The following is a 72089-nucleotide window of genomic DNA, read 5'->3' on the forward strand; positions in this document are numbered from 1 at the left end:
TTACTATAGTACAGAAAGTAACTGAACGAAATACACAATGAGACGAACAGAAATGACACTTTTATTCAAAGACAATAATCAGACTGCAGTCACCATGATTCATGATCCTCCCTTGGACATTACAATGCCGAGCGTCCCTTCATACAGGAACGCAAAATGCACCAGGGAAAATTGTCGAACATCATCGTTTTGTGGTCAAGGAGTGGGGAAGCATAATGTTGCGAGGGCGTACTGATGTCCAAATCTTTGAACACGGTATACTCCTTCCCCCATGTGCGTCTTTTCAGGTGTACAGTCGGCCATGACTTCGTGTTTATGGATGTAAAGCGCGACCGCATCGAACTGTGCAGGTGGAGGACAAGGAATTCGACTTACATCCCATCGAGCACTTGTGAGATGCATTAGGGAGACGTATTGCTGCACACCCACATGCACAAACTACCATGCAGTCGTTGTCGACAGTGCAAGTGGAGGATGGAAGGCACTGCCACAACATCTATATCCCAACGTTGTGGTAAGCATGGCAGTACGTTGCGTAGCTCGCACTGCCGTCCGCTGTGATGATCACACACCCTATTAAGAACCATGTCTCGCATTTTGTCATGTCCAGGAGACCTTCAAAATGGTTCAGATGGCTCTAAGCACTATGGGACCTAACATCTGAGGTCATCAGTCCCCTAGATGTAGAACTACTTAAACCTAACTAACCTAAGGACATCACATACAGCCATGCCCGAGGCAGGATTCGAACCTGCGACAGTAGCAGCAGTGCGGTTCCGGACTGAAGCGCCTAGAACCGCTCGATCACAGCGGCCGGCGGGAGACCTGCATGAAACGCGGGGATGTTGGTGTAAATATTCGCTTTGAATGCAGGTACTATTTCTGTTCGTCTCATTGGGTCTTTCTTTCATTTAATTTCTTTACTATACTTTTTTTCCTTTATTGACTTTCAATTCCCCCTGAAGGGGGCGGGCTGGCAGCAGCTTAGTACGCTGCTCTACAGCCTACAGCCTTTTTTAAAAACGGAGGAAGAAAGAAACAAGAAAAACAGGCGATAAAACGGTGACTTAAAGTGTAAAATGGCGGAAAAATGCGGAAAGTTAAAACAGAAAGCAAAAGGGGTTGGCAATGTTAATAAAATACTCAGGAATCAGACAAGTAACATAGAAGACACACAATTTAAAAAAAACATGGCGACAGTCTGGTTTCTGTTCGCAAGAGATAAAAAATCACACCCAGCGACAGTATGATGGCCGTTCGCAACACTTCGCAAAAGACACAACACGGAAAACTCACTGTAAAAACACTCACTGTAAAACACTGCATGAAAATGGCGGCACAAAGATGACACTCCCGAGCCAAAGGCAGATGGGGGAGAGGACCTGGAGGAGGGGGAAAAACAAGGAGGGAAGAGAGGAAAAAACGAAAAGGGGGGAGAACCAAGGAGAGAGAGGACGCACAAGGGGGGAGAGGGGCAGGGCAGACGCAAGAGGGAATGAGAAGAGGCAGAGGAGGGAAATGCAAAAGGACTCGGGGGAGAGAAGGGGGCAAAGAGAGGGGAGGTGGGAAAAAAAGAGGATGGAAGGGGGGAGAGGGAGCCCGGGAAAAGGGCAGAGGAAAGGAGGGGGAGTGAGGATCAGAGTTGATAGGAGGGATAAATGGAGGGAGAGAGGGCATCATCCGGGAAGGGGAGTTGATGGAAGCCACCTTGGGAAAGGAGATGAAGGGTGTAGAGGGTAGGGGGGACACAACAGTGAAAATGGTTCAAATGGCTCTGAGCACTAAGGGACTCAACTGCTGTGGTCATAAGTCCCCTAGAACTTAGAACTACTTAAACCTAACTAACCTAAGGACATCACACACAGCCATGCCCGAGGCAGGATTCGAACCTGCGACCATAGCGGTCGTGCGGTTCCAGACTGTAGCGCCTTTAACCACAAGGCCACTCCGGCCGGCCACAACAGTGAAGACGTGGCAGGGGGCAGGGATGGGAGAGGAGAGGAGCAACCAGGGGGTGAGGGGGATCAAGGTGGCGGGAGGTGTAGAGGATGCAGATATGTTCGAGGAATAGGAGCAGATGGGGGAAAGGAATGAGGTCATAGAGGACCTGCGTGGGGGACGGGAGGCGTAAACGGAAGGCGAGGCGTAGTGCATGACGCTCAAGGATCTGGAGGGCAGATATCCAGGCGGGACTGGCATAACAGAGGATGGGACGGATTAAGAATTTGTAGGTGTGGAGGATGGTAGAGGGGTGCAACCCCCATGTTCGGCCAGAGAGGAGTTTGAGGAGTCGGAGGCGGTTGTGGGCTTGGGACTGGATGGAGCGGAGATGAGGGATGCAGGGTAGGTGACGGTCAATGGTGGGGCCAAGGTAGGTGAGGGTGGGGGTGAGGCGGACAGGACAGGTGCAGACAATAAGGGAGAAATCCAGAAGCCGGAAGGAGCGAGTGGTACGAACTACGATGATTGCCTGGGTCTTGGAAGGATTGATTTTGAGGAGGCACTGGTTACACCATGCAGCAAAAAGGTCAAGGTGATTCTGGAGAAGGCGTTGGGGCCGTTGGGGCCGTTGGAGGGTAGGAGCGAGGGCGAGGAATGCGGTGTCATCAGCATATTGCAAGAGGTGTACTGGAGGGGGGAGGGGGGGGTTGGAGCATATCTGCCGTGTACAGGAGGTAGAGGAGAGTTACTATACTTAGCAGTTCTTTCTATATGTATGGTCAAAGTTTCATCGAGCTATGTTACTTGGCAATGACACATCACACGAAAGTTACTTTCGTTCTTAAATTTCGCACACCAGTGTAGTTCCAGTTGGAAAAGGACTATGCAGGTGTCTTCATTTGGCAGCAATACATGTTAACAGTTATTTCCGTACGCCAGAAAGTTTCAGCCATATTGGTCTATTTCTATGGGTTTGGCGTTAGTGTGAATCAAGGAAATCGAGTGATTATCAAAAAATGGACGAAAAAGAATTGAGTGTGGTGATGAAACATTATTTTATGGAAGGCGAAACGCGTCAGGAGACTAAAGAGAAGCTTTATAAACATTCCGGTGACTCTGCACCTTCGATTAGAACAGTTTATAAGTGGTTTCAAAATTTTCGGAGTGGCCATATGGGCACAAGTTCTGGACGCCCAGTGGAGGTTACAACTCCAGAAATCGTTGATAAAATCCACGGTATGGTGATGGATGACAGAAGAGTTAAGGTGCATGAGATTGCTAGTGCTGTGAGCATCTCGAATGATCAGGTACATAATATTTTGCATAAACATTTGGACACAAGAAAGCTATCCGCAAGATGGGTTCCGCGATTGCTCACGCTTACCAAAAAAGGCATGGCGTGAAGTGTTGCAAGGATGGTTAGCAGCTGTTCAGGAAGAATCCGCAGGACTTTAAGCGTCGTTTCGTCACTGTGGATGAAACATGGATACATTACTATACTCCTGAGACCAAAGAACAATCTAAACAATGGTTTACCAAGGGAGAATCTGCACCAAAAAAAGGCGAAGACCATTCTTTCGGCCGGAAAGGTCATGGCGACTGTCTTTTGGAATTCGCAAGGGATAACCCTCATCGACTATCTGGAAAAGAGTAAAACTATTACATGTGCACATTATTCATCGTTATTGGACCGTTTTAAAACCTAGCTGCATGAAAAACGCCGGCGATTGGACCGCAAAAAAGACCTTTTCAATCTCGACAATGCACCAGCACACACCTCAACAGTTGCGGTCGCAAAATTAATGGAAATAGGATACCAACTCGTTCACATCCCCCCTGTTCTCCAGACTTGGCTCCCTCGGACTACTATTTGTTCCCCAATTTGAAGAAATGGCTGGTGAGACAAAGATTTTATTCAAACGAGGAGGTTATTGCAGCAACTAATAGCTATTTTGCAGACTTGGACAATTCCTATTATTCGGAAGGGATCAACAAATTAGAACAGCGTTGGACGAAGAGTATAAGTCTAAAAGGAGTCTATGTCGAAAAATAAAAAAGGTTACCCCAAACACGTAAGTAGTTTTTATTTTTGCACGGACTTTTCAAACGATTCTAGTATGTACTCGATGTGGAGATACTGTTTTTTGTCCCGTCTTAGATGCCTCGTATGGCATAATAACGCTGACCTTCTCAAGTGCCAATAAAAAATTTAAAAAAGTAAAATTAGCATACAACCACTGACCGTAGGTTGCTTTTAACAGTAATGCTACATCACGAAGAAACGTAGAAATAGCACTAGACGCCTGCACCTCTCCTACATTAAACACGATCTGACGAAAATGAAAACATACGCTTAGTTTAGACGTTCCTAACATGGTTCTGAAACTATTTCCTTTTATTTATTGACAAAATAAACCGTCGTTGTCATGGCGCCCGTGTTAAACACGAACGTTTTGTAGTAACTATTGTGCAGGTTCTTTGATTGCGGAGTCGGCTGATGCGCACATCTGAGATTCCCCTTTGACAGACCAAAAATAATGGATGATTTTGCGGAGGAAGAGGTAAGTCAAAGAGTACCACTTCAGCCAGACGAAATTCATCGACAGTGCATGTCAGAATTTTTCGTCGCATTCAGTTCTTGGCTCTAGACTTTTAACACATCTGCTACTTGTATTTAGATAATCACGATGTTCTGATATTTACTGTCGCTGACACAGTAGTAAACACAGTTAAACAGCCATATCCTCGACAGCATTATGAAGTCGAGAATGAGACAATTATCATACGTGAACCCATACTACCAACTCTACTTAGCGAAATTGTCTGTGAAAGTAAAGTCATTTATCACTAACAGAAAGAAATAAACGTATACGGCACGAGTTACGTGACCTATAGTGTTACTTCATATCAGTTAATTATGCCAGTATAGAATGCATACAATTTCCATTATTTCTTTTTAAGTTTTATTTGCAAACAAAGTTGGCAGGCCTGCTTATTGTAAGATTTTTTTAAAAATTTTCTTTCTATACAACCCACATCGGCGAAACTCATTTGAGAAAGTCATTTCCGAAAGGTGTTATATCCATAAAATCTAACTGAACAGGTGAGACAGAAACGTTTTACAACCACAGTGGCATCAGAATATGATTTGTAGCTTTATTATTATATGCAGGCACAAATGGCTCTGAGTACTATGGGACGTAACTGCTGAGGTCATCAGTCCCCTAGAACTCAGAACTACTTAAACCTAACCAACCTAAGGACATCACACACATCCATGCCCGAGGCAGGATTCGAATCTGCGACCGTAGCGGTCGCGCGATTCCAGACTGAAGCGCCTAGAAACGCTGGGCCACTCCGGCCGGCCTGCAGGCGCGTGTTGAAACACTTTACGCCAAGTATCTCCGTTATATGTTTATGTATTTAATTGTTATTGCATCAGTAAAAATGAATTTGGTACCTTGTAGCAGAAAACTGTGTTAAGACCGGTAACTATTGTCCTGGTATCACATTATTTTACTACAAGCAGTTGATTGTTTGATTTGTAGTGTTTCGTACCGCAATTTATTCTTATTAACTTAACGGTTTAGAAATATTGTAAAGAAAATTAGTGTGCATATTTTTATTTCACAAAATATTTTACTCGGTATTTTCACTTTCACACAAAGTGAACAATGAACTAAATGGCATTCCCTGTCACTCCCTGCAGGACTTTCATCACCATGCAGAACAGTATTAGACACTTACACTACAACAGAGCCTACAGATGACAAGGAGGTAATCTACGAACATCTACATCCATAAGGAGACTGACATCATCACATCCTTTACCAGTATATTCGTTACTATGTAAATTTTTTAAAAAAATATTGGTATTATGAACATAAAAATAAGAGAGCTTCAAAACAAAGAATAGCATTAATTTGCTACCGGTTGTCTTCATTAATCACTTCATTATCACTAACATCACAGCAAGATTCTGTACTGCTATCTTATTTCAATGCTCTAGTACATGATTCCATGTCCCCAAGAGGTTCAATTACATCACTTTTTTTCGTAGATTGTGCTTGGCTTTTAGCATTAAGTTTCCTAACCTTTGCCATAATGTGCTCATATTTTACTATTTTTTTTTCTTTTAGAATTTTGTGGTCACGATGAGATGTTGCCACATAGAATGGTGTAGACCAACCAGACCTGTTTGTGCCTGCAAAGTAATCCTCTTCGCTTAATTTATCTTTATGCGTTTTGGAGATGGCATACAGACTTCGAATTGATCTTTCCAGTTGACCCAATTAAAATCGACACCTAGCACATGCAATTTCCCAGTATCTTTAAAAAAATATCTCCTATTCTGGCAAAAGGATACCACGTTTTTCTTATCTTTTTTTCGACCAGCCCAAAAGCCCGATTTGCATGCATGAAAGAATGACCTCTAATGAGAAACGACCACATTACTTGCAGATTGAACTGATATACAAGTACTGACAACATGAAAAGATTACAACAGTTTTTTTCTGTGCTGAACAGCAGTCACAAAACACTCTTACCCCCTCTATATGCTACACCTTGCAAAATGGGAAGAGTATTTTCAAGAAAAAGTTCCACAAATAACAACTTATTTTCTTAGGTCTTCGACCCATCCCATTTTCTAGCTGTTTATAAAGTCTGTTGTATTCTCATTCATGGTGTTATCTTTTTCCACAATCATAATACTAAAAATGTAATACTACAGCTGCCTTGAGTAATAGGGCTGCCCAATGGTAGTCTTCGGCAGAGACTTATTTTGCATCAAATCAACATATACAGTCAGTGAATTTTCAGGCAACTGATTGAGTTTCTGAAAAACTGCCTTTGCCCTGTCTTTACAAACCATTGTTGAATAACTATCTCCCTCTTCTCTTCTGAGGATGCAGTGATGCTGCTGCTTTAAATTGTAGACTGTAGTTCAGGCATTCGCTGCAAGTGTCCTGTTTCATGCTTCTAGACATAGGTTGAATTTGGTAACAAATATCAGTAAAAAATAACTTGTTGTAGCGATTAAATCTTTTCATTTGAAGTAAATTATTTAAAATTGGAAACAATCATAGGAACTCCTAGTACAGAAAAAGAAGTGTATGCTAATGAATATAAGAATATACCTTAATGTAAAATCCATTACAAAATTGTTTTTCAGCTTTCAACCAAAATATGTTATAGGAACAATAACCAAAATGATTTTGTGTTTTCTTAAACTTTAAATTTACAGTGTATCTAGTATAAGGGATATTAAATGACACATTACAGCAAATTACCTCGTAATACAAAGTGTAGGTGCAGTAAGGAGATAACACAGAAGTTCCATGTTATCCACAAACTAACATCCACATATCTGAAATATTCATGTCTACAACAAGATATTTTCTCCCTGGTCCTCCTCCTTGGCCTTAATGCTTTTCTCTGCATTTGAATGATTGAATTTGGGAAAAAAATCTGACCTTAAAGTCTAATAATTTCAACAATCTAGACCCACCTCCCTTCTCTGGATCGATAACTCCACCAATGTTCAATACACTTAGAAATGTATCTCGACGTACGTTTATCACACCAGTCAGAGATTTTACTTTATATTTTACAGACAAAGTCGTCTTGACACCTTTGCCACTTCCCTTGATTGGACCTGGGCCTCTCCAGTGAAATTACATCAATGTATGCCAGAATGAACTTCTTTTGTGAAACAGAATCTTTATTCTGATAGAAAGTGAGATGAAACTTTTGAATTTTAGTTGGTGATAAACGTGCAGTACACTGAGGCACTGTCACTAATTTGAGGTGTAACACTAGCTTTTTTGCATGCTTATTTTATTTTGCGACATTTTTCTTCCACTTTTCCGATCTGCATTCCCTTTTCCTTGAATTTTCAGTTACTGTTGATTCATGACGTTTAGCTGATATGTCAGACTCCATAATCTAATTAACAAGTCACAAAAAACCAAAGAGAAACGCCATACATATGTTTACAACATACTATGTCATGTAAACAAATCTCGGCCATGTTGTGTGTGATGTCACTACCATGAGGAGTAATGACTGGCTGCTGGGATTTGGTACTTTTTGGAAACGAAATAAGAATGAATTTGGTACTCTTCGTCATGAACCACAATACTTCAGGGAAAATATACAATGGATGCAGTACGTTTTGGCATATATAAAAGTTCTTATTAAATAATGCTGCCACCCGTTATCCCATTTTTCAATTTTTTGGATTTGATACCTTTTGGAACTGACCTTCTCATATAAAGACTTCCAGTAACACAAACTTGGTTCGCTGCCAGGCCACTTGGAGCGCTGCAAGTTTAGCAATTCATCGTCTCGCTTTCTTATTAGCTGATTTTTAGTCTTTGATGTTTGTTTTCGTTTCCTAGTTAGCAGAAGAGGGTTTCACCACACTGTATTATTAATGGCAATTTCTCGTTTGTATTGCACGCTTTGAATTGTAAGTAAAGTATGCTGCTCATATTCTAATTGACTTCTGCTCCCATCACTAATACCGGGTGGGATAAATGATTTAATATTCGCCTCTGTTTCATGTACAACTGAAGCTGGTTCCGTCACATGGTGTTCTGTGGACTGTTATGTATTTGTTACTGATTTCGAATTTCTGTGTGAACTGCGCGATTTAAATGCATTGTACGAGTATTGCTTTTATTCGGCTTTATTTTTGTTTGCATTCGTTTTCTGTACTTCCTCGCATTTAATAGAGAACCCTATGTTACCTGGTTTTAATAGTATTGTTAATCAACTTTCTACGTGTTGCCACGGATTGAGTGTGTAATTCTGCTTTGATTGGTGTTGCTCCTTGCCATTGAGTGATATGCATTTCCCAGTGGCGTGCAGAATATGGATGTAACTGTAGATGAGTTAGGTTTGTAGTCTTGGTGACTAGAGCAGTCTTCCTTGCAAATGCTAAAAATGCGACAGTAAACACACAAATGTTTTCAGGCAATATTAACGGGCACTATAAACAGTATGTTTAAACATACGTCACTGAAAATTTCAGTGGCCTCCATTAAAAGCGAAAAAATAACGCAGAATACGAGCGACGTACTTACAGTGCATTTAAATCAAGCAGTTCACACACGAATTCGTAAGCAGTAACAAACAGTCATGAGTCCACAGAATATCATGTACGAAACCAGCTTCTGTTTAATGTGAAACATAAACAAATATGGAATCATTTACCCCGCCCAATATTATGGATGAGAGAAAAATTAAGCTGAATACAAGCAACATGTTTACAGTGCAATTCAAAGAGTACAATACACGCAAGCAGTTCGTTATCAGGAACACAATTTCCTCTTTATAACAGCCACAAAGTAGAAATTGCAGTATTTGGTTTTACAAATAATTGCACTTTACCACCACGCTACCAGACTTAACCATAAAGTGTAAATGAAATGCACCGTTTAGTACTCGTATTTATCAGTGCAAGCATACTGATATTTTCCAGTATTGGAAGTTCACTGCCAGGCCACTAGGAGCGCTGCTGTCGGTCCCTCTTTTCGCATCGTAACGGCATTTGTACTTCTGATATTTTGGTGTTCTTTTTTACGACTAATCCGTAAGGAGGCGCGGTGAGAATAAGAAAAATCTATACTGCATCTGCCTCACTAACAGGAAATTTATTATTTTTACAGCTGGAGAATGCTGCAACAAAAAATTTAAAAAAGTGGTTCTTGCTGTGTTGTACGTGATCAAGAAAAATATGGTCAGCGATTTCATCGAGATGTAGAGTGTTTTTTCCTTTTTTACTCATATTTAAAAACAAAAACTTAGATTAATTCTGTTGTAGTTAGCTGCGTGGTTGCGTGCCTCACCAAGCTATCGTACTACCTGTGTATAAATGAGCGACTCAGAGAAAAATTAGTAATTACCAATGCAGTAACTACACATTTTATTTTGCCGGCAGTTTTACAACTTTTAAACAGAACCATGACAGATTTTCATCACAGTGAAATACACCGTAGACACGTTATAAAAAAGTCATGACGCTGTGTCTAAATAATGTGCCGTTGAAATTCTGCTCCGCAAATTAAACACGAAAAATGATTACAGAGTAATATTACGTTTATTATTTTTGTTACATACATATTACTTTTATTTAATGTATTAACAAAACCCTTACAACAAAGCCTTCATAGAAAATACGATTACGAAGGTAATCCCAAAAGTAAGGTCTCCTACTTTTTTGTAAGTACGAAACTCTGTTTGTGTGGCAGTTGGTCACACTGTTATAAAGAGTTCTTCACGCGCTGTGTGTAAACATGCGCATGCCGAGCTGAGACGCAAAGTCTTGGCTTGGCAGCCGTTGAGAATGGAGCTCCCGTTGGATGTTACCACCAAGTGCGAATTGTGCGCAGTTATTCGGTTTTTGAACGCAAAGGGCACTGCGCCGATTGAAATCCATCGCCAATTGACGTAAGTGTGTGGTGAGTCATACAGGGATGTCAAAAATGTTCCTAAGTGGTGTAGAGAGTTTGCAGCTGGTCGGACCGAAATTCACGACGAACAAAGAAGCGGGAGACCGTAAATTTCTGAGGAGGCAGTGTTGAAGGTTGAGCAAAGCATGCGTGAAGATCGACGGATCACCCTAGATGATCTCTGCACGTTGGTTCCTGATGGTTCCCGGAGCACCGCTCACAGAATTTTAACGGAAACATTGAACTACCGGAATGTGTGCGCAAGGTGGGTGCCACGCATGCTGACTGAGGACCACATGCGGCAACGAGTTGATGCTTCCCGCGCATTTCTTCGCCGTCTTGTACCGGAACAGGACAACTTTCTGGACTCAATTGTCACGGGTGACAAACCTGGACATACCACTTTACACCTGAGACCAAGCAACAATCACGCCAGTGGCGGCATCCTTCTTCGCCAAAGCCGCGGAAATTCAAACAAACGCAGTCTGCCGGTAAAGTCATAACAAACGTTTTTTTGGGATCGTAAAGGGGTATTGTTGGTCTACTTTATGCCCACTGGGACCACAAATTAACGCTGACAGGTACTGTGAGACTCTGAAAAAACTCAAACGGGCAATTCAGAACCGGAGAAGAGGAATGTTCAGCAAGGGCGTACACATTCTCCATGACAACGTTCGCCCACACATCGCTCGGCAAACCGTTGCTCTCCTGCAACAGTTTCACTGGAACACAATCACCCACCCACCATAGCGATAATTACAACCCCGTAACACTAGCAGGGCATATATGGCTCGAAAACGAGTCCCGCGCAGAATTATTCCAACACAGATTTTAGTGTGAACCATTCACGTATTCCCAGTCGTTTTATGTCCACACAAATTTCTGTATTATAATTTTCTACAGAGGGTCCCCTGCACTCTTACGTGAAAATTTGCACTTAATACCAGTCACAGCATTACTAAAATCTGAAACCAAAATAATAGCATTATAAAATCCGAAACTAAAATCTAATTCATTCATTAAAAACTTAAAATCACATTAATTTCGAACATAAAGATACGAAACAAACATTTACGTAACTTGCGAACATCGACGAATTGCTTAAGGCAACGATTCATTTCCTTATCTAGTGCAACCTAGGCTTGTGCAGTTCGCAAGTGATATGTTTAACCCTAATGTTCCCTTTCCTTTCTTGCGGCCTCTCACGGTACCATTACCACACATATCTTCTCATCTCTTTCGTGATCATGATCATTGTCATAAAATAATCGTCACAATTATCACAATAGCTTCGACGCCGTTATTTTCATTTGTTTTTAACTGGCACATAAATCATCTGACTACACAGTTTTAATTGAATCTCAACATATCTTGTTTTGTTTTGAAACATGTAATTGATATCTATGAACACTTTTACACCACCTCGATTACATGCTTTATGCGAACATGTAACCTCTAAACACTGTTGACTGAAGAGCAGTCCTTCACCTCATGGGGAAACAATAATAAAGAGAAAAAGTTATAGATCGTAGACTTCTTACTGTAGTTAATAATTCCATTTAGCACTCTCTAATGCCTATCTGTAAATCAACTTCCTTAATTTTGGTTTCACAGCTGATCTGAAGGCTTTTGTGAAAAATTAATATTCATTTCGACATTACAACTGGTAACCTAAGAATCAGCCTTATACATCATCTGTGTTGACTGCTTTCTGGAATCACTTGACAATAATCTCTAAGGTCAAAACTGGCAACATGTGATGTGCTTACAAATTTTCGTTTCTGACGACGTTTAGAACTACGGTTTCAACCTTTAATAAAGTCAGTCATGAAGTTTAATTTCTCTTCCAATCTTTGTATACAGCAGACAAAGTTTTCCGATGAGCTGTGTATCTTATAATCACACCGGGAACAGCAGCTCTAGATAACCCCCAAATTTTTCGATTCATGTCGCAAGTGTACCGGCAAAGCGAACACGGAGAATTTTCCGTCGCTGAAAGTCTGTTAAGTCCGACACGAGAGTAGATCAACACAATACTGCAATTATTTCAAGCGTACAATCGTATCATAGTACTTCCTGGGAAGCAATACTATGATTCGCAAACGAAAGAAAACATCGTTGTGTTACAACAAATTTGGAACAGAGGTCTTTATTCATATCATTTTTGCAAGTACCAAATATGCCGAGGTTGAATTGTTTTTAATGATATTATTTGTATCAGTTCTCCTCAATTGCTCCATCAGTCTTTTCCACCTGAATCTTTATTTTTATTATCTTACCAAGCGTCTCTCGCGTAATCGTATTAGGCATCTTCGGTGGTCTATAAGGAAATAAGAGATAATTGTTGTTGTTCTTGTTGTTGTTGTAGTCTCCAGTCCGAAGACTCGTTTGATGCAGCTCTCCACGCTACTCCATCCTACGCATCTCTCTTTACCTTCATGTAGCTGCTGTAACCTACAACCTTCTGAATCTGCTTACTGTACTTATCTCTTGGTCTCCCTCAACGACTTTTGCTCCCCCACACTTCCTTCCAGTACTAAACTGGTGGTCCCCTTATGTCTCGGAATGTGTCCTACCAACCGATTCCTTTTTCTAGTCAGGTTGTGCCACAAATTTCTTTTCTCACCCATTCTGTTCAGTGTCTCCTCATTAGTTATGTGACTTAGCCATCTAATCTTCAGCATTGTTCTGTAGCACCACATTAAAAGTTCTTCTATTTTCGTCTTGTCTGAACTGTTTATTGTTAATGTTTCACTTCATAAATGGCTACTCTCCATACAAATACTTTCATAAAAGACTTCCTAACACTTGAATCTACATTCGGCGTTAGCAAATTTCTCTCCTCCAGAAACGCAACATTTTATATCCTCTCTCCTCCGGCCATGAACAGTTATTTTGCTGGCCAAATAACAAAATTCATCTGCTACTTTAAGTGTCTCGCTTCCTGATCCAGTTCCTTGAGCGTCGCCTGATTTAATTCGACTACATTTATTGATGTTCACTTCATATCCTCCTTTCAAGACACTGTCCATTCCGCTCAACTGTTCTTCCTAGTTCTTTGCTGTCTCTGACAGAATTGCAATGTCATCCGCAAACCTCAATTTTTTTATTTCTTTTCCCTGGACATTAACTCATACCCCATAGTTTACTTTGGTTTCCTTTACTGCTTGTTCAATATACAGATTGAAAAACATCGGGGATAGCCTACAACTCCGTTTTCAACCAATGCCTCCATTTCATGCCCCTCGACTCTTATAACTGCCATCTAGCTTCTGTACAAGTTGTAAGTAGCCTTTCGTTCCTTGTATTTTACCCCTGCTACCTTTACAATTTCAAAAAGAGTTCTCCAGTAAACATTGTCAAAAGCTTTTTCTAAATCTACAAATGCTATAGGTTTGCCTTTCCTTAACCTATCTTCTAAGATAAGTCGTAGTTGCATAAATTTTTACCTTTTACCTTTTAACATCACTGATTCACAACCTGTCATTTGTTGTGTTTGGCTTTTTTCTGCTGTCGAATGAAGATATTGGCAATTTGGTGTTTTAAATGTTGAAGCTTTAAATTTAACTGGTTTACAACCCGTAATTGGTTATGTTTGGACTTTCTGCTATTAGATGCAGATTTTGTCAATTGTATGTAGTTCGACGTTTGTATTATGCCATTATTTATGTCATATTTCCTTGTCATGTGTGTGTAGCTTTGTTGCACTTATTTTGTTATTAGCCATGCTGCTTTTTCTTAGTTGTTTGTTAATGCTAATATCTTTTATAATGGCTCGTCATTACCTATATTGATTTTGTATTTTTTCGGCATTCGAATGTGCTTGTACATCAGTTCCTCTCCATGCCATGTTACACACCCCATTCATGGTGTTTCCCACGAATACGGTCCACGAAGCTACTGCTCACTCCGCTTGCTGTAGCCGCTCGGGTCACACAGGCACGCTCGCTGTATCAGAGTTTGGTAAGTGTTGGCCTCGAATTTGGGCGTTTACGCGTGGTTTATTATGTCACGTTACAAGCTGATTTGCGCTCTCTGCAGCACAGCGTCGGGCGTGATTTTCACCTAATGTTCTATGGTGGCTTTATCGTTACAGATCGTATGCTTTCCCGGTGTCAATTTTGGGACGAGATGAATTTTCCCAGCCCATGATTTAAAGCAGGAGTTCTTCGCAGCTACAGTTTGGGAAGTTATCTGACGGTCCACATATGGTAGACGCTTGCCTGTTAGTTGTTAGGGCATGGACATGACGTCCTACTATGGCTAGGAAGGCTGTTGTTCAATCATTTTATTCGTTTTTTTTCATTTTCTAAACGTCAATTTTTAATTTTTTAAATTTTCTTAATTGCTTAGTGAAGTAGGTTGCAACTGTTTTTTACTTCAGATTGAAGATACATTTGATGATGGAGCTAAGATCCCGAAACAGTATTAGTGTAAAGCGACTTCTGTCGTGCAAGTCATCGGTAAATAAAGTATTTTACAACTTGTCCGTTTTTATTTGCCATGAACATACACTACTGGCCATTAAAACTGCTACACCAAGAAGAAATGCAGATGATACACGGGTATTCATTGGACAATTATATTATACTACAACTGACATGTGATTACATTTTCACGCAATTTGGGTACATAGATCCTGAGAAATCAGTACCCAAAACAACCACCTCTGGCCGTAATAACGGCCTTGATACGCCTGGACATTGAGTCAAACAGAGCCTGGATAGCGTGTACAGGTACAGCTGCCCATGCAGCTTCAACACGATACCACAGTTCATCAAGAGTAGTGACTGGCGTATTGTGAGAAGCCAGTTGCTCGGCCACCATTGACCAGACGTTTTCAATTGGTGAGAGATCTGGAGAATGTGCTGGCCAGGGCAGCAGTCGAACATTTCCTGTAGCCAGAAAGGCCCGTACAGGACCTGCAACATGCGGTGGTGCATTATCCTGCTGAAATGTAGGGTTTCTCAGGGATCGAATGAAGAGTAGCGCCACGGGTCGTTACACATCTGAAATGAAACGTCCACTGTTCAAAGTGCCGTCAATGCGAACAAGAGGTGACAGAGACGTGTAACCAATGGCACCCCATACCATCACGCCGGGTGATACGCCAGTATGGCGATGACGAATATACGCTTCCAATGTGCGTTCACCGCGATGTCGCCAAACACGGATGCGACCATGATGATGCTGTAAACAGAACCTGTATTCATCCGAAAAAAAAATGACGTTTTGCCATTCGTGCTCCCAGGTTCGTCGCTGAGTACACCATCACAGGCTGTCCTGTCTGTGATGCAGCGTCGAGAGTAACGGCAGCCATGGTCTCCGAGCTGATATTCCATGCTGCTGCAAAAGTCGTCGAACAGTTCGTGCAGATGGTTGTTGTCTTGCAAACATCCCCATCTGTTGACTCAGGGATCGAGACGTGGCTGCACGATCCGTTACAGCCATGCGGATAAGATGCCTGTCATCTCGACTGCTAGTGATACGAGGCCGTTGGAATCCAGCGCGGCGTTCCGTATTACCCTCCTGAACCCACCGATTCCATATTCTGCTAACAGTCATTGGATCTCGACCAACGCGAGCAGCAATGTCGCGATAGGATGAACCGCAATCGCGATAGGCTACAATCCGACCTTTATCAAAGTCGGAAACGTGATGGTACGCATGTCTCCTCCTTACACGAGGTATCACAACAACGTTTCACCAGGCAACCCCGGTCAACTGCTGTTTGTGTATGAGAAATCGGTTGGAAACTTTCCTCATGTCAGCACGTAGTAGGTGTCGCGTACTTTTATGTCTCCTACTGTCTTTGTATGTCCTTTTCTCTTGTGGTAGCATTGAATACAATATAACTGCAGTTACAGTCTTGCATTTCACGACACTTGGTCTTGCTTGGCGTGCGCTGTTCTTGACCTTGCTGCTGGGTTAATTAAGGGATGATTGGAACCTGTGAAAACAAAGTTTTGGGAAAGCTGCTTCGACACGTTAGGTACGCAGGTGCAGACGTGTCCTAAGGGAGAAAATTACTAATTTCTTAACGAAATGGATTAATGACCTACAAAAAATACGGAAAAATGTCTACTTACCTACATATCATCACTAGCTATTTTAGTATTTCTCTTGCACCCACGGATCTCACATAAGATCAATAATAAAAATTATACAGTCATTAATAAATTCAACCGTCTATTATTTCTGGCCTCAAGGGCTTCCTGTGCTTGTATGACCTCAATCACGCTTCATTCGTTACATTGCAGTACCCCTAGACAGTCTAGCATCACAAACTATAGACGGTGGGGTATAAGGGTGGGTGGGTGGTTTCCCGGTAAACTAGCAACGTCTAAACCCGTAGGACTGATTATAAAGATGACGAAAGTGTTCAGCAATAACAGCTGAAATTACGGAAGGCCATTCGCTTACATGTTGTCACCCGCCATTTCAGCACGATTATCTTCGTCCAGGAATTTTCTGCAACTTCAACTGCACGCCTCTACTATTGCAGACAGAGTTCGTGGTGGAGGAGGTGACGACGCTGGTGAAGGAGTGCGTCGAGAAGATAGTTGGCCGCGAGACGTTCCAGCGGCAGAAGTGCGAGCTGTATGTGCACCGCATCGCTGAGGCGTGCATCTCTGCACTCGCCCGCCTCAACAAGCCCTTCAAATACATAGGTACGTCATTCCGCATCACTCGTGAACAGCTGTCGCGGAATCACAACGGCTATGATGGACAGGGCTGGTATAGTGGCCACTTCCTTTTATTGTTTTGGAAGCTGCTGTAACGTAGTAGCCGCGCGGAGTGGCCATGTCACAGATTGCGCGGCCGCTCTCGCCGGAGGTTCGAGTCCTCCCTCGGGCAAGGGTGTGTGTGTTGTTCGCAGCTTAAGTTAGTTTAAAAAGGTTCAAATGGCTCTGTGCACTATGGGACTAAACATCTGAGGTCATCAGTCCCATAGAACTTCGAACTAGCCGGCCGAAGTGGCCGTGCGGTTAAAGGCGCTGCAGTCTGGAACCGCAAGACCGCTACGGTCGCAGGTTCGAATTCTGCCTCGGGCATGGATGTTTGTGATGTCCTTAGGTTAGTTAGGTTTAACTAGTTCTAAGTTCTAGGGGACTAATGACCTCAGCAGTTGAGTCCCATAGTGCTCAGAGCCATTTGAACCATTTGAACTTCGAACTACTTAAACCTAACCAATCTAAGGATATCACACTCATCCATGCCCGAGGCAGGATTCGAACCTGCGACCGTAGCGGTCGCGAGGTTCCAGACTGAAGCGCCTAGAACCGCTCGGCCACATCGGCCGGGTATTTTAAGTAGTGTGTAAGTCTAGGGAACGATGACCTCAGCAGTTTGGTCCCTTAGAAATTCACATGCATTTGAACATTTGTAACCCTAGTAACAACACTTAAAACACGATATACAGCCGCGGCACTCCCTGCTCTGAAAATTATTGCCACGTGACAGATGGAACGATACTAGCCACTCTAGAGCCGAGAAAGCCAGCTGTAAGGTTAATGTTTTTCTTATATAATTTTCTACTTCATTAACGAAATAGCTATTGCATTTTGCGTTTCAGTCATAAGTACATGATCAAGATAAATGACTGATAGTCAAATAAATGTAAAAGCAGCCAGCTCTGATTCAGTAACACAAGCTACAACTTATTCGTGAAGAAATACTTTCTGGAATGCGTGTAATAGCATCTTACTTCGCAGAAAGCAAGAGAATATAAGTACATATTTCACGCATGAGAAGCGTACACTGATGGGATAAAACTCATACCATGTATCCCAATACCGTATCGGACCTCCTTTTGCCGGCGTACTGCAGCAACTTGTTGGAAGTAACCTGCGGAAATATTGAGCCATACAACCTCTACAGCCGATCATAATTGCGAATGTGTTGCCGGCGCAGGATTTTGCGCGAACTGACCTCCAAATATGTCCCATAAATGTTCGATGGGGCCGCGCGGAGTGCTCGCGTGGTTAGAGGCGCCATGTCACGAATTGCGCGGCCCCTCCCGCCGGAGGTTCGAGACCTCTCTCGGGCATAGGTGTGTGTGTGTGTTGCCTTTAGCGTAGGTTACTTTAAGTAGTGTGTAAGTCTAGTGGTCGATGACGTCCTTAGCAGTTTGGTCCCTTAGGAATTCACACACATTTGAACATTTCTTGTTCAATGGGATTCGTGTCGGGCGATCTGGGTGCCCAAATCATTCACTCAAATTGTTCCGAATATTCTTCAAACCAATCGCGAATAATTGTGTCACGGTGAAATGGCGTACTGTCATCCACAAAAATTCCATCGTTGCTTGGGAATATGAAGTACATGAATGGCTGCAGATGACCTCCACATAATCGAACACAACCATTCCCAGTCAATGATCGGTTCAGCCAGACCAGAGAACCTAGTCCATTCCATGTAAACACAACCCACACCATTATGGAGCGTGCCTACTTGACAACTTAGGTCCATGGCTACGTGAGGTCTGCACCACACTCGGACACTACCATCAGCCCTTACCGCCGATATCGGGACTTGTCTGACCAGGCGACCGTTTTACAGTTGTCTATGGCCCAACAGATATGGTCACGAGCCAAGGCCAGGCGCTGCAGGCGATGTCGTGCTGTTAGAAAGGCACTAACGCTGGTCGTCAGTGCCCTTGATATGGTATTCTCAGCACAATCTTGACACTGTGGATCTCAGAATATTGAATTTCCTAAAGATTTCAGGACTGGAGTGTTCCGTGCGTGTAGCTCCAACTACCAGTTCGCGTTCCAAGTCCGTCAATTTCCGTCGTGAGTCCATAATCTCGCTGGTAACCTTTCCACTTGAATCACCTGACTACAAATGGCAGCTCCGCCAATGCACTGCCCTTTTATACCTTGTGTACGCTATACTGCCATCATCTGTATATGTGTATACCGCTACCCCGTGACTTTTGTCACTTCAGTGAATGAACTGTACAAGGCAGTGCACTATTTCATGTTACATCCTCATCAATCAGCGTTAAAGCCGTGAACGGATGCATACCATACAGAGCCTACTGCACAGTGGATCGCTGATTTCAGTGCTTCCAGCTGTGCAGACGGTTCTATTCGGTGTGTATCCGTTCTCAGCGTTAACGCCCATTGCTAATGTAACAAGAAAAATGACACTTTGTAGCGCAGTTTAATATATTGATAATGTAGTTTATATTACGATGTGACAACAGCGACTAATTCATGGTTTTATTACCTGATGTCAGTGATTTTATATTCGCCTGATATGATACTGTAAATGCTTTTAAGACCTGATGATATTCAATCGGCCGGAAGTGAATGTTTAAATAAAGATCTTATTAGCAGCTCAAGACGGTAAAATGATATTTTTTTTCAAATACCTGCACGCTGTGGGGTACCAACTCTTGAAAATATACTGATTTCGATGAGCTTATTGACTTTATATAAGAGCAAAACTTCTTAGGGTTTCGAGTCATATGTGCTAGCCTCTCAATGTCTTGTATTTAGAGAAAAATATAAAGGTATAATCTTAAGTCAGAGTCAGAAATCACGAAACGGTAGAGCCTTGCTACTGGCCTCTGACCACTTACTCCACTATCAGTCGAAATTATTCTTTCATTTAATGACCCTATTATCAGACATAGAAGAACAAGTAAGCAAGGATGCCGAACGTGCAATACCCAAAACAAGATTTAAATTCATGAGGGTGATAGGTGCATCTTAACCATCAAAAACATGGCAAATAAATGTGAGAGAAACGATATCTTATGAGAGTAATGATAGGTATCCTTCTTGCATGCTTCTGTATTTCAAGATGAAAGAACTCTGCTATTACCAACGGAAGGGAGCGACCCTACTTCGCAGACAGAACTTTGCAATCACCAACGGAAGAGAGCAATCCCACTTGGTGGAAAGGAGATGAATGGAGCAGCTCAGAATACTGTCTGTGGTCCAGTCCTTCCGTAAACCCATTGATAAAATATGAGTCACACGTCAGAGCGAGCGAGAGGCACTGCAGCCAGACTCCAGCTGTCCAGCTCACAAAGCCCGATCAGCAAGAGATGTCGAATCAAAGAGCGCTCACTTGGTTACATTGAAACCGCAGGTGTCCTATGACAAACAGCTACTAGCCCTCTTGGCCGCTTAGTAACACAAATTTTTGCCGTAGGCTCCTTTTACACTCAATACAGCCGCGCGGGATTAGCCGAGCGGTCCAGGCGCTGCAATCATAGACTGCACGGCTGGTCCCGGCTGAGGTTCAAGTCCTCCCTCGGGCATGGGTGTATGTGTTTGTCCTTAGTTTAATTTAGGTTAAGTAGTGTGTAAGCTTAGGGACTGATGACCTTAGCAGTTAAGTCCCGTAAGATTTCACACCCATTTTTGAACACTCAATACATCAACTATTCTGCATGACACGAGACCTTGGTAGGTTTCAGGAGGCATATGGCGTTAAATGAGCACGGAAAAGACGTGTAATGACAATCTGTAACGTCCAAAACAACAGCTTCTACGTCTACTGCCGTGTAAATATAATGCAGTCCTTTATGGAGGGACTTAGCACAGTCCTGTGATCCAAGACAGTAATTTCTACATTTACTGTCACATAAATATAATGCAACGGGCTTCTAGCGAGATGCTAAGATGGAAGGCAAATGTCAAAATAATTCAAAGGCGTGCAGACGTTCTTGTTTCCAAGTTATTACTGAGAAAGTTTGCAGAATTAACATTTGCAACAGACTGCAGAACAATATACTGCCACGAATGCACGTCTCGCATAAAGACTCTGAAAACAAGAGATGGTAAAGAAAGCTCGTACAGAAGCAGATTTCTGTTCTCTAGTCACTCCATTTGTGAGTAGAACAGGACCGAAATCAGCGAATGTTTTACTGAAATTAAGGAATTTTGCGTCAAGCCTGTTAGTGAACATGTACATCAAAGAACCAAGTGTAAGCATTCACTCAATTTTAAACTCAGGAAACGACACATGACACCAATCATAGAACATCTATATCTAAGGGTTCCTGCTTCACTATTTTATATTTAACGTTTAAGATATGACATCAGATGTTTCCACAGGATTTCTAAATGATGTCCAACGAATGTCCAGGTGTGGTTCCTTCAACAAGGCCGCTTGTGAGGGAAGACTTTCACAGGCCAAGGTTGTGAGTGCCAGATGTGCGGCGTAATGACCATGCTTGGGGCTTGAGGGAAGCAGACCATGGTGGCCGAGCGGTTCTAGGCGCTTCAGTCCGGAACCGCGCTGCTCCTACGTTCGCAGGTTCGAATCCTGCCTCGGGCATAGGTGTGTGTGATGTCCTTAGGTTAGTTAGGTTTAAGTAGTTCTAAGTTCTAGGGGACTGATGACCTCAGATGTTAAGTCCCATATTACTTAGAGCCATTCGAATTTGAGGGAAATTCTACAAATCGGATAGATTGAGAATATTGAAATATGTGCGACTGGAAATCTACAAGTCTGCTAGCTTGAGAATATTGTAATATGTGCGACTATAATTAGACTTTCAAATACTTTTCACAGTTGTCGAACTTAGAGTTTTTCATTGTCATGGGGATTGCGAGGTCAGAACACCACAGTATCTAGAAAGTTGTGTGATGTCAAAAGGCAAAGTCTCGCCCCATGTAGGTGATGCAGGCGATAATGCTTTATGGGAATACCATCTTATGTAACATGGAGGATCTTCATACAGTTTCTGACCTAACAGAGGCATTTTGTTAAATTTCACTTCAAGAGGGGGACATTTGTTACAATTTCACCGTGACATGGGGTATTTTGTCACAATTTTTGCTGTAGTACGGACACTTAGCAACAATTTCACTGTAACATGTGGCAATAGGTGGCATTTCTCTGTAACCTGGGATATTTTCTTATAACTTCATTGTAAAAGTGGGCAATTTGATACAATTTATCTCTAAATGGGGTACTTTCTTACACTTTTTCCTGAAACATGAAGTAATGTTCCAATTTTTGCTGTAACATGGACAGTTTGTTACAATTTCACTGTAACATGGGCAATTTGGTAGAATTTCTCTGCAATATGGGGCATTTTGTTACAATGTTACCTTAATATAGGGCATATACTTACAAATTCACCGTAGATGTATGGTGTGAAATGTTATGTAGTCTCTCCTGTTCAACATAAATTGTTCAGTTTCCTGCCACATCTCGCTCCATATAAAATAAATAGTGTCCGCACTTCATCCAAAATATTTTAGAGAAGCGTTCATGGAATCACACTCCTCACAACCTTAAATAAATATAAGTTCAACTACTGTCGAAAATATTTCGCTACAGTTGACCACAAACTAGCAAATGTAGTTAATTAATTGCTCATCTCCTAACACTTTCAATACGCACTGGCGGGAGAATTCCTACACAAACGCCCTTGTTGAAGGAACCATAACAGCACCTGTCGGAAATTGTTTAGAAATTGTACACAAATCTATAAGCTATCAAACAGAAGGCCCACTACCCCGCAATCGATTAAGGTAATGAAAATCTTTTGCATTCATATTCATACTGATAACAGTTGGCATTGAATATTCTCTGTGTAAAACTACACAATGCCATACCAATCACACAAGAAAACACCATAAAATTCTATGTATGTATGTACAATTCCCAGTGACATTAATGTGACCACCACCTATGTCAATGTCCAATAACCATTCACAGAACAGTGTAGCAGGTGGCAGCACTGACAGTGGAGGGTATACAGGGTGCTTCAGAAGTGGTGGTCAATAAATCACACATGGAAAGTATAGGCAAAAAGTACCTAAAAAGTTTCAATAAACATGGTGCATGGGGGCTTAATTAAATAAATTGCAAACAATTTTAGTTTTTGGTAGCTGTAAGTCCGATTACGCTGTTTCGTAAACAGCTGGCCCTGACTAGTATTATTACGCAATCTGACTGCATAGAACAACAACAAAGAATGAAATGAAAATTTTCATTAACACAATTAATTAATTAAGTCCCCAGCAACTATAAAATCTACAAAGCCAACAAAGCACAAGTGTAGCTGTTCTGTATGTGGTAGTATGACTCAACGCACATCTGGCACGGTTCTACTTCAACAAGACAATAATTTTAAATACCAATTATACTGACGTGATAAAAGAAAATTAGAAAAACTATACTTACGCAAGAAAACCAGAATTACACTCTAATACAAGAACACAAGCCAGATGCTTTGTTGACTGAACCTGTAATGATGCATTATTTGAGACACACAAATAATAAAAGAACATAGTGGTTTTTACCTTCATATATATTGACGAAATGCACTCTGATCATTACAATATCTTCATTAGAATAACATCTGCTATCTCTCCCATCAAATAACTGCATAAAACATGGAACAAACACTCCCTACTACCACATATCCACTCCGACTTCACGACAAGCAGTGCCCACCACAACTTCTCGGCAAGAACTGCCTGCCGCTGCCTCTCAATAATCACTCTCTGCTACAACATCTCAACACAGACTACTCCGAGTCCTCGACAGGCACTGACTTCCACGAGTTCTTAACAGGCACTGACTGCTACGAGTTCTTAACAGGCACTGTGGAGGCGGCAGAATAATACTCTTTGGCGCAATCTCTGGCGCAGTGGCTCAGTGTAGCCACCTTTCATATGCCCCTCCTCCACAGGCCAGAATTTGATGGTATTTTTGCCAGCATTGGTGGTGAAAATACCACCAAATTCGTCCACAAAAATACAGACAAAACAAAAGATAATATTAATACCTAAATATCACATAATTAGTTAAAATTTTGGCTTTGCACTGACCTTTCAATAACCTAATATATATAATACAATAAGCAATACAAATTCTTTCATACATGTGGCTTTACATAATAGTTTGCACAATACACAAAAAATCAGTTTATACAAATGTTCACATAAAATGCTTCAATGATTAGTTTATACAAAAAAAAGACACCAACAGGTGACATCTTTTCAGTAGAAGCAGTCCATCAGTGGCACCCAGTAAAGTTTAGCAGGTACACCCAGCAACAAGTCACATTAGTTCAGTAGAAGCAATCCATCAGAGGCACCCAGCAATGTTGAGTAGGTGCAGACAGCAACAAGTGACTTCATTTCAGTAGAAACAGTTCATCAGTTGCACCCAGCAATGTTGAGCAGGTGCAGACACCATCAAGTGACGTCATTTCAGTAGAAGCAGTCCATCAGTTGCACCCAGCAATGTTGAGCAGGTGCAGACACCAACAAGTGACATCATTTCAGCAGAAACAGTCCATCAGTTGCACCCAGCAATGTTGAGAGCAGGTGCAGACACCAACAAGTGACATCATTTCAGTAGAAGCAGTCCATCAGTTGCACCCAGCAATGTTGAGCAGGTGCAGACACCAACAAGTGACATCATTTCAGTAGAAGCAGTCCATCAGTTACACCCAGCAATGTTGAGCAGGTGCAGACACCAACAAGTGACATCATTTCAGTAGAAGCAGTTCATCAGTGGCACCTAGCAATGTTGAAGAGGTACACACAGCAACAAGTCACATTTCTCAGCAGAAGCAGTCCATCAGTGGCACCCAGCAATGTTGAGTAGGTGCAGACAGCAAGAAGTGACTTCATTTCCATACAAGTAGTCCATCAGTTGCACCTAGCAATGATGAGCAGGTCCAGAGAGCAGTCCATGATATTCACTATCACCGATCACACTGTTCATCAGCAGAGATTAAACATGTCCTAGTGGCACCAATCATGTAGAAAAGTACAAGTAACAGTCCATAATATTCACTATCACTGATCACACAGTTCATCAGCAGAAATTAATCATTCCTAAGTGTCACACATTACGTTGAAAAAGTGCAGGTAACAGTTCATAATATTCACCATCACTTATCAGACAGTTCAGGCATGAACAATAGTTTGAATACACATACAAATGCTTTTACAATGCTCTTACACTAAACATACAAATTCTAATAAACACACAAATAATATCAGATAATTGTCGTAGTAACTATTACAAATACACAAATATCAGTAAACCTATAATATTTATGGGTGTCAGTGCAAGCCACTACACACAAATAAAATAATATTTACGAGATAGGTGGGTAGGATTAGGAAAGGAAAACACACAAAACACACTCATTCATCTTTCGTCCACATTAAGTACTACTGTGTAATTGAATAGTGTTAACTGTGTAAATGTAATTCTGTCAAAATCTGATGTTCATCATGTGTATCAAGTAGTAGTGGCAGCAATGTATAACAGTCAATAATAGTTAAGTCAACGTCATAGTCATCATGTCAAGACCAATGTTTGCCAAGCCAGATCAAAATGTACGGTTGCTGAACAACTGTCAGTGAGCCAAGATATGCAAATACTTCCTCTCTTCAAAAAAAAGTATATACTGCTTAGTGATTTAACAAACTGTGTGTAGACAATCTTCCTTCCACTTTAGTATTCTAGTCTGCTATCTTCATCTTCCTTGTTCCATATAGACCAACAAACAAACAAAAAATTATGCACCTCACTTACTTCACCTCTTATACACCAAAACTCCAATAATCATCAACTTCACACAATCTCAATAATACCTCAATAATACCTCTTCAATACGTCGATACATATAAACCTTATTGCCAATATATGCTCCTCACTTACTTTACCTCTTATCCACCAAATCTCCAATAATCATCAACTTCACACAATCTCAATAATACCTCTTCAATGCGTCGATACATATGAACCTTATTGCCAATATCATCTCACTTCCAACACAACTCTTTCCTCTAGCCAGTCTCCTCGAACAAGTACAGATAAAATACTAGTGCAAACTTCAGTTCATCATCCCATACAATCCGAAGACACACTGTCAACACACAACCTCTGTGTAATCCATCTGACCCAAATCTTCTACTCATTATGAATTATAAACAAAAGAAATGCATACATGACCTCTAACAGACTTAGTTCGAATAAATCTCAGTAATTAAGTACAATTACGGAGTGTGAATGATCATAATATTTCACAGTGTGTACACCACTTCAAGAATTATGGCAAACAGAAGCAAAACATGTGGAGTGTTTCTTGTGACAAGTGTCACTTCCTATTTCAATTGCTCACAAAAAATGCAGTGTAATAACTGTCAATGGTCTAAACCTAGTTTTGGTATGTCATGTCGTTAGCTTCCTTCCTATTAGCATAAGCTTATACAGCTTCCATAAAACCTTCAGCTCATGTGACCTCAACGAAGTTCTTTGTACCAATGTCGTTCGTCGAATTATAGCAGTTCATTTTCTTATCTTAAAAATACAAGGCACTGAGCGTAAGCAAAACAAGCAATAGCGAGTAAATATACCAGTAGTGAACAGAATGTCAACCAGTGGATGCAGCACAATTCCTACAACGAGGCTCTGCCAAGCGAACAATCTATAATTAATATAGTAGTGTGACCTAAACTCTATGTTTGTACACAGTATATCAGCATTTCTATATACCAAATTAAAGAGTAGTTATAACAACAAAACAGAAATGTGTAAATATGCAATCCACAAGCAAGGCAGCAAATATGTTATCTAACATAATAAACAGGTCATTAGCATCATATCAGCATAAGCAAATAAATGTTCATATGTCATCTTAATAAGTAAACATGAAGGCGCAAGCAGATAAATCACAAAGTATAACTTACATACATATCAGCACAACTAATCAGGTAACAATTATAATTTAAATAAATAAGCACAGCAGGCACATAGTTAAAACGTATGACATCAGTGAAAAAGCAGTGCAGCCAAGCGATGCATAATATATACAAATAACAATCCTGTTCATTAATAAAACATTGACAAAAATCAGCAAATGTACGCAAGCACGTCGCTTCACACATATATTCATAGAACATGAAATTTAGCACAAAGTATGAATCACGTAACTGCGAGCAGCAAATTACGTCTAAAGTACGTACCTAAGTGGAAATATGTTACCTGAAAAATGAACTCAATTAATAGTTACCGTTTTTTAGTTTATTAGTTTCTTCTTGGAAATTACATTCTTTCTGAAAATTTCTCGATAGCAAGTCCTCTTAACGTCGGAGACACACAGAATTTACCTGAAGTTCTTAAATATCTTACACAACCGTATCCTGAAAAATACTGAACGTTAATAACATAATTCATCAAGTCACTATATCTTTATACTGAATTTAATCGGAGGAATTAGACTGTGAATTTGTTTACGGCTGTCAGTGCATTCGCACTGAGCGTTCGATCAGCTGTAGGCGCGTGACGTAGGAAGCAATTGTTCGCGGTCAACGACTGCCTTGGGCGGCGCGCAGACTTGACTGTTGCTTTGAGTATGTGCCGCCGCCAAAACACAGCGCGGTATCCTTGTACTCTCTGCGTGTTTACATGTAGCTGTTAGTTTCTCACACGTATGTCATTCCACAAAAATTTTGACGTTTGATATATGATGTATTCCCTTAGAGCGTCGTGATTTAAGAGTTTCTACTTCAACAGTGTTATCATGTATAATTTTGCGAATTCTATATGGACCGTTATAAAGCAGAAAAAATTTGCGACACAAGCCTTTTCCTTTGTGAGACAAACGATGAGACTTAATTAACACTTTTTGACCAACTGACAAGATTTTTGAACGACCAGGACGCTTAGCTGATTTCTCTCTTCTAGCAGCCGCAGATGCAATATTTTGCAGAGCCAGGTTGACAACTTCAGAATGCCGCAGATTCCGTGAAGTCGGAAAAGGAACGATTTCAGAAATGCGATTTGTCGGTGCTTTGTTTTTTAATATCAGAAAAAGGCGGTAAAGAAGTTGAATCATTAGGGAGTTCATTCAGAATGTTTTGAAAAATATGAAGATACTGATCCCACGTTCTGTGATTCTGATGACAATAAAGACGACACAAATTATTGATTTCCTTCATCCATCTCTCTGAAGCGTTAGATTGAGGGTGAAAAAGTGAAATGAAAATTGGTTTAATTTTACGACGCTGTAGAGTACGAAGCCAAATTTTAGAACGAAACTGTGATCCATTATCTGATATAACCTTATCAACATGACCAACTTCTTTAAGAAAATGGTTGATGAAAGCATTAGATACAGAACGAGCTGTTGCTTTGCGTAATGGTGTAAAACACACATATTTTGACGTCAACTCCACTGCTACGAAAATGTACGCAAAACCATTAGTAGATCGAACCACTGGACCGAACAAATCGACTGCAGCCATCTCCTTTAATTTCGCTGGAATGATAGGAAACAACGGTGCTCTGTGAGAAACTGTTGGCGGCTTAGCCTTTTGACATAATTTGCATTTGGCCAGAACAGATCGAATACGTTTTTCCATATTACTGAAGTAGCAATTTTCTCGTAATTTATGAAAGCATTTTCTGGGACCAAAGTGTGCATAACTGAAATACGTATACCAAATCAGCTTATTAACCCACTCATCAGGAATACAAACTAACCAAACAGAGTTGTCGACCGATTTTCGTTTAAAAAGAATGTCATTGCGAACTAAATAATGCTGTCTAATCGCTACGCTTTCCTTTGTCCTCCACTTCTCCTTAATATCCTTCCAGATTGGATCCTTATTTTGCTCCTTAGCGATGTCCTGGAGCGACGACGAAATAAAGTTCTCAAACGCAACACCTTGTATATACATCAAACAATAATTGTTTTCTATGCAATCCTCTTCAGCACTTTGTTTCAAACCCATAGGTGCACGTGATAAAGCATCAGCAACAATATTTGAAGAACCCTGTATGTAAACAATACTGAAGTCAAATTCCTGTAGGTACAACGCCCATCGTGACAATCTGCCGTGAGTTAATTTTGTTGACATAAGAAATTCCAGAGCTCGATGATCGGTGTAAACCTTAGTATGTCTGCCAAACAAAAATGTGCGAAATTTTGTGAAAGCCCAAACAACAGCCAAAGCTTCAAGTTCCGTAATCGAATAATTCTTTTCGGATTTAGAGAGAACACGACTTCCAAATGCAATAGTCTTTTGTACTACAACGCCGTCTTCTTCTATCTCTTGAAATAAATGTGCCCCTAGGCCCTTGTATGATGAGTCCGTCGCCAAACAAAATTCTTTAGATAAATCCGGATGTGAAAGAAGTGGAGCAGCAACTAAAGCATCACAAAGTTGTTCAAATTCTGACTGAGCTTCCTCATCCCAACACCAATTAGATTTCTTTCCAGATAGTTCACATAAACGAGGTGTGGCCAAATCGTCCAATCTAACAAAGCGTCGAAGAAAATTACAGACACCAACGAAACTACGAACATCACGTTTTGTGGTAGGAACAGCATAGTTACGAATAGCGTCTAATTTCTCTGGATCAGGAAGAATACCTTCTGTAGAAATAATGTGACCGAGAAATTTCACCTGAGAACGATCAAATTCAGATTTTTCTAAGTTCACTGTAATGCCAACTCTTGCAAAGATACGTAACAATGAATCCAAAATTTTGTTGTGCTCACTCCAAGAATGTTTAGCAATAAGAATGTCGTCAACATATGAAGTAATATTGTCACGAAGATAAACAGGTAAAATTTCGTTTAAGCTACGAATGAATGCTGCTGAAGATACAGTAAGTCCAAATGGTAATTTACGAAATCACTTTTAGGTACAATTAGTCATATCAGGTTATTATTTACTTACTCACTAGATAGATTGATAGTCGAAGAGTTGGTTTGACAGATGCAAAGAATAGTAAAAGAGTAGGCAGCGGTGCAGAAAACTAAAAGAGAAATAGCACCACTACAGCTCGGGGCCCTATGCTCGCTATGGCACATATTCACTTAGAGTAGTGAATCCCCTGAGGACATTAATAGCCGCACATAATTTCCAGTTTGTGACTTAATGGTCAATTTGGTGGGAGTGCGTACGTAAATTGATCTAACCATGCACATGGATGTATGTCATTCTTAGAATTGCGGAAGATCTTAAATTTCCGAACAGTCAAAAAGTGTTTATAGTCAAAGTTTTCGCCTCGTGGCGACAAAGACCTACCGCGTCTGTCCCAGTCCGAATGTCGATTATTGTCAAGTTCGCGCGCCTGGCGCTCTCTTGTCGCATTCCGTAAATGAAACAAATTATTTTCTTCAAAGCCCTCTGCTAGATTTCTTCTGCTGTCTTTTCCTACAATTTCGCCTTCAATTTGTTTGACTTGCTTTTTTAATGCCTCAAATTCCCTTTTCACGCGTTCATTAAATTTTCCTTGATTTTCAACATGTTTATTTATGTTCTGGTATTCTTCGGTTTCTGCAAATGGTAATGGAGCTGTATCATCCGAATCTCTGTCCCCATGTAAACTGAGATTTGTCAATTTATCTGAAATCTCCTCAACTCTTTCCCATAAGTCACCTATTTTTTCCTTCTGTTTATTTACGTCTTCCGTAAGTGTCGCGACCCGGGTTTCAGTATTGACACATTTGGTAGTTCACTGTTCATATTGTTGTGTTAGATTATTTATTCTGTCATTTGGTACGGATTCTTCGATTCTCTCAAATATTTCTTCCTTATCTTTTGCACGTTGTAAATTTAACTCTGAAAATTTCTGTACTATCACGCAATCTCTTTCTTCCTGTTCCCTGCCCTGTTCCTCTTGTCTGATTTCTGTTGATATTAAACTATTATTGTCAGCATTCAAAATCGGCTGTACTTCTTCTCTAATTTCTTTCTTTGATTCATCATTCGTATTTTTGAAACATGTCCCTATTCGTGAGCATAACCGTGTTGTCATTGCTTCCATCTCAGTTCTAATTTCAGATCGTAACTGTGATCCCAAATTTAATATAGCACTCATTAACTGCTCCATTTCTTCTGTCGTTAACCACGCAATCTGAGAATTTTTCGATTGTGAAAAATTTTGAACTGTTTCCGGACTATTTTCCCTGCTTATTAAATTGTTTTCAACACCATTATTCATCATACGGTTGTCCTGTGTTGGCGAGTTCGCCATGTCAACAATTTCGTTATTCTGACTATTCATCATTTTTGCCTGTCTCATAGACCGCGTAATCATTTACAAAACATAAAAAATTCGTCACTGTTCGAAAATTACACACAATGCCTCCTTATCTCCAACAATACCATTTACATGCAATGTCTCCCTCAAACACGATCAATCGAACAATTGAAATAATTGCACTAAATTGTCAAACCCGTAGACAAGACAACAACAAAAAATAAATTTTGAAAAATACCATTAGAAGAATGACAATTACCAAATCTACACATGCAAAATAGACTACAATTACTAAATTACAAATTACTACAATACTACTGTCTACTATTTTTACAATCAGAAGATTCCAAGGGACGATCCGAAGCAGCGGTCGCCACGTGCATGGGGGCTTAATTAAATATGATTGAAAATATTTTTAGTTTTTTAGTAGCTGTAAGTCCGATTACGCTGTTTCGTAAACGGCTGGCCCTGACTAGTATTATTACGCAATCTGACTGCATAGAACAACAACAAAGAATGAAATGAAAATTTTCATTAACACAATTAATTAATTAAGTCCCCAGCAACTATAAAATCTACAAAGCCAACAAAGCACAAGTGTAGCTGTTCTGTATGTGGTAGTATGACTCAACGCACATCTGGCACGGTTCTACTTCAACAAGACAATAATTTTAAATACCAATTATACTGACGTGATAAAAGAAAATTAGAAAAACTATACTTACGCAAGAAAACCAGAATTACACTCTAATACAAGAACACAAGCCAGATGCTTTGTTGACTGAACCTGTAATGATGCATTATTTGAGACACACAAATAATAAAAGAACATAGTGGTTTTTACCTTCATATATATTGACGAAATGCACTCTGATCATTACAATATCTTCATTAGAATAACATCTGCTATCTCTCCCATCAAATAACTGCATAAAACATGGAACAAACACTCCCTACTACCACATATCCACTCCGACTTCACGACAAGCAGTGCCCACCACAACTTCTCGGCAAGAACTGCCTGCCGCTGCCTCTCAATAATCACTCTCTGCTACAACATCTCAACACAGACTACTCCGAGTCCTCGACAGGCACTGACTTCCACGAGTTCTTAACAGGCACTGACTGCTACGAGTTCTTAACAGGCACTGTGGAGGCGGCAGAATAATACTCTTTGGCGCAATCTCTGGCGCAGTGGCTCAGTGTAGCCACCTTTCAATGGGTCCACAAATCAAACTTTCTCGAGATATGACACATTTTCTGTTGCGTTCATCAGTGTCTAGGAACACTTGGAATCTCTAAACAATAAAGAATGTGTTCGATACGTAATCCATGCGTCTGAATGCAGCATTGAATTCGTCTCTAAAATGAGTTGCGGATCCTCTCAGGCAGTCCTGGGGAATTCTATAAATGCTGGAAGGCTGCTTCAGTCCGCAAGCGTAATTCAAGAGAGTTGACCTCGGTAGCGTAGACTAGGCTTTTGACGTGGCCCCACACACAGATATCCATGGGATTTAAAGCCAGAGACCTTGGAGACCATGGCACAGGTCCTCATCTACCTATCCATGTTTGACCGTATGTCTAAGTTAGAAGTCGGTGAACTCATAAATGAAAATGTGTTGGAGCCCCGTCATGCATGAACCACATATTCAAGTGTTGGTTCAGTGGGGGCTCAGTGGGACATCATGATGTACACCTGGAAGTACAGTCCGCAGAAACCGTATGTACTGCTGTACAGTCATTCTCTGTGGCAGGAAGTGTGGTCTAGTTACGCTGTCTCCAAACAGTGCTGCCCATACATTCAACGAATAAAGCTGCTGACGCCGTGACACGTGTGTTGTATTAGGACTGACATCGGCCAAAATTTACCAGGAAGTCCTCTTCAATTGACACTACATCCCAGGACAGGATTTCGTCTGCTCGATAATTTTCCGCCATTTCTCTCTGGACTTCGCTGTAGACCTCCAGTAATGGCAACCAACTCTGGCAGCGTCTTCTCCAACCTCATCACTCCATCTCAGCCTCGGTCGTCCTCTTGCTCTTCTCCCTCCAGGTTCACTGCAGCAGGCTTTCCTTGCAGGATCTGTGTCATCGAGTCATATTACATGTCCAACCCATCTCAATCTACACAGCTTTATGAACTTGGCCATATCATCCCTCACATAGCAGTCATAATCCTCGTCATTCCTTCGCCTTCTCCAACTCCCATTTTCATACACAAGTTCAAATGTTCTCCTCAATATACTTCTTTCATGTGATATCAGTTATGGCAGCGACAATTATGGTAGTTACAAATACTGTCACTGATATATCCAGCCTCATCCGTGAAAAGAATACTGCTTCCAAACAAGGGACTCAGGGTACTCTGTTGTTGGACCTATTAACAGAAATTCTCTCCAGGAGGTAAGTGTGTATTGTTGATGGCTTGCAGTTCTGGAAATAATATAGATAGAATTCTTGCCGATGTAAAATCCGCCACATATTGTTATGATTCAGGACAAGTGGCAATCCTCCTTGTTGAAGTACTCGGATGTTCGTGTACAATCCGTAACACCCTCTCCTCAACATCGGGTGTTATGGATCCGGGTGTGCGAAACTACAGGTTTCTCTAAGGCTCTGATGTAACCGTCTAAATGTACGCCTGTCGGACTACCTCAACGACGCTGCCATTCCCTTTGCTATACATGAAGTATATGTCAGCGTACTCTTCATTTGTGTAACCTCTGTCCTTGGTGCCTTCATGTTTGTAACTGATTATGAGGCTGGCACGACACAGTGAACGGAGGGGGAAAGGGAAGTAGTTGCGCATGGATAAACAAATGTTTCAAATGGTTCTCAGCACTATGGGACTTAACATCTGAGACCATCAGTCCCCTACACTTAGAACTACTTAAACCTAACTAACCTTAAGACAGCACACACATTCATTCCCTAGGCAGGATTCGAATCTGCGACCGTAGCAGCAGCGCGGTTCCGGACTGAAGCGCCCAGAACCGCTCGGCCACAACGGCCGGCGATGCATAAACAAATAGATAGTCGATCCCAAACCTTGAGATACCGACGTAAATACCGCGGCGTCCAGGGGCATTTACAGTTGGTTCCCAACTCGAATTAATGCGATGCCTCGGCAACGGTTGATTTGCAAACCCATGTTTATTGGAGCTTTTTATTTGCTTTTGGTCTGTGTTTTTCCATGCATGAATTATTGACCATCACCTCTGATATACCCTTTGTAAAACATGTCGAGGGGATGCAGAAAACCAGTGCAGTCATTGTAGTACTGCGACAACGGAGCAATTTATCCGACGCCTAAAAGGCCACGATCATTGGCTTTCGAGCCAGCAGACGTAGCATTCCTGAAACGAGACATTTACAAATTTAGCAAGCCTTTTAGTACGATCGATTGAACTGCCAATGCTAGAGAAATAAAAAAGCTCTTTAACACTATCAAATGGTTCAAATGGCTCTGAGCACTATGCGACTTAACTTCTGAGGTCATCAGTCGCCTAGAACTTAGAACTAATTAAACTTAACTAACCTAAGGACATCACACACATCCATGCCCGAGGCAGGATTCGAACCTGCGACCGTAGCGGTCGCTCGGTTCCAGACTGTAGCGCCTAGAACCGCAGGGCCACTCCGGCCGGCTTTAACACTATCAAAACACTAAATTAAAAGGTAGGTTAGTAGACTCAAAGCATCAAAGAATAATTGAGAGATAGTGAATTGGGTATGTGAGAGTGAATGTCCAGCCATTCCGTTGATTTTTCTTCGTTGTAAGCAGTAGAAAGTGAAAATCGTGTGGAGATTTTGTACGATTCCCTTAAAATTCCCCTTCTACAAAAGCCCATAAGAACTGTACAACACAGAGGCTATATCATCCGTTCTCTGCTATAGATGCCACAACATCTTTTCTTTGCTATCTGGGGATAACAGGCATTCCAAGATGCAAGCTGAAGACTAGCTATTATCAGTCCGAAAAACATCAGCTGGTATCAGCAATTCTGAAAAGGGCGATTGGCGTAATTTAAATCCGTGTCGAAAACGTTCGAAACGCTTTCCGATAATTTAAACTGAGTAATAAATTATTGAACAATGTATTTTACCATGAGGGAGGGTCGAATGAAAACATTAAGTATTTTTTACTGAACAAAAGTGGAACACAAGTGTATCATTTGACAAAGTCTCCCTATCGTTCAGCACATTTCCTCCAGCACGTTGAAAGTGCACGGATTCCTCTAAGAAAAATTATTTTGGCCGTTTGCACAGCCACTCGTGCACCGCTTGCTGTACCTCTTGATTCTTCCTCCCATCGTCTCACTGAGTGGTCCAAACATGTGATAATCACTCGGTGTGAGGTCTGGTGAAATGGTAGATGTGGCAGAATATCAAGGTGCAAGTCATCGATGGTTGCAAGGTTGCACGGGCAGTATGAGGTCGTGCACTGTCATATTGCAAAATGACACCTGTAGTCAGAAGTCCACGTCGCTTTGATCTTACTGCAAGCCGAAGAATATCGGAATATGACACACTGGTGATGATGTTTCTCCTAGTCATGTATTGTTCCAAGACAATGCCTCGTTCATCCCAAAAGAGAGGCAGCATGACACACTGGTGATGATGTTTCTCCTAGTCATGTATTGTTCCAAGACAACGCCTCGTTCATCCCAAAAGAGAGGCAGCAAAAACCTTTCCTGCAGATGGCTGTGTCTGGAACTTCTTGAGGTTTGGTGACGAGGAGTGGCACCATTCCTTACTTGCTCCCTTTGTTTCAAGTTGGTGGTACTGTACCCAGGTTTCGTCTCCTGTGACGATTCTAGTGAGAAAGCCATCACCTTTTGGCTCAAAGGCCGCAAAAGTTCTTCATAGATATCAACGCATCGCTCTTCCAGTTCTGGAGAGCGCTGCCAAGGCACATTGCAGGTACTTCAGAAAACTTAAGCACTTCATGAATGATGTGATGTGCTGAGTCATGACTAATGTTCACATCTGCGGCTATTTCATCCAATGTCACACAGCGATTTTCCATCATAATGGCTTTAACTGCTGCAGTAGACGCTGGTGTTACAATGCGATGTGTCTCATCTGGATGCTGAGCGCCTGTCACAGAAGTCAAGCGATTTCCGAACTTCCTACTCCACTCCTTCATTTGCTTCAGTGATAGACATGCATCTTCATATTGGAGAATCATTTGCCGGCGAATTTCAACAGGTTTCGTACTTTCACTGCTCCGAAAACATATGAGGGAATGCTGTTCTTCCTTGGTGCATGGAGCAAGTGGGGCAGCCATTTTGAGCTAGTGTTGTTAGCGCGTTTCACTTGTCTGTATTATGCTACCATCTGCGGGGCATTCCTTACATCATTGGTAACAGTACTGCCGACTTACAGAACAATGGAGCAAAATGCCAACTTTTAATTACGCTTTTAAGGGTTTCATTTGGGTCCCTCATATTGAGTTGGTACAGAAGTTCTAGCGTTTTTCCGTAAGTTAAATAAACACGATAGATACACATAACACAGACTTTAGGCATCAATAATATACTCTCCTTCACTATCGAAAACAGTGTGCCAACGCTGAGGTCACTTTTAGATCCCACGACTGTCGAAATCACGTTGTTTTGATGCGGAGGACTCTTCGAGTCATGTCGCGTTTTCATCTAGAAAGTAAGTTCCTTGAGGGTTGTTCGATAGAAAGCGGAAAAGGTGAAAATCTGAAGTGGATGTCATCGTGGAGTAGCACCACGCAGTCTTCCTGGTCGTTTGTTCTTGGATTGTGTCTGCAAGACATCACAGTTGTTGACAATAAATGTCGGCAATGATGGTTGTACCTCGGGGAAGCAGTACGTAGTACACCACACCGTCGTTGTTCCACCAGATGCATAAAATTATCTTTTGTGGATGCGCGCAGGCCTTTGTATGGCGAGCTGCTGCTTTGTTTGAGCTCAGCCATTCCTTTCTTTTCCTTATGTTGGCATAAAGACACCATTTCTCGTCGCCAGTAACGATACAGTATAGGAATGGCCGGTGTTGCTTACAAGCTAATTTGTGACGAGCAAGCAGAGACGCACATACGGCCACCCGCTGATTTTTGTGATTTTGGATCAGAGCATGCGGTACCCATATACCCGATTTTTGAACCTTCCCCATTGCATGCACAAGTCGCACGATGGTGGAATGATCACAGTTCATCACATTTGCCAGTTCTCGAGTACACTGAGTTGAATCATTGTGGATTAATGCCTTTAAACGATCTTCATAGAACCTCGAAGGTCTTTCTAAATACGGACAGTCATTAATGTGAAAAAGATCCCCCTTAAAACGAGAAAACCATTTTTTGGCGTACTCTGCCCACTGGCATTATCCCCATATGCGGCGAAAATGCTTCTGGCTGCCTCTACTGCTGTCACCCCTCTATTGAACTCAAGTCCGCCTCCGTAGCGTAGCGGTAGCATTACCGGCTCCCACGCAGGGGGCCCGGGTGTGATTCCCGGCATGGGACTGTGTGTTGTGTGTCCTTCATCATCATTTTCCCCATCATCACTGACTCGCAAGTCGCCGATGTGGCATCACCTAAGGCCATACGATCATTTCCATTTCCACTGACCTCAAACAGAAGAATATCTCGGAAATGTTCCGATTTCCCCACTTGGCACTACATTATATATATATATGTATATATATATATATATATATATATATATATATATATATATATAAGGTTCATTGACCATCTTCTTCTGTGCGGATGCACAAACAGTGCCCGAACACTTACGGAAATCGGCAAAAAGCAGCGGGTAATGAATATAATGGGCAGGGGCACTATGAATATAGTGCGGGACAGTAAGCTGGGAATGTGGGTCACACGGGAGGCGTGCCAGAGAGAAGTCCCTGCAGTCGCACTATCCTCTGTGTCCTCGGTGGCTCAGTTGGATAGAGCGTCTGCCATGTAAGCAGGAGATCTCGGGTTCGAGTCCCGTTCGGGACTTATATCAACGCCTGTATGCAGCTAGGGGTATTCATTGTAACTACATTTTCTATCTGAACTCAAACAGCAACAGTGAACTACAAATAAATAATGACAGTCGATAAATAGATCCATAGGGACCGGACTACCGACAAAAACGCTGAGAACGTATGCACCAATCTATTATATGCACTGGGCGGCTCCACATCAGAGCCTTTAACTACGAGCGGCATGTGCACTGTCTTCTCGTCTTACGGCTAACGTTGTTGCCCCTAGATCGCGGGTTCCCGAGTTTGACTTTCTTCATTCGGGGACTGAGTGTTTGTGTAGTGCTTATTATTTCGTCTCATCTTCATTACATAGATGCGCTAGTCTTAATATATTTTCCAGCTAGCATTCCACAGTTCCTCCGTGGCGCAAGTTTTGCTACCTTTCTTGTGTTATTTGTGACACAGTGTATTGTTATTTTTGCAGTTTATGGACTCAGGTTGTTGTACAACGCCCTGCTCTTGTCGGCAGTGACGGTGGAAGTGGCGCAGAATGACGGATGTGGCCGCCATGGAGCGTTCGCCAACTTATGGGACGCTGGCCGCGACAAGTGCTGCAACGTCATCTGGAAGAATGACGTCGTTCTATGCATCGTCACTGTTATTGGCCTTCACATATGATGCGCCTGCCTCAGAATAAACACATCACATAGAGCTTCACGTCTTGCATTTCTCTCGTCTAACGGCACAAGCAAGGAAAATGCATCTGTACACAGAATTGGACATCATTTTAGTCTCACAGCAGTACAAAACCACACGGCGCGTCGACAAATTTTTATGACTATAGTGATAAAAAAAAGAAAAAATACGACCCAAATATCTTCACTCTTTTTCAGAATAATCTTCATTTGTCACAACACGTTTATGAAACTTTTTATAAAGCTGCAGGAATCTCTCTCTGAAGGCTCCTTTGGGAATCGATCGAAAAGTTGACGGCACTCTTCTGCAGAGATCCGGTTTTGCGCACCTTTAAATTTTTTTTTTTTTTTACACGATTAGGCTACACTGCTGAACTTAGATGACTTTTAGTAGTCAGTACATCGCACCAAAAGTTGTTCAGTGAGAATTTCTGAGATTTAGTTACATAAAACATAGCACGGCAATAGCAAACTGACAGTGTGTTAGAGTTACAGGAAGTCGAAAGTCAAGATACAATAACAAGCCTGAGAAAGAAGTTGATATTGAGGCAGAGCAACAGAAGCCAAGACTCGTGTATTTATCTTACGTTGCTCCAATAGCCTGGTAGAGTCTTATAGAAACATGTCATTCAGTGCTCTTCGCATCCGTCAGCTGTGATAAAAACTCTTCCAAGTACTGTTAAAAACGATCTAGGTCTCCGGACAACGCATTTATGTTGCATTACGAGCAAATCTGTCGTGTCTTACGTGAGGCAGACTACTTGAAGATGACAAGGAGAGATGCAACGAACATCAGCGATATATCCCACTAAAACAACCAACTGACTACATAAATAAACAGAACGTCAGTAACAACTTGACACAGTATTAGAGCTGTAGGTAATAAAGTTGCAATAACACACTTGACAAAGAGGTTGAGACTGAGACAGAGAAAGTGGAACCCAATCCTGGGAAGATCGGTGGACTTCTACAGTAATATGACATCCAATGTATTTCGCTGTTTTTTCAATTAAGATAAAAAGTGATCTCTGCAATGTTAATAACAACCTAGGTTTTCCAAACTCGGGCGTGTGCCGCATTCCATTCGAAAGTGGCATGTCTTTTGCGAGGAGAACCATCACAACAGTCAAGGAGCATAAGCAGCACACCCGTTTAAAACAACGAAGCAAATCAGCTGCCCCCGAATACCTCCTCAAATATAATTGTCAAATGAAATATGATGAGACCGGTACCGTGGTGCAAACGCCAAGATTCTGGGACAGCGTAACTAAGTAGTCTATCGAAATAAAGATGCCGACAGTCGAACAACCCGAAACGAAGGTTTCAATTTAAACAAGGCTTGGGGTGCAGCACACAATTTACTGAGAAATATTGCTGACCATTACATCCACCAGAGCTGGGAAAAGCGGAGATAATGTGCGTTTCCCGGAATATCAGTGCCGGCTCTGAAAAACAACAGAACGTCGAAGGGTGCCGTGGGCGTCGGGAGAAGCACTTATGTATAAACTGTGGCACGAAACGAACAGTTATTCACATTCTGGTTGAGTCTACACCATCAGTACACAACAGCGCAACTCGCAGTGCCTGAAGAGAACAGCTGAGTCGGCGGTCGGAATATTGTGCGTAAAATGGAAACATCCATTTGGCTGAACACCCAGAAATTCACCGCCAACACAGATATTGACGTGCCCTTGCATACCGTATCAAAGAACTGTTGTCAATTTCTTGCCAATTTTATTTCGTCGTCTGCGCCACCAGCAAATAATATGGCGGAAAACTCAAGGATTTAATTTTGCCGGAAGTGAATTAATGATAGTTAATTAAGGACCCGTATTTATGTACAACACAGTTGCGACAGCTTTTTGACCGGCAATTAATACAGCTTGCAGGAAAACAAAGGGTAATTAAAGAAAATGAACACTTTTGAGATGTAAATATTAATTTAAGTGACGACTCAGGAATGAGAAACAATAACGAAACTATTTATTTGTAGATAAAACTTTTCATAATCTCGTGGTATTTTTGGTATCCTGTTGAAAACAGTGTTTTGAACCGCATTTCGCTTGAGCGGCCACAAAAACAGTATGTGTGCATTATACTGGCTAGGTGGCTAAATGTTCTAATAACGTAACATGACGAACCTAATTTATGGAAATTGTCCAGATTTCCAACCAAAATTTTTCTCTCCCCAAATGCAGGCGCCTAGAAACGAAAAGATTGAAAAGTCCCCTTAGAAAAATTGTACAAGACTGTGCTTAAACTGACATACAATATTTTTGGCGCAACGCAATCTGACTTTCAGTAATCCCTACAAAAGAATGTCCCTGACTAACATTAACCTATACGTTTCACAAATCACTTACCTCACAAAAATCTTCGTTACTCGAACTACTGCAATACAGCGAGCGCCACTACTGCCAGCTAAATAAAAGATTCAACCTACTGAAGGCACTAACTACTAATAGGCATAGTTAGCAAATGAAAGATTTTGATAGAGAACAAACAATGTATTTACCTTAATAGTGTTCAAAAATGATAATATATATACAGCAGTTCATGACATCCATTCTTACAAATGTACTGTTTCTGATCGACAAACGTCCAGATCATCCGCTCTCAAAAATGCGCCATCTCATTTCCCCACATCCACCACTGCTGGCGGCTCACCTCCAACTGCGCAACGCTACGCGCTGTTAACATCCAGCTGCCCAATACTACAATAGCCAACAACAATGCAAACCAGCCACAGACTGCACACAGCACAGCCAGTGATTTTCATACAGAGCGCTACGTGGCGTTACCAATATAAAAACTAAACAGCCTACTTACAAGATGACTTCATTTATTCATCACCGAGTGTTGAGAAATGGGTAGCCGACATAGCCTTTAATGCTAATATAACGAGTTATTCAGCTTCTAATAAAAAGTCTTACATGTGTTATCTAAAGGTACGTTTTTTTTTATTATCTACATATGTAATAAAATTGGTTCATTCATGTAAGCACTTCGTCTATTTGAAACAGAAAACCAAATAGTTTTCGAATGTCTTTTACAACGGCAACTACTTCTGGATGGTTCGCTCCTAATTCCCCAATGAAACATTGCGCAACACAATCTGAAGTTCGGGCCAAGCATGTAGGGCCTGCCTAGCACGGAAAACAAATTAGTTATCATTCCGTTTTCAGCTATAAAAGCAACTGTATCTTCGGAAAATCAATTAGAGGTAACTGATATACAGAATGCTCCTCTGCTAAAGGACGGTTGTTACTACACCATTAACTTAATACACCGAAATGACAGAGAGATGATGACTATCTTTGAATCAGTTTTTTGCGCCATGAAGTGAATAAATAACGGAGAAAGTTCCAATCGTCACAGCCCATCACTTAGCGTTCTGCATCTTTCCGCAGCTTGGAGTATGGCATCAATTACTTTAACAGAAACATATGTCACATTCCATAAATACTTTAGACTGTTCGTCTTTTCGCTAAGTTTAAATATTTTTGTTGCGCACACGTGTTATTACCATTACATTTCCCTTCGTGTAGTCTCCTCGCTATCCTGTAGAACCAGTACTGCTGAATGTAGTTTTGACTATCAGAATAGCTACTGCAACTGCCTGGAACAGCCGGATGTAGTGAGCATTGCGTAAAACGCAACAGAGAGTGCTGAAGTTACAAAACAACACCAGTGTGAATCCTCTAGTAATACTTGAATATATCCAAGTAAGGCATCAATATGGAAGCGTGGAGCAACGTACAGGTTGCATAAGGGGGTCACTGACAGAGCTCTAGCAATGACTGTTAAAAAGTCGGCAGTGAAAAGGAGTTGGGCAAATGGAGCAGCAACGAGTGACAGGAAATGGGACAAAGCAAAGACGGGAAGAAAGGTTAATCAGCCGTATTCCAGCTTTGAATGAAGAATCTACACTCATCTATAGGATCAATAAATTCATCTATAGGATCAATAAATTCAATCACACTATGGTACATATCCAGAGCACTTCTATAGAATATAAAGAGAAGTGTAACAGGACAATTAGTGAAATGTCCTTCCAGATTAAAAATGTGTGCTAAACAACGACTCGAACCTGGGGTCTCTGACTTTTGTAGGCAAGTGTTCAGCAACTTTTTTTTTACGAAAACTTTTTATTGTACTCAAGTATAATGAATTACAATATTTTCCAAATATACTGTAGATGCATGGCTTAATCATTACTAATAGATGTTCCAAATAATTTACATTAAACAAGGAGCTCATAATAATAGTAAAGGCTGATAATAGCAGTGTACATTCTATATCCATAACAAAACAATTTTTTAAACAATACAAGTTTTTGCAGCAGGATATTTTGTGTGTACTGTGTTGTTGATTGAACTACTTTTACGTATAAACTGGAGAATTTAAAAAGCAGATTTCCAACGATTGCCACAGGATACAAATGTTTTCCTAAAATAAGAATTTCATGTGATTTGTTCAAATTTTTTGTCGAGAAAGTCATGTTCCAATTTATTGTGAATTAAACTGTATACATAATAAAATTATATATGGTACAAAACGTATAATTTTCTATTCTTAACCTACATCGAGAATAACATATAGATAACGGTGCACTCACAGTCCATATCTGACTCTTAGATGATGTTTAAGACTCCATTGTTGCAATGACAGACACAGTCGGTACATGCCGGTATATCAGTTTCCTTCAGAGTAGTGAGAACGAAGTTAAACATTCAACAAACCAGGCAGAGACACTGAGTTTAGTGGCAGGGAAAATTTCAGATCTGGTCACAAAACATGATCAATGTTTATCATATTAATGGAAGTTCTCATGAAGATAGAGTTTCTTTCCCATTCAGTTCCAAAAGCTAATCGTTTTCTTGCATAGATATGTGTGTCTCATACTTTCTTCAACACTACACACTTTAATACATTGACTATTCCTTGCTAATCTGCTGCACCTTAGTCAACTGATGAATGGCACCCAAGTAAGCGGATTCTTTAATATCTGCTAAAAATTTCTTCTGATGTCAACAAACTTCAGTTACTCCTCTACACACAGAAAGCTAAATGGAATCAACATATATTAGATAACCAGCCTGTCTCTTATTTCTTACTTTTCCTTTTAATACGTAGACCGCAAACACATATCCATGTCCACATTCATTCAGATGTATCACAAGTGCATCAGACAAATCACCTCGATAAAAATCAACTACATGATATCATAAGCGGTGGACACAGGCATAAATTAAAATTAAAATTATTTTTTGAAACCGGATTTCTCTGGATTTTTATCAAATCACAGTGTAAACATTTTTGATTTAGTTCAGTACATTCTATATGTCAACTCCACTGCAAAAGCTCTCATTAAGAAATTATCTGTTTTCAGTTAAATACATTGTACATACAAGGTGGTCAGAAACAGTATATAAAGCTTATGAGAATGTTGTGGGGTAGGTTATGCTGAGAAATAACTGTGTTAAGAAAAAAATTCGGTGCGTTCCGCCGTTTCCGATTAAGGTCGTTGCGCACTCGATTTCAAGTGACCCGCCAGACACTATTAGTGTCAGTTGTTCTCATAACGTAAATGATAGCGCACAATACTGCTCAGCCTTTGTCTTGGGTCTGTTCTTTACTACCATCCCATGTTCAGTTTTTGTATTGGTCTCTTGTTTGGTTTTAGCAAATAACACGAAGCCCACGTTTGGCGACACCGTCTCTGGCAGGCCGCTTGGTTTGCGTGCGCAACGGCCTGGTTGGCAACCATCAATGTTAATTACTTTGAAAACGGCGCTATGTGTCGAACTTTTTTCTTAACATTTGTTCCCCAGCACATTCTATGCTGCAAAATTCTTACAAACTTCTCAGACTGTTTCTGACCACCTTGTATGTGCGTCACATATACTTGTACCACGGTAACTGAATGCAGTGGATGTGATAGAATTAACAAAGTTTGCGTTTTGTAGACGGTGTTTTAATATTGTTATTCATTTCATGACCGGCGATGTCTTTCTTTTAGCTTCTTACCTTTTCGATGTTACTGGCTACTGCTGGATGCTGCATAATCTCTGGTCTTTTCCCGTCATAGCAGTTCTACGTTATCTGTTATAAATGACAGCTTTCAGTGTCAAACATGAATTTTCGCTAAAAGTTTATCTGACACAGTCCTGGCTTCAGAATGTAATGCCATGTAAAATACAAGTCTTAAACAATCCGAAGAAAACTTCTGAATGGGATTTGACACAGTATTCTTCAAACGAAATACTGCCGTAGCCAACATACAGCCCCAGTTAGATTTGTATTGTTTGGCAGTGTATGCATTTATTTAGATTTTCACTCCATACAAAGTTCGTGCTACGTCTTCCAGTTATTGAATAGTTCTAATTTTATTATAAAACTATGATGTTCGTGTAATATTCTTAACTTTCCATAGACACAGTTTATGGCTCTAGACACTGTCCATACACACATTTGCTCTTCCTCCAACAAGCTTCTTAACTCCTGACAGTAGTTCACTTTTTCCATTTCTTTGACCCATGTGTCCTAATTTAGAGTGCAAACAGTTACTGACTTCTCAAATTTAACTTGAATGATCTCCTCCATTAACTGTTTCAAAAACCGCTTCGACTCTTCTCCCCTCACTCATGTTTCTTCACCAGTAGATGCTTCTATCTACCATTCAACCTTCTTGCCATCTTCTCCACCTCCCTTCCATTTTTCCACAGTCATTGTATAACTAAAATGCATGATGCTCCAACATAAAGTTCCCTAAACATCTGTAATGCATCGGCATTATGCAATAAAGTATCAAGCAATATTGATAACACTACTGTAGCAGGAGAGATGTGGGGCTTCGAGCACAATAGACTCATTGCTCTCCTGTAAATAAATTGGTCGCCTGGCCACACCTCCTTATGTAAACTAACTGGTCACTTGCCTGTGGTCCTTACGTAAGCAAAATGTCTGCTAGATGCTTTTAGCCTTATGTAAACAAACCACACACTTGTTCTATTATGTTATGTTTATGTAATCCAATGTATGACTAGATTCTTTTAGCCCAATATTAATGGTCATAGTTTATGATCCAAATTGGCCATCTTCTCCCTCTTACCTGTCTCCTCCCCCACTCATCTACGCCAACTGGGTGATGTACAAATGGTGCGAGGGATACCAGTGTTATTTAGCACATATTTTGCAAATTTTTCGTATACAGTATTGCTACAGGTCGTGCATTGCCATTGTAAAATCTGAACCTTCCATTGTCATTTACAGTCTTGAGGAAATTTGTTTCAATTTTTGGTCGTGTTTCTCCCAGTATCCAAATACCGACTTTTCATTATCATCATCCTTAGACACGCGGCGATTATCTCAAATATGAGGCGTTTAATTTTTAATAATTAACACATTGCATTACTTAAAAAAATATATTCGTTTATCGATATCTTATGGTTCCATGTTTAACAGTTACTGCAGTGTTACGTATCAACTCTATTTATCTATGAATGTTTTACTGTAAGAAACTTGTCCCTGCATTTTTGGTGTGTTACAAACAGTGGCCTACACACTATGACATCACTATCAAGTTACCTTAGAGGAGTCTGACACTATGAGATTACAGTAGACTTGTACGAGTAAATAATGTTGGAAAATATAGAGAATATAATTAGGAACATTTCTGCAGATATGTATGTTAAAAAACACACGAGACATCGCTAAATTACTCTAATAGCCCCGCTTGTGCTGCTGCCATCACTGGTATAGGACAGATGGAGATAATTACATCCCATTTAAAATACAAGCAAAAATGACATGTGTCTGCTGCTCCGATTGTGTGCTGATTTTAAAATGATAATTGTAAAGTTGCCAGACTGAGACAAGTGCATAGGATTCGTGATGCATTTTAAGTGTTTCATTTCAATGTATTGAAGCATAACGTGATAGCTCTCTGCAGCACCGTTTATATTTTGTAACACTCATCTCATAAAACTTCCTGCAAATGTGACGTCACTTTGACATTACATGCTTTATCGACAAACGATGTGGCGGGTGCCATATTCATTTTGGCATATTTAACTGCTTTGTATAATAACTTTCAGTATGCCATTTCAAAGCAATGGCACATTGACGGCGTAGCACACATATCTCAATCTTATCATTAAAAGTCAGTGAACAACTCATCAATGATATAAGGCTTCAAGAGATAATCAAGATTTTAGAGGAAAGTCACATGGCTAAGCCCTAGAATAAAGGCAATCCGGTTTTAACAGCCGAGCAGAGCAGACGTCGTGTGTGTTTCCGCCTGCAGTGCGAGCACGCTCTCCTTGTTTACTTCCTCTGGCCAACACTAACGCGACGTCCAAGTGCGGCAAGATCATGGCCTACCAATGCCGAAAATCAACACTGAAGTCTGCTCTTAGAAACGACTTTGTTAGGCCAAAAGGACTCGATGTCGAGTACTTTTTAAAAGGAACAGTCCAAGATCCTGGCTGCTGACATTGTTGGCATCCATTTTTCGGTCATAAGTAACTTGGTCTGCGTCAAACTTACTAATGACGCTACATACGACAGGTTTCTTCGAGAGATGAAGCAAGTTCTCTGCTTCTGCCATGCAGACGGAAATGTCGGCAAAATCGAAACTGACCATGACAGACTGGGACTGCGGACTAGACGCATATTCGAACTACATTTTGAACTGCCGGCAGCTTTCGTTGTGCTGGCGCTCCGCCCCTATGATACAATACAAGAACATGTGGCAGAAAAGTGGGTTCAATTTAGGACATATCCAGTCCTCAGTGGAGTACATCAGGTGCAATACGCACCATCGTACCTCCAAATAGGAGGCTACCGGACCATAGTTATTTATGATGGTCAGCCTAAAATGTGTTCTGGATGTGGTAAAGAATGTCACCTATGTTCCGAGTGCCTCCAACGTCGGATCACACACCTTCCACTGCAGGAAAGCGACAATTTTCCCAGTAACTTACTCGGCGGCGCCCACAACATCCTCGCCTGTCCAGATGGAAAAGATGCACTACTGGAACAAACCTATGGCAGATCAGTTAGGCAGGCCAGTGGCACAACTCCGTACAATGCAGTGATACCACTGAACACTGGAGGCACTGCCAAAAGCAGGATGGCAATCGATACATTTATAGTGCTAACTGAAGCCTTTGTGCCTCCGAGACGTGAGTCAGTGCCATCATCCAACACAAAGGTCATACACGAAAACAGTATTCACCGAAACGCCTAAAGCGACACTGCAGGACTATTTTGGAACACGGCAACTTCCACTGGCAGGAGGAAGAAAAACTTATCTTCAGGACGCTGAGCCATATGGCTGACACCATTGCCACTGACTCCACCCCAGCAGAACGGATGGCGGTACAGACGGATTCCGTCAGACAGTCCTCTGTTGTGAAAAGTGATCCGCAGAAAGGCTCCATTGCAGGTTGCGAAGCCACTCGGGCCCTTCCTATTAACAATGACGACTTTACCTATGGAACATGAACGGCCTTCCACCCCCACGTCGTGGACCAATGACGTCGAAACCAGGGAGAACCCTGATCTGGGACCTGCTGAGGTCTGAGGGAGGACCATAGTCGGTGGGATGTGACGTCACTCGCGAAGTTCACTTGTCTGCGCCATCACCATGGATACGCCTTCCCAACCACTACACCGCCAGGCTTACCGCATGGCCAAGATGAATATGAACATGGTTAGCTCCCATGCCAAGATTAAACTCCTGAGAGAAACAATACCAGTCACAGTAGTCGTCATTACATCCCTGTAAGACGTGTGACGACTCCTGGTGATCCCACCAGCGTGGCGATTTTCGTGCGTAACAGTACCGAAGCCATCAACATCACATATCTCCCCTCTGCTCAAGGATTTGCAGCCATGGTACTCGACATCTGATTCATTAATGTTTATGCACCATCAGGCAACAAAAAACATAGTGATGAGGCCAAGTTCTACTCTGCTGACATCGCCCCCCTCTTCCTAGCAGGGTATGGCTCAAATGGTTCTGAGCACTATGGGACTCAACTGCTGAGGTCATTAGTCTCCTAGAACTTAGAACTAGTTAAACCTAACTAACCTAAGGACATCACTCACATCCATGCCCGAGGCAGGATTCGAACCTGCGACCGTAGCGATCTCGCGGTTCCAGACTGCAGCGCCAGAACCGCGCGGCCACTTCGGCCGGCTAGCACGATATGAGCAGTGTCTTCGGCAGTGATTTTAATTGTGTCCTTCATCCCAAGGACTAAATCCTACACTACGTGTATTGTCTGAAACTGGGGGCAGTGATTCACAATGTTCACTCGTGCGAAACGTGGGGAAAGATACACAGCGACAGCTCTGGACACGCACAACTAACCAGTCATTTGGCGAACCGACTGAGTCATACATATGTGTCACAAGGTCTTACGCAAGGAGCGATAGCCGCTGAATGATGGCCTCTGGCCTCCTGTGATCACACTGGCTATATCTGCATGATACATCGCTACCCTCAACAAGTCTGACATAGTGACAGCTTCTCAAAGATGAATTAACTCACCTCCAGGATCCAGACTGTTATCAGCACGTCGCCGCAGTGTGGGCCAACTGTTAATGACGTCACTCCCAGTACCACTCGACTTTGGTGTGGTGGCTCCTCTGCGCCAAACTGTCAATCAGCAAAACACTTATGCAGTTTGACAAGGACACAGCTACGTGGCACTTGCAGACCCTGGACTTGTACCACTCGGCATTCGGAGACTTCAACGGTCTACCACCGTTGTCAGACAGACAACGAGAACGAGAACGAATCAAGGCTTACATACTGTCGTTGACGAAGTGCCGATAGAAGGCACCGTAGTCCGCTCATGATAACACCACCGAACGACCGCAGAGGTACCCACCACGTACCAGATTGTGGCGGATATTCTCTGGCACCACCAACAGTTAATCACATGTCAGTCGTTCCTGTACGAACCAAACAACCATAGTGAAAGCCATGGAGAGTAATTTTCATAATAATACTGGGAAAGAGCCATAGATGACGAGGCCGCAGCAGAAGCATTACAACACGTGACACGCACTATCGACACAGCAACAGCGATGGTATTAATGAAGGAACTCTCGTCTGAGGAGGCGAGGATCGCCTTGGACAAAGCTGCGATTAATAACTCTCCAGCACCCAATGGATTACAAACCGAATTTTACTGTACCTTCCGTGACATCACGATGCCCCACTGGGTTACAATGTTCCGAGAACTCATGTCCCCAGATTTCACTGTACCACATACTTTAGTTGAAGAACTTCGCATACCAGTACGCAATCCAGTGGAAGGCAATCGCTCAATGACTGTCTGCCACTTACGATATTGAACGCCGACAACAAGATATCTGCCAGGCTTTTTGCAGGCCGCTTTAAGAACACATCGCCGATGATTCTTGCCCCAGAACAGACGTCGCAGGGGGAAAATGCCAAAATGCAAATGGCCACTGGTGACTCAGGGACTTAACAGCAAACGTCCCGGCATGTCGCCTGAGAGCGACTATCTTCACCACCGATTTCAATTGGGCTTTCGATAGAGTACACCATAACTACCTCCTATTGTTGATGGACTACGTGGGATTTCTCCCAATCTTATTGACACCCTGCAGTGCCTTCTGGCAGCAGCCAGCTCTTAGGTCCAGGTCAACAGATGGACGGTGGGTCCAGTACCCATTAAGAGGTCTCTACAACACAGTAGGCCCCTTTCTACCTACCGTTATGCAAGCACACTTGAGCCATTCCTCAGAGGTCTCAACCACAGGCTATCTGGCATCACCCTGTGAGACGTCACCTTTCGCTATAGGGAGTACACTGACGACCTGCTCGTGCTGGTTTGTTCTACCAATCAAGCCTGCAGCATATTAAACTGGATAAAGCGATACAGCCATCTGAACATCAATAAGTCGGCGGCGCTTGCTATCAGACGCGATCTCGGGCCGGGCGCTGTCGTCCCCCTCCCGCCAGTTACTGAACTGAAATATTTGGGAGTTACGTTTATGAAGTATCTGTGCAGAAGGGCAGCGGCAAACTATCGACAGTTACTATAGATTGTATGCTTGATGTTGCGCCAGAACCAGCTCTGTGACTTGAACCAGCTGCAACGTGTGGTTACCTGAACCTTTGCATGGTGTCAAAACTCAGTCACGTCGCACAGGTTCTCCTCCTACCAGTGGTAATAGATCGCAAACTTAGGCGATCTTCAGTTATTTCCTTTCCACAGCACTTGTATTTAAAGTAATTATGACACTCTCACCCCCCCCCCCCCCTCCCCCAGAAGGCAGGGGATGGTTTAAGTCCGCTCACAGGCAGCTGCATTTGTATGACCAATATGTGGGAGGATGGACACTCTACACGCCTCCCTCGAGATTCATCTATCGGAGATCCTAATGCCGGTCTCCGACGTCCCGCCAGCGTCGATGGCACACGTCACGACACAGCTCTCCCATGTATAGACATTCATTCTAGAACACGGCCACGTGATCTCGGATATCCCAGCAACGTGTCCGCCGAAGGCAAAAGATTTTTGCACTACCCTTCTGCGTGTAGTTTCGTGTAACATGACAGAAACCAAATACCCAACTGTCAATTGGCCACAAGTGTGGAAAACGATATACTACCACATTCTGTCAACCACAATCCGTGCAACGTGGTATCAAGTCACCAACGAAAAATATGCCACGAGACACCGGTTCCACGTTATCGGATTAACGGACTCCCCACCATGCCCTGACTGTCACCTCCTGGACACCAATGAACATCGCTTCACGTGTGTATCGTCGTCCGGCGTTTAGCGACTGACACAGATCTTAGCTTGCTGCCTCTGTATCACACCTGATGTGATTTAACCTCGGACCCTCCTTCATCCGAATAACTATTACTTTCCCCCCACAGAATATTATCCGTTAACCAGATGACGTGAGCAACTGACAGTTCGGTACTTGGTTTCTACCTCCTTACGCAGAACCGTCTGCAGAAGGGTAGTGTAAAAATATTTTGACTTTGATAGTTCAAGGGAATGAGTATCGACTGTGTCTTTGGCGAAGGGAAGAAGTGGACCTTGATTACTGGTGGTACCTGCAAAACGCTCACAACGCTCCTGAACGCACACTGAGGTACCGTACGCTCTTTCCAAATTATTAAAACCGTGTTTTCGTTAATCGTCCTTCTAGGTGAGGAGCACCAGGGTCAGTGTGACGTTTCGCGTAGCATCACTTCGAAAATAGAATGACGTGAACTGTAACCAGTGAGGAACAAAAGAGATTCACGGAAAGTGGCATTCATTGAGCCATTGACTAAGCAGCGTAAGTCTGTTGTACATATTTGAGGCAGCATCTTTGGAGACAGAAAACGCCAATGGCAGTGGACAAGAAAACTCCAGTTGTGCCTGTTCTTGAAGAAAGATTCTTTTAGCTAAGATAGCACAACAAATATACAAAGTTATTTTAGTTTATCCTTTAAATAACATTTTGTAACATTCCGTGTTATAGGATTTTCATTTTTAGATGTTTATTAATTTTAATCATGTAATACAAATAAAGAAAGAAAGAAATATTTTTAAAAATAACAAAAAAGGAAAAGAAAAATTATAGAACCTTGGATCCTTTCGCCTTGGGAGAATTTTTGGGAATAATTAGGGGCAACGTCTAAAGAAGGGTATTTCATTATTTATGGTGGGATAAAAGTGGCAGTGCCAAGTAGGGGTAGATTTGATTTTTGTTTTTTAGATTAAACTTAGATGATGAGGAAACGCCAAATTAAAAATGCGGTCAAGAGCGTGCCTGGAAACCGAGAGGTCGCGGCATTATATGTGAAAAAAAGGAAATAAAAATATAAAAAGAAAAAAAAATGGTTAGGCGATCGCTCATGATAAAAAATATAACGAATAATAGCGTGGTTTATGGAGTCAGGAGCTGAAGGTTCGCATCCCACTACATGCTAATACTTTTTTTTCATCTTAGTATTGTTAAAACATTCTGCACCTTACTGATGAATGTAATACGAGTATTTCCGCAGTATTCGATGTTATTTAACATTTCCTTATTATTAGAGAACGAAGGATGAAATAAATATTTGGCCGTTTATTTCTGAATATGTGAGGATTTTCGAGTGTGTGATTAGCCTGGAATGTAAGAGCACATTTAAATTGCAGCGAGTGAAACGATGGGCAATCACATTCGTATTCTTTCTTGTCACAAACACTCATCTCAGAAGACTTTCCACAAACCTTCAGGTTGGTATATTTCCGTCGCTAACGACAAGCTTAAGTTTTACCCATGCGAGGGAGGCCAGCAGCAAACGCTAACAAAAGTCGATAGCAGTTCCTGCGGTTTTCCATACTGCATGTGCCTTCAAAAAGATGTCACGTTGGCATCAGGTCTTGTGAAATGAATGGTACCTGTTTATATCACGTGGAAAGATGAGGCAAAGACGGCGTTTTATTGCCACAACATTTCGACATGATTTAATAACAACATTCCATCTTTAACCCAAGTCCTCCGTTAAAACAGAGCCACCGCATAGAGGGTACCTTGTACCACTGCTGTCACTCCCTTTCGGAAGAACAACAATGTAGTTGTCGCGAAACTCTGTTGGGTAATTTTAGGGAACGGGCGTTCCAAGTAGACTGCACATTAATTCTACTGCAATTATCGTATATCTCGCATAGAGGCAACAGGAATAAGATACGAGAGATTAGAGAACATACAATCACTATTTCGTCATTCAATATGCGCATAGGGCAGAAAAACCTCTAATATCTTTAGGAAGCACCCTCCACAATCAACGGTGATCTATGGTTGTACACGTGGATGTACGTGGCACGAAAACTCTATTTTATGTTGCCTTAATAACATCACACGCAGAACAACTACATATGTAAAGATTTAGACGCATTATTAATTTCTCCTAAGCGCTATTCGAGAATGGCATGACTTTGGAATCGGATTTCGGGTACGGTACTGTGTATCTCATCTGTCTGTTACAGAAACGTAAATTCCTTAACAAGAACCTTCTTAAGTCTTTTGTATCCCGCGTGGAAGGCGGTGCGTCGGTCTGCTCCTGTAAACTGAAGGGTAGGCCGAATGTAGGAAGCGAGTAGGAGCAGGTGAGGTAAAAATTTCTTTGTACTGCTGTTAAGGCAAAAGTGGTTTCACTATAGGGACTGCTACGGTCGCTGGTTCGAATCCTGCCTCGGGCATGGGTGTGTGTGATGTCCTTAGGTTAGTTAGGTTTAAGTAGTTCTAAGTTCTAGGGGACTTATGACCTAAGATGTTGAGTCCCATAGTGCTCAGAGCCATTTGAACCATTTTTGTTTCACTATACCACAACAATATTAACTTGAATACATAATAAAGGGAATACCTAACTTTACACTGAGGAGCACGTAGGTGCGAAGCCGGATGTATCAAAGCTCACAGAAGTCACACAGGCAAAATCTGTAGTGGCTCGCCCACTACGAAAATGAAACAATGTTGGTTGGTCGTCAGCTCGCGAACAAGTGGGCTGAATTTCGAGCGGCGCTCGTAGAGCTGCACAGCGCCGGCTAGAGGGCGCTGTCGTCGGTGTCATTGCAGAGCCAACCTAAGAACTTGTACCTACACTGTGGCATCGTCTCCAGCGTGCACCCAAGATCTGACTAAACCACCATGCGGTATGCATAACAAAGATTTCCTCCAGTCTGTGTTCCTAAAGGCTTTTCACAGGTGATGCTATTGTCTGTACTGAAAACCAGATGCACGACACCTGCAAACCTCTTTACGACGTGTGGTGTAATTTCTCGTTGTGGTCGTTTTGCGAGACATACGTAGGAGGAAGTAGTAAACCTCTCCTAGATGCACATCAGTTGCTACCCCAGTGCTTCTTCCGCTGTAGAACAATGTTTTATATTCGAAATGTGTGACAAGGAATGGTTTAAGTCACTTCTTGTGTAACCTATCGCCAGCTAACATGTTGTCAATTATTTTTGTTGGAAGGACATGCACTGGAACTATAGGAAAAGTCACTAGCTGTCCAAAAGTACTGAATAAGGGTTACCGAAGGGATCCATACTCGCTCTCCTGTTGCTTAATTTATATACAAGGTGTTCACTAAGTAACTATGGAGTTCATAACGTGCCGTATTAAAGTCATGGAAGTTATGAGAGATGCTGGAAGTGATCCCCTTGAACTTGAAGAAACATTTGCACACGTTTCTTCGTGTTGTTGAAGACGTTGTGCAGAACATCGGGAGTAATGTTTCGAATGTGATGTGTCAGTGCAGCTTTGAGTTCTTGTGAAGTGTACGGATTGCTTTCATAGGTCTTTCCCTTCAATGTACCCCACAGAAAGTAACACGGTGGAGCCAAGTCGGGTGAACGTGGAGGCCAGAGCCCTCGAGAGATGATGCGGCAATCGAAGATGGCCTTTAAAAAGTTCATCGCCTTGTGGGCGGTATGTGCAGTCGCCCCATCCTGATGGAACCAGGCATTCTCAATATCGTCCTCATTCAGTTCACGTAGGAAGGGCTCCAGAATGCACGTGCAGCACCGTTCTGCATTTATGGTGTCCTGAAAGAAGATCAGCCCAATGATGCGTTTACGAGTCACGGCGCACCAAACACCAACCTCTTGATCATGCAGTGGGGACATCTTAAATTCATGCGGATTCTCAGTAATCCTCACACGATAGTTCTGGTTATTGACGTAACCGGAGAGGTGAAACAATGCCTCATCCGCGAAAAACGTTGTGTCAAGAATCCCCTTACCATTGTTCTGCAGGAAGGACAGAAACCAGTTGCAAAAGTTCACACGTGCCGGGCGATCGGTGTCTCTGAGTTGTAAGTAGGCTGTTTAGGTTTTTTTATTGGTAACGCCACCTCTGTATGAAAAATCACTGGCTGTGCTGTGTGCAGTCTGTGGGTAGTTTGCATTGTTGTCTGCCATTGTAGTGTTGGGCAGCGGCAGCTGGATGTGAACAGCGCGTAGCGTTGCGCAGTTGGAGGTGAGCCGCCAGCAGTGGTGGATGTGGGGAGAGAGATGGCGGAGTTTTGTAATTTGTCATGAACTGCTATATTTATATATGATGATATCAAGGTAAATACATTGTTTGTTCTCTATTAATATCTTTCATTTGCTAACTATCCCTATCAGTAGTTAGTGCCTTCCGTAGTTTGAATCTTTTATTTAGCTGGCAGTAGTGGCACTCGCTGTATTGCAGTAGCTTGAGCAGCGAAGATTTTTGTGAGGTAAGTGATTTGTGAAAGGTATAGTTTAATGTTAGTCAGGGCCATTCTTTTGTAGGGAATTTTGAAAGTCAGATTGCGTTGCGCTAAAAATATTGTGTGTCAGGTTAAGCACAGTCATGTATAATTGTTCAAAGGGGACGTTTCATATGTCGACCCTTAGCCGAGGATACCTCACTGGAATCTTCTGATTTTTTGTTGTAGTTTGTGTAATTAGTGTAGATTTTGTTTATTGCTAGCGCATAATTATAGAGAAAATCTCCTTTGTAGTTACAGTCTTTCATTGTTGTACAGTAAAACAGTTGTGGCATGCATGTAGATTTGCACCAAGTATTTCGCAGCTGCAATTAACTAGATACTATTTTCAGTGTTATGTTTATGTGTTCTCTTATTTTTGCTCTTCAAATTGTGCTTTTCTGTGTTGTCGTGTGAAATATTGTGACAATAATGGCGTGTGAAAAACGTAATACTAGGCTCCAAAGTAAACTGAGAAATGACAGTGAAAATGAAAGCAGTGTGTTAGCGCCACCGAGTAATGAATTAACTGATGTTCAAAGTAGTAATTTGGTAATTGTGCATAGGGAAATGGAGCGGGCTGCAAACAATGGTGTAGACAGTGAAACAGGTAGTGAACAGGGAAGCATTATCGATCGATCGGTCGGCAACAGCTCGCCTCAGGAATCCGAAATGACAGGACACAATTTCGCAAATACTGTAGATTCAGGTTTTGGGTTATCACCGTTTTCTCAAATAAGTCAAGACGCATTTTCTGCTTGTCAAAATGTGAATGTTGCCGGTGCACATGCACTGCCGAAAAGCGTAGAGAAACAGATTCCAGACACTAATACATTATTATTGCAATTAATGCAACAAATGGAACAAAATCAGAGACAAATGGGACAAAATCTTAAAAAGTTAGACACAGTGGAACAAAATCTCAAAAAGTTAGACACAGTGGAACAAAATCTCAAAAAGTTAGACACAATGGAACAAAATCTTCAAAAGTTAGACACTACACTTGAACAAACACATGAAGATTTAACCACTGAGTTACATAACATCGAATCGAAATGTCAAAAGGTCTGTAATGACGTAAAAACACGAATTTGTGAGCATTTCCAACCTATTTTTTCGCGTCATGAAAATGTATTACAGAATCACGAAGCAGCCATAAAAGAACTGCAAACTATTGTTCATGAAAATCATGAGACCTTGCAAGCTAAAATTGACTCAGTTGCATCTACCGATTCGGTTACGCAACTTGCAAGAACTCAGGAAAACTTAAAGGACACAGTAGATACCCTGAAAATTGGTTCAGAAAGACACATGGAGGAAATAAGTACACTATCGGAGAAAGTAGCCGAACTTTCGGATCAGGTCACTAACTTATCTACAAAGGTAGATGATGATCTGAATGACACAAGACCCGTAGCCTTCACTGACACAGAAGAGTATGAACAAATAAGGAAATTCAAACAAAATCAAAATCAAATCATTGCACAGTACAAAAGAGAAATCCGGGAAGTACAAGATCAGTTGACGCAGGTAATACAAGAATTACGTATTTCAGAGGACACTCGCGCTCCAATACGGGAAGAGGGACATAGAAATACGGAACAACCACAAAATAATAACACAGGACACTTCGGAAATTATGAAAGAAATTGGCAAGGCGCATTGGATTTTGAGATGGAACCGCCGAAACGAAGTATCAATGACCGACATGCGACTAGCCGACATGACGATTTTGACTATAAGCTGTTCATTACTACACGTAAATTCAAAACATTTAAGAATTCTGGCAACGACATTCATCCACAAGCATGGCTCCATCAATTCTCTCATTGTTTTCCTCCCAACTGGTCGTTAGAACACAGATTAGAATTTATGTGTGGCTACTTGGAGAATGAACCAGCTGTAAGAATGCGATCGGTAATTCACGATTGCCACAGTGAAGGAGAGTTTTACCATGCCTTCCTCTCAGCATATTGGTCTCAAGCCACACAAGACCGAGTAAAACATGGCATCATAATGATGAAACATTTCGAACAATCTGAATTTTCCAGTCTTGTGAAATATTTTGAAGACATGTTGCATAAGAATCAGTATCTTTCAAACCCATACAGCCCCTCAGAACTCATCCGCATTTGCTTACTCAAATTGCCTGAACATTTACGACATATTATTTTAGCAGGACGTTGTAAAGAAGACATTGAGGCTTTTCAGGGACTGTTACAAGAACTGGAAATTGACACAGACAGTCGCGGGATGCGAAAACAGGAAAACAATCACTACAGGCCAGTTCCGTCACAATTCCGTGACGACAGAAACAATAACTGGACACGACAGGTCTATTCTTACAACGCAAATCGTGACCAAAATAGACACCACCCGTACGACAACTGTTGGCAGAGTAGTAATAATTACAGGGAAAGATCACCTCTCCGCGGTAGTGACTATCACAGAGACAATCAGAGAAACAGACAATATGGGAACGAAAATAATTATTATTACGGGAGACAGAATAACTTTAGACGCAACGGTCCAGCGCGCAGTTACGATTCAGGGAGAAATTCTCCACCACTTAACCGACAAGAAAGAAACTACAGGAACTACCGACATGACGACAGACGATGTGATCGTAACGACAGACCTGAATTGCATCAGAACTGGCGGGATTCAAACAGAGCAGGGCCTTCTCGTCACGGTGAATTTGTAGAAGTTAGGTCTCCAAATCCCAATAACGACGCGCGCCAACAAAGAGACCATAGGCAATGACTCACACCGCTGGCTGCCACAAAACGTACTTATGAAACTGACGACGCAGCTGCCGTAGCTAGTAATTACGTAAAAATGGAAGACATTAGGGACATCTTACTCCAAGAACACGACGTAAAACATAACAACATTGCATATCCTGTGATTCACATTACAGTAAATGACGTAAAATTTACGGCAGTACTTGACTCTGGCAGTCCCATTTCAGTAATCAGTGAAACAGCCTTTAGCAAATGCAACAAATCGAACGATTGCCCCACACTTCCGTTACGTAAGATTAAATTACAAGGTGCAATCTTTGGAAAAAGTGTAGATGTACGCCAACAAACCAACTTAGAATTCTTTTGTCAAAGCCACAGCTTCTCTATGAACTTTCTTATTGTTCCATTATTGTCGACGGAAATTATACTGGGAGTAGACTTTTTGAATGAATACAAAGCAATCTTAATCTTTCACGATGCTGAAATAACTTTAGAAAAAGAAGGTAAGTCAGTAGCTTTGAAATTTGAAGATTGGCTCTCAAACCATGACGAAGAAATTAATCGGCTTTACCTCCTGTTAGACAACAGTTCGGAATTTTCGACGGAACTTGACGCTAACAATCATTCTGCAAGTACTGACAGGGATGATATCGACGGCGCATTTGACACTAATAAGCTAATTCAGAATAAAATTCAAACAATTGAGAATTGTAATGACACTGATAGGCAGGACCTTTTTGAGATTTTACAAGCACATTCCACAGTTTTTACTCACAAAACAGGAACAATCAAGGGATTTCAATACCAATTTCTTGTTCGTGAGCATACTAAATTTTGTGTTAGACCATACGTAATTCCAGCACATTATAGGGACCGTGTTAGAACAGAAATACAATCTATGCTTGACGAGGGCATTATTGAGCCTGCAGTAAGCTCATACAACAATCCGTTACATGTTGTTGAGAAGAAAAATGGATGGATCAGGCTTGTCTTAGATTCGAGACAAATCAATACTATCATTATTCCTGAAACAGACAGGCCGCAGACGATGGAAGAACTTCTTCAAAATTTTAATGGTGTAAAAGTGTTGTCTTCCATTGATCTCAGATCCAGCTTTTATCAGATCGAACTTCATCCAGAATGTAGAAAATACACAGCTTTCCTTTGTTTCGGCGTTTGTTATCAGTTTCGGAAACTTCCTTTTGGTTTGAACATTTCTTCAGCAGCATTCATTCGCGGGCTAAATTCCATATTACCTGAATTCTTAAAACGTCACATCAGCTTATATGTAGACGATATTCTGACAGCAGAAGCCTCATGGAAACAACACAATCGCATCCTCAACAGGGTGTTACATATTTTTGCAGAATCTGGAATTACAGTTAACTTGGAAAAGTCTGAATTCGGTAGGACAAAAGTGAAGTTTTTGGGACATATTATTTCTTCTGAAGGCATTCAGCCGGATCCTGAAAAGTTAGGAGCAATCAGAGCCATTCCAGTTCCATCTACAAAAAGACAAGTCCGCAGTTTTCTAGGTCTCGTAAATTTTTACCATCGTTTTCTGAATATGCAAATTCTTGTTACACCAAAACTTTGTTCTCTCACTGGAAAAAATACTATTTGGAACTGGGACGAACAAGCACAGTTGGAATTCAATTCTTTGAAAGAATCGCTACTTAACGCGCCAATACTAGCTCATCCCGATCTGTCACAAGATTTCTGCCTTAGCACGGATTCTTCTAAAGTCGGTCTTGGTGCCCATTTATTTCAAGAAGCCGTAGAAAATGACACTACCGTTCAGAAAACCATTGCTTTTGCCAGCCGAGTGCTAACAAAATCTGAAAAAAATTATTCCGTTACTGAATTAGAAGCTTTGGCTATCGTTTGGGCATTTAACAAATTCCGTTTCTTTCTTTCTAGTAAGCACATAAAAGTATACAGTGATCATCGTGCATTACAATTTCTTATGTCTTCAAAATTAAATCATGACAGGTTAAAACGTTGGGCATTGTTTCTGCAAGAATTCCGCTTCACAATAGTCTACATTCCCGGCAAGGAGAACATTGTTGCGGACGCACTGTCACGCGCACCGGCTGGGCTTGAGAAAAGTAACACAGAAGGCAACCTCGAGAAAAATTTCAGTATTCTTTACATTCAGAAAGTCGCCTTTGAAAACTTCATCACCACATCTTTAAAGGACATTGCTCATGAACAAGATAAAGATCCGATTTGGAAAGACATCAAGAGCAAATGGCATGAAAAGACACACACACAGATTCGGCATTATTACCTGGTTAGAAACAACATACTCTTCAAACGCTGCACTGTTGATGACAAGCTATGGGTACTTTGCATTCCAGACGATTTTGTTAATAAGCTCATTTGGTACATTCATTTCAGCTACGCACATTTTGGTCCACGAAAATGTTATCATATTCTTCGAACGACTTGTTATTTTAACATTATGGAAAAGAGAATTCGAAGAGTCTTGTCTATTTGTAAACTTTGTCAAAAGGCGAAACCATCTACTGTCTCACATCGTGCTCCGTTATTTCCTATTATTCCTTCTAAATTAAAAGAATTTGCTGCTGTTGATCTCTTGGGACCGCTTGTCAGAACATCTAATGGATTTTCGTACGTTTTAGTCGCCGTTGAACTTACTTCAAAATTTGTTTCTTTTCACTCCGTTACGTAAAGCCACTGGACGATCTGTATCCAACGCCTTTGTTAAAAATTTCTTACGTGAAGTTGGACACGTTAGCAAAGTCATTTCAGATAACGGACCTCAATTCAGATCTGCTGTTTGGTCACGCATGCTTCGGAATCATAAAATCAAACCTGTTTTTATTTCATTGTACTCACCACATTGTAACCCATCTGAACGGATTATGAAAGAAATCAATAAGCTTTGCAGACTTTATTGTCACAGAAAGCATCAGCATTGGGACAGATATTTACACTTATTTCAAAATGTGCTGAATGAAATGCCTCATGATTCCACTGCTTTACCACCTACTCTTGTACTAAAGAATGAAGAACCACCGAACAGAATCAGAGAGCTTGTACCTTTCCCAAATACACGTAAACTTCGACACAAAGACATAATTGATTTGGCTCTTAAAAATATAAAATCTGCAGCAGACAAAAGGAGAAAACTACACGGTAAAGCAAATGCAAAGAAATTGTATATTGGTCAGAAAGTTCTCATTAAAGCTCATTCATTGTCACATAAGAAGAAACACTTGAGTCGCAAATTCTTTCTAGTTTACAATGGACCTTACAGAATCCGACGTATACCACATGATAATTGCGTTGAAGTTGAAACTCTGCGTACTAGGAAGAGTAAAGGTTTACACCACATTTCACATGTAAAACCGTTTATTGAAAGATAATCTGCTTTCTAACTTTGTCTTTGCCATATAACTTTTCACTTTACATTACTAGTATGCTGTGTCAGACTTAAGAAACTGTTAACATACAACTATGTTTGAAGTTAAATATCCAGTCTAGAACCTAGGGAACATTTTTAAACAGAAATTACGAATGCATTGTTATAGTGAACAGACGACACAGTGTTGTATTTGTACATTCTTGCTTGTTAGTTGCACGATTACGTAACGACTATAAGGCTCACATACTTGGAACATTTACCAGTACTGCTAATGAGATTTTAATGCAACATTTTGGTTTACTTGAAAATACATTCTGGGTTTAAAGTACTTTCTGTGAGATACCAGACGACACAGTGGTTAGTTTATGTGACAACTACACGGTTTTATCACGACGCTACTAATGAGTGAAAATTTACAATGTTGCTTTTGCAGTGTTTCTGTTTTATATCTGCACAGTTTTCTGTTTTATTCTGGAAAGTAAAACAGGTTTTAGTAGTAACTTTTGTAGTATAGCTACAATGAGACTGCCTTTTCCGTAGCACAACAATACGTTACAGTACAGTACTTTCTTCATCACGGCAATAAGCGTAATAACTAAGACATTTATACGCAAAGCATTTCACTTTTGTGTATTATGAGGTAAGTACATTGACTTCTGCAGAACTTAGCTTTCGGAGGACGATAACTACGACACTTCCACACAGATTATGTTGCAACAAGACACACATTTAGCGCTACAGTACACGTATTTGAGTGATTAATTTTGTACTTAAAACATTTATTTTTAAAGATTTTTTGAATTACAAAGAAAGTTTTCTGTGATACATTTCATTCCATTGCTGTAATCTGTAACACCTGAGGGTATAATTACATTAATCCTCAGGGGGGGTACACGCTTACTTTGTGTACCATGTGTGTGGCAACCACAAGGAACCCTAGCTAATATGGAATTTGCTTATACAACTTTACACATCGGTACCATATTTCTCTAACACACAAATTACACAGCTATCTGATCATTTAACTGAGAGATAAACATTTTTTTACTACATCAGTGTCACATGTTTATGCATTACACAGTTGGGTAACTTCACACTTATGAAACTGTATTTTGTCTGTACTTTGTAAACTGTTCATATTTTTTCGGAATCATTGTGATACTATGAGAGCTTTGAATGATGTATTTGGAAAGGGAGCATGATTTTAAAGTACGTTTGAGGTAGATGACACTATTGAAATGAGCAGAGAATTTCTTTTAGGTTTTGAAATTATTGGAGGAAGCTACGACGATTTTGAGAATTGACTGAGATGTTATGATATTATTACGACGACGATGTGTACTATGCTGTTGAGATATGTTTATGATCAATAAGATGATGCTACTGTATATGAGGAATAAGAAGTATGTTGGAAACCAAGAATCGTACTTTAAGAGTTATGAAATGTGCGTAAATGCGTGACTGTATCACAATGCTGACGAATATTTTATTTGGACACTTATATTTATAGGATTTTCTTTCTACAGATTTGCAACGCTAATTCTTGACCTGTGAAATATTTTTATCTGAGACTGTCACTGTAGCGGAAACTGCTGTCGTAAATATTTCTGTAAGAAAGTTAAGTGACCACCTGCACGTAATGCGTCGCGGGCACCCACCTGGGCGACAGCCGCCCGAAAAGAAGCCATTAGCCTTTCAGCGGCACAGGTAGAAAAAAAAAGGGAGGCCATTATCCTCGCTATTGACGTTCCTTTGTAGAAAGCATCGCAAATATTACACGCTCATTACCTGAAAACATATGGTTACTCGTACTTTGTGCTAATTACTGAAATGCTTATGAATTGATGGGAAATATTCGTATATCTGCACACCTGATTATGACAAGTGTCTTTCTACGAGAGTTGAGAGCTACTGACTTACGAAATGCCACATGACTATTGAATGATATTTTTATGCTTTGGTTTGCGTAATTGCTTATTTCATTTGACATCTGTTTTCCAGCTGTGTTGCAGCATTGGTTTCATAAAATAAAATTAAATGCATTTGCTAATGTGAACACTTTCTGTCAACAGATCTATTAAATAATAATTTTGTGATCCACATTCTTCAAAAAAGGAGCACTTGGAAAGGAAAGAACAATAAGAAGGGACTAGTAACAGTAACTGCATACATAATATTCTTTTCAAGTACATGGTAATATTTCTTTTACAATAAGTTGTTGTGGTGCACCACTTTAATTACTTAGACATTAAGATGTGATTATACATTTCCCTTATCTGCATTGTTATATTTAGTGTACTATTTTTTCTGCTTGAGCTATGTCATGTTTAGATATAAGCTGCTGTTTGCCAGGCATAGTGCTACTGAACTTTAATTTGTGTTACTCTGCTAAGCCAGATTTATTTTTTTGTTTGCTGCGCATTGCCTCATATTAGTTGTAATGTTGAATTGCTTGGTAATTTAGATTTAGTGTAGCTTGCTTTGCGATTTTCCATTTTTTTCATTGCTGTTTATATTAATTGTTTTATGTGATGCTGCATTGCCTCGTCCCTTAGTTTAGCATCTGAGCTCAGTAGATTTAAGTTAGCTTAAGAGGGGGTAGCCTATAAGAGAATGAGTTGCGATGAATTTGAAGAAATGCACTGAGAGGCTATACGAGAAAAGTACAGAAAGCAGGTATAGATAGGACTTTTGGAAATAATGAAGAACGAAGGGGAGATCTCCGAGAAGTAAAGAAAGTTTTGTTTGCAAAATACTGCAGTAAAACAAACCCTGTCCTTTCCTTGTATTATTCCGCTATATGTTTGTGTACCCTTGGGTATTTATGTTTTTCCTGTATTTATATGTTTATCTGATAAGACTTATATTGTAGAATTTTTCTAATACTAAGCTACATTCACTATGATGAGGAATACTGTTATCCTCGAATATAATTGGCATTAATAATATGTTATTTACTTTGTAAAGATGGTAGACATTATTTATTCTGTTTTGTGTTAATGCTCATGTGTGAAGTTGATGTTTCAAAAGTTATTCCGATCTTTTATGTATGTACTCATGTCATAATTCCTGTAACATTGATGTATATGTTTATTTCTATTCTTTTGTAAAGCCCCTATTATCTACAAATGTTATCTGTATTATTATGTTTCAATGATGTTTTCTGTATCTTTGTAATTGTATTCTCATGTTATAAAATTGTACTTGACACCAGTTCATCAAATTAAGTAACTTGTGAGTTACATTTCACTGCACACGTTTCTGTTGGTCATAGTATATGGACAATATGTGAGAAGTTGGGACTGTTAGTGTTTGCACGTGTGTTACTAATTCAGCAAGGGACTGGATAACAGCATTGCTGGTTCTAAGGACAATTCCAAAAACTTTGTGAGTGCACAAGTGGTGGTTTATGGACTTGCTATGTTCTCCGCAAGACTCTTCGATGGTGAATGTGCAGCTGCAGAATCGCAACAGATGGCTGCTGGACATTTCTACAAGGACTACAGTGGGTCTGCACCTCTGGTGGCCCACCAATACCATTATCTCTACAAGGACTACAGTGGGTCTGCATCTTTGATGGCCCACCAATACCATTATTTCTACTAGGACTACAGTGGGTCTACACCTTTGCTGACTCACCAGTACCATTATTTCTGCAAGGACTGCAGTGGGTCTGCGCCTCTGATGGCCCACTAATACCGTAATCTCTACCAGGACTGCAGTGGGTCTACTCTGTGATGACCTACCTACCAATGTTCTTCAAAACGTCGAATGACTCTGCTGTGGGTTTGCTATGTTGTGGCCCATTACCTGTCAGCATGTCAAGAGTCAGCACTGTCTTTCCGATGGAAGGACACTACTTCTTCAAGACTGCATGGAAATCCACTACTTCTGTGTGCATTCTCTTTTACTGTTCAGACTTTGAAAAAAAAAGAAAAATACTGTAATTTTACTGTGATGAATCAGGACTGTCTTTATAGACTGTGAGAACATTTTAGCTTTTGACCAACATTGTATCAATAAGTGTGTGCATTTGATTTCTTTGTTATTGTAATTATGAAAATTTTTTTTCAAATCTGTATTGGCCACTGCCCAATCCAATTTGTAAAATTTTTTGTGGGGAGCATGGGGGCTATGTAAGTAGGCTGTTTAGGTTTCTTTATTGGTAACGCCACCGCTGTATGAAAAATCACTGGCTGTGCTGTGTGCAGTCTGTGGGTAGTTTGCATTGTTGTCTGCCATTGTAGTGTTGGGCAGCGGCAGCTGGATGTGAACAGCGCGTAGCGTTGCGCAGTTGGAGGTGAGCCGCCAGCAGTGGTGGATGTGGGGAGAGAGATGGCGGAGTTTTGTAATTTGTCATGAACTGCTACATTTATATATGATGATATCAAGGTAAATACATTGTTTGTTCTCTATTAATATCTTTCATTTGCTAACTATCCCTATCAGTAGTTAGTGCCTTCCGTAGTTTGAATCTTTTATTTAGCTGGCAGTAGTGGCACTCGCTGTATTGCAGTAGCTTGAGCAGCGAAGATTTTTGTGAGGTAAGTGATTTGTGAAAGGTGTAGTTTAATGTTAGTCAGGGCCATTCTTTTGTAGGGAATTTTGAAAGTCAGATTGCGTTGCGCTAAAAATATTGTGTGTCAGGTTAAGCACAGTCGTGTATAATTGTTCAAAGGGGACGTTTCAGAGTTCATGCGCGACCGACATTTTGTACGGATACATGGACAGTGACGCCGGAGAATCTTGTGAGAGACGATTTCTTTGGACTGTACAGCGTCATGTCCTGCACCTCCGCCACCTTCTCTTCGGATGTGTATGTGGATGCGAATGGCCTACCTGCTTTTGGAACGTTATGAACACTTCTGGTCTTTCGATATTGATCAGGTTCTGTACAGCATTGCGGTTGGGCACCTTCACTCCTGGGAAATTTGCTGCAGATGCAGCTTCTACTGGTGAGGTAGGCTTGTCTCCATAGCGGAACACCTGCTCCACAAAAAACACTGTTAGTTGAATCGTCAGGATGGTGACCTGGATCACAATGATATCACACAAGACGTTGGTCTTCATTCAAACCGAACCTGCGAACAAATACAAATAACTGGTCAAATATGGTTCAAACAAGTTGAACAATAGAAAATGATGTATTAATAATTGACAGTCACATCAGTCATTACTTAGCACACCACAATATGGCACTGCATAGTTACTTTCTGAACACCCAGTATATCTGATATTCCTTCAACACAGTCCAGAAAGTTTGGCTATGCAAATGAGTGGGTAATAGCTACGCCGAACAAAACCTTCGGTGCAAATAAAGAAATCCTAGTTTCTGATCTAGAAATCTTAACTCACTACTTCCGTAAATGGAGCTTACACCCTAACTCAAATGAAATAGAAGTTTCTTGTTTGCATTTGTCCAATAGATTGGCATACATAGCCCTTGATGTCTATTATGAGGGAGGTAAATTTTGTCATAACATGCATGCAAAATACCTTGGGCTCACATTAGACAGGACACTTTCTTTTAAAAGCACTTGATACGGCCTCTTGGCTAAGTTTAAAAGAAGCAAAAATATTATCCATAAGCCCTGTGGCACTAGCTGTGGATCGCCAGCAGATACTCTTCGAGTATCAGCACTCGGATAGGTTTATTTGACAGCAGAATACTGTGCACCTACCTGACTTGATAGTCCATATGTGTAAGATGTACAACTTAACGAATCGATGTGCATTAATGGGTCTGTGCGATCTACTCGAGCATACTGGTTACCTGTCTCGAGTCATATTCCAGATCCTCATATCAGATGGAAGAGTGCCCTAATACGTGAATACCAGAAGATATTCAATAATCCCGATCTTCCAGTACTGAACGATGCATTCCTTGTGAAGCGAAAAAGATTAAGATCAAGCCATCCCACTCTTATCACTGCCAACATTCTTACTGAAAATCATTCAGTGCCATTGATAAGTGGAAATACAACAGCGTCTGTTCTCCAAAATACCTGAAACTGCCCTGCATCGAGAAAAAAACTCCCTGTATTTGACACGCCCCGGGCAATTTGCACTAACTTGAACTACATCCGAATGGGCCATGGAAGATGTGAGACAGGCTCCACGATTGAGGCAAATTTTCATCGCCGTCTTTTGACTGTGGTACAGAATAACAAACAGTTGTCCATGTTGTATAAAAATGTCCTGCGCGCCGCGCGGGATTAGGCGAGCGATCTTGGGCGCTGCACCCTTTTTTTTTTTTTTTTTTTTTTTGTCCTGCGCGCAATTACAATGGTCCTCTAGAAGATTTCCTGACAGTGGTGAGTGTTGTGGTAAACTATGTCTTGATATTCGCCAATAGCTATTATCATTTGTGTAACATTACGTTGGAGAGTTGTGTTGAAATGTTAGTATGTAGTAGCTTAGCAATCTTCGAACATGTATAGCTTTTCTTGTGGTTCCAAAACAATTGCATTGTGAACCACACGATAAATAAATAAATAATCACATACAAGCTTATGAATTTGTAGCATTACTGGTACGTTTGTTATAGAACAACGGTTGCGCTGCCAGTCACGGTTTTCCTTTCTTTTACGCATGACGCCTTTGACGCCTTTAGGGAAACAGAACTTATTATCAAGAACATTTTTCGTATGTTATTACATTTCTAAACATGAAGTATGCAATGTGAGAGCTGCTGCATTATTCTCGTTCGTATAAAATTTGTTGTTGCCCTCTAGCACTACGTTTGTGAATACTATAGCTGTGGAAGCGTGGAAATAGGGGAATGCTCTTTGCTGAGGTCGTTTCTTTATAAGTTAAAAACGCGTAATGTGGACTGTCAACTGTGAAAATGTTTAATCATAAACTGCAGACTTTCACGGCTGGTATTTGCGCATTTAATGATTTTTGTTTTATGCTTTGATATTCGCCAATAGATATTATCATTTGTGTTACATTACGCTGGAGAGTTGTGTTGAAATGTTAATATGTAGTAGCTTAGCAATCTTCGAACATGTATAGCTTTTCTTGTGGTTCCAAAACAATTGCCTAATGTTTCGTCTTATAACCAGGGCTTTTTTTCTAAAAAAAAGTTTGAGGGTACTCCGACATTGTCCAGAATGCAGCGAAAATTACTTATAACTTAAGCATGGGATACCACCCGTCTGCTTTTAGCCATGACGTCATCAACATGTTGGATGCAGGAGAACAAGTAAAATAGTTTGTTAGTTTTCTGCTCATCTCTCACCTCCAACTTAACTTGCAAGTTGCAACGAAAGACAGGACACACTGTAAACCTTCGCACAACCGACAAGAACGGAACAGCAATCTCAAACGAATAAAGAACAACAAAACAAAGATGGCAATCAATCGCGAAGGATCATAGGACCGTAGAGACATCTATCGGTAGCTCAGCTTTTGAGCGTACGCATATCCGTTTAGCACTACCATCGCCCACTATTAGCGGGCGAGGGCACTACATGCTTGTCAAATTGGCTGCCAGCGATTCAGTTGTCGAGAACGATTGCCGCAGCTTCGAAATGCTTGAAACAGTCAATGACATCGCTTTTCACACCAAAAACTGCACTGGTATCGTTCGTATTGCAATTACCAACACGAAAAAATGAAATAAAAAATTTACGTCCGTGTAATAAATCTTTGGCACCCTTCCAAGTTCTCAGCAACGTAAAAAAATTACTTTGTTGACGAAAAAGTTTAGGGGTACCCATCCCCCAGCGTTCCCCCAGAAAAACAGCACTGCTTATAACGCTGGAGATAATATAAAAGCCCACAAAACAAAATACACCAAATATGTGAATCATTTTAATTCATTCAACTGTGGGTTCTTGGAGAAACATTTTATACTGTATTAACTGAGCGAAACACTTTATTAGTCTTGTCTCACACACTTTATTTTTAATATTTGACCTACAATACGGATTCTATGTCCACTTTCCAGTACAAAACAGATTCCAAAGATGAGAACCAAGCGCCGGCCGGGGTGGCCGAGCGGCTCTAGACGCTACAGTCTGGAACTGCGCGATCGCTACGGTCGCAGGTTCGAATCCTGCCTCGGGCATGGATGTGTGTGATGTCCTTAGGTTCGTTAGGTTTAAGTAGTTCTAAGTTCTGGGGGTCTGATGACCTCAGAAGTTAAGTCCCATGGAGCTCAGAGCCATTTGAACCATTTTTTTGAGAACCAAGCAAACACAAATATAGCGTAGCGTTCGTGCGTGAATGTCGTATAGGTGTGGATCCAGGGCTCTATCCTGCCGAAGGTCACAGTCTCTTCGTACTTTAGAATGATTTTCCAAATATGAATCATCTTAGACGTTTGTATTAGTGGAGGGAGAGGAGACAAATGAAACTGATGCCTAAAAATATTTAATATGTTAATAAGAAATCAGTAAGGTGTTTACATCAGTGCTGTAGCAAAGCTTCCATCATACTGCAAATCAGACAAACATGTCATTGGAAAATTTGAGAAAGCTGTATGCCACGCAACTGACTTAAGAATCCTAATAACAAGAAACATTTACAATTTTGACAATGTCATAATTTACACCTAGTAAAATTGAAATCTGCTCTCACCGTTAGAAGTATTTTACATATCAATAAATTTGTGAACACAGGTCTCCATAGAGCGAATTTGGAAGCTCATGAATGATAGATATGCTGCTTGTTTTGGTCGTTTCTGCTACGTTTGACAATAGGGAAGCTTCATGTTTCATTCTTTTTTTTTCTTTCTGTAAGATCTGTCTCTTTCTTTCTAGCCTTACTTAACTGTCTTGGGCTCTAACATTTCGAATATGTTCTTGCTGTTAGGTAGGATTGTGTAGAAAAACAAATCTACATATACATGGATACTCTGCAAATCACATTTAAGTGCCTGGTAAAGGGTTCATCGAACCATCTTCCCAATTCTCCATTATTCCAATCTCGTATAGCACGCAGAAAGAATGAACACCTATATCTTTCCGTATGAGGTCTGATTTCCCTTATTTTATCGTGGTGATCGTTCCTCCCTATGCAGGTCGGTGTCAACAAAATATTTTCTCATTCGGAGGAGAAAGTAGGTGATTGGAATTCTGTGAGAATATTCCGTCGCAACGAAAAACGCCTTTCTGTTAATGATTTCCAGCTCCGATCCTGTATCATTTCTGTGACACTCTCTCCCATATTTCGTGATAATACAAAACGTGCTGCCTTTCTTTGAACTTTTTCGATGTACTCCGTCACTCCTATCTGGTAAGGATCCCACACCACGCAGCAATATTCTATAAGAGGATGGACAAGCGTAGTGTAGGCAGTCTCCTTAGTAGGTCTGTTACATTTTCTAAGTGTCCTGCCAATAAAACACAGCCATTGGTTAGCCTCCTCTACAACATTTTCTGTGTGTTCCGTCCTATTTAAGTTGTTCGTAATTGTAATACCTAGGTATTTAGTTGAATTTACGGCTTTTAGATTAGACTGATTTATCGTGTAACCGAAGTTTAACGCGTTCTTTTTGGCACTCATGTGGATGACCTCACACTTTTCGTTCTTTAAGGTCAACTGCCACTTTTCGCACCAGTTAGATATTTCTTAGAAATCGTTTTGCAGTTGGTTTTGATCTTCTGATGACTTTATTAGTCGATAAAC

The 72089-nt window shown here is 41.1% G+C and overlaps 1 protein-coding gene and 1 non-coding gene across 2 annotated transcripts; both read left to right on the plus strand.

Moving 5' to 3' along the window:
- The first annotated feature begins 4478 nt into the window (after window positions 1–4478).
- On the plus strand, window positions 4479–39026 carry LOC124712158 (dynein light chain Tctex-type 1-like). Its single transcript, XM_047242455.1, has 3 exons — window positions 4479–4502; window positions 16903–17068; window positions 38833–39026. Exons 1-3 carry the CDS (start codon window positions 4479–4481, stop codon window positions 39024–39026), a joined length of 384 nt encoding a protein of 127 aa, XP_047098411.1.
- Trnat-ugu lies at window positions 38305–38379 on the plus strand. Its single transcript has one exon. It is a non-coding gene; the product is annotated as a tRNA-Thr (tRNA).
- Window positions 39027–72089: the final 33063 nt, after the last annotated feature.

Source organism: Schistocerca piceifrons, chromosome 8 (assembly GCF_021461385.2).
Source record: "Schistocerca piceifrons isolate TAMUIC-IGC-003096 chromosome 8, iqSchPice1.1, whole genome shotgun sequence".
Lineage (NCBI taxonomy): Eukaryota > Metazoa > Arthropoda > Insecta > Orthoptera > Acrididae > Schistocerca > Schistocerca piceifrons.

Coding starts and splice junctions, on each gene's coding strand:
- LOC124712158 (XM_047242455.1), top strand. CDS start 4,479: ATGGATGATTTTGCGGAGGAAGAG. Junction 4,503..16,902: donor ATGATTTTGCGGAGGAAGAG/GTAAGTCAAAGA, acceptor CTACTATTGCAG/ACAGAGTTCGTGGTGGAGGA. Junction 17,069..38,832: donor CAAGCCCTTCAAATACATAG/GTACGTCATTCC, acceptor TTATTTTTGCAG/TTTATGGACTCAGGTTGTTG.